The sequence below is a fragment of the Lissotriton helveticus genome, chromosome 1_1 (assembly GCF_964261635.1).
Source record: "Lissotriton helveticus chromosome 1_1, aLisHel1.1, whole genome shotgun sequence".
NCBI lineage: Eukaryota > Metazoa > Chordata > Amphibia > Caudata > Salamandridae > Lissotriton > Lissotriton helveticus.
In genome coordinates this window covers 1,454,727,514-1,454,799,602 of record NC_136057.1, presented here as the reverse complement: position 1 = coordinate 1,454,799,602, position 72,089 = coordinate 1,454,727,514, and the positions used below count along the sequence as shown (strand labels likewise).

The 72,089-nt window shown below is 45.9% G+C and overlaps 1 protein-coding gene and 3 non-coding genes across 5 annotated transcripts; all 4 read right to left on the bottom strand.

The window, feature by feature from the left end:
* Nucleotides 1-25,699: 25,699 nt before the first annotated feature.
* On the bottom strand, nt 25,700-57,109 carry KANSL2 (KAT8 regulatory NSL complex subunit 2). 2 transcript variants are annotated; one of them, XM_078685926.1, is made up of 10 exons: nt 56,980-57,109; nt 52,592-52,846; nt 51,762-51,940; nt 51,221-51,335; nt 49,562-49,725; nt 48,261-48,427; nt 47,547-47,643; nt 38,365-38,618; nt 33,334-33,525; nt 25,700-27,189 (listed from the first exon to the last, which is right to left on the bottom strand). In XM_078685926.1, the coding sequence occupies exons 2-10, from the start codon at nt 52,840-52,842 to the stop codon at nt 27,067-27,069; spliced, it is 1,542 nt and encodes a 513-aa protein (XP_078542052.1). In that variant the 5' UTR covers nt 52,843-52,846; nt 56,980-57,109; the 3' UTR covers nt 25,700-27,066. The 2 variants fall into 2 exon arrangements, with proteins under 2 accessions (XP_078542052.1, XP_078542061.1); XM_078685935.1 differs by having other exon boundaries at nt 56,876-57,010.
* LOC144780996 (small nucleolar RNA SNORA2/SNORA34 family) lies at nt 32,724-32,863 on the bottom strand. Its single transcript, XR_013600856.1, has one exon. It is a non-coding gene; the product is annotated as a small nucleolar RNA SNORA2/SNORA34 family (small nucleolar RNA).
* On the bottom strand, nt 33,818-33,955 carry LOC144780985 (small nucleolar RNA SNORA2/SNORA34 family). Its single transcript, XR_013600853.1, has one exon. It is a non-coding gene; the product is annotated as a small nucleolar RNA SNORA2/SNORA34 family (small nucleolar RNA).
* LOC144781000 (small nucleolar RNA SNORA2/SNORA34 family) lies at nt 47,048-47,183 on the bottom strand. The gene has a single exon (XR_013600857.1). It is a non-coding gene; the product is annotated as a small nucleolar RNA SNORA2/SNORA34 family (small nucleolar RNA).
* Nucleotides 57,110-72,089: the final 14,980 nt, after the last annotated feature.

Below are 72,089 nucleotides of genomic sequence, written 5' to 3'. Positions count from 1 at the left end.
GATATCGTAGCCCGCAGGAGATCCGGAGGTATAGCTCCAGGCTCGGCAAAGGAGTTAAAGAGCCGTGTCAACAGCGGCACCAGCTCTGGACAGAGTGTTTTGTAGAAAAGCGGAGTGTAACCGTCGGGTCCCGGGGCCTTTCCATGTTTGAGTCGGGAGATAGCCATAATCACCTCCTCCGGTCGAATGTCCCGGTCTAAGTGTTCCGCTTGTTCTGGTGTGAGAACAGGAAGGTCGACCGACGCGAGGTAATCGGTCTCAGCCGAGGCTGAGGGGGGCTCGCCCGCGTACAGGTCAGCGTAATAGCGACGGAATCCGTCCGCAATCCGGTGGTCCTCCGTGGCCAATGTACCACCAGGGGTGGCGCTGGTGTTTCACCCGAAGTTTATTCGCAAGTAATCGGCCGCATCGGTCACCGCCAGTGTAATACGCGTGTTTCAGGCGCAGCGCTGCGTACTCCGCCCTATCCATGTCCAGCGCGGAAAGAAGCTTCCGGGCCGCTTTAAGTTGCCTCCAGACTCTGGGGGCCCCCGTCCTCTGATGCACCTGTTCCAACTCCCGCACCGTATTAGTAAGTTCGTCCCTTTTCCGTTGTCGGTCCCTATTTTCCGCCGAGGAGATGGCGATAAACTCACCCCGGAGCACCGCATTCAGGGCGGCCCACTGCGTTGCCCGGGTGGTATCTCCGTTCTCATTGTGTTCCCGAAACTCAGTAATCACGGCGCGCACCTGGTTCAGTAACGCCTGTCTATGTAACAGGGTATCCCGGAGGCGCCAGACTCCTCGTGATGGAGACACCGGCGGCAGTTGGAAGGTTCCCGATACCGGAGCGTGATCAGACAACGTGAGGAACCCCATATCGGAAGCAGTCGCCAGTTCGGCAACCGGTCCCGTAACCAGGAGATAGTCCAATCTCGCGTATGTCCTGTGCGCGTGGGAGTAGTAGGAATAGGCCTGTGTGGTGGGGTGTAGGCGTCTCCAAAGATCAAGCATGTCCAGATCCCCCAGGTGGGAGTTACTCAGCTGTGAGAATTCCCCGGTGTGTGGGTGGCGCTGTGCAGGTCTATCTAAGGATGAGTTAAAGACCATATTCAGGTCCCCTCCAATGATTATGTGTCTGTCTGGGGTAGTCGCGATGTCTGCTAGAGCAGTTTGTAAAAACAGATCCTGGCGATCATTAGTGCTATATATGGAACCCACCGTGAACAGAAATCCCCCCATCTTAACCCTGTAAGCCAGGAGCCTCCCTTTGTGCTCCGCAACCTTATGCAGTACCTCCCCTCTAAACTTCCCAGACACCAGGATAGCAACCCCTGCCGTTTTGGTAGTCCCTGAGGAAAAGAGCTGTACTGGGAATTTTGGAGACCGCATCCTGAGACAGTCTCGGGCCAGTAGGTGAGTTTCTTGCAAGAGGCAGATGTCGGCCTGGGTGCTCTCGAGGAGGGACAATATTGCCCTGCGCTTGACCGGGTTATTTAACCCCTTCACATTAAGAGTAACAATCCTGAGGGCCATGAATAATCATTGGAAGAGTGGCGCTAAATGGACCTGAGGTAACAGGGAACCCAGTACAAGTCGGCAATGTAGGTCGGAACAAATGCGATAGACAGTTCGCACAACACTCTGTACTCCGTACCTGCGGAGTAAGGACAAGGCAAGAGCAGCAGCAAAGAGCAGCGACAACAACACAGCTCGAATCCCGGAACCCCCCCCTGAACAGTCCTCAACCAGCCCCAAAAAAGTGACATGAGGACAAAGCAAGCGCGGCAGTAAGCAGATGCAGCACAGCAGAAACCCCGAACCCCTCCCACCCCAACTCCCCGAACAGTCCCTGAACTCCCCAACTCCCCGCGTCCCCACCCCCTTTCCAGTGTCCTACCCTCATCCCCCCACTCCCCCTGCAGCCCCAACCCCAACCGGTCAGAAAACTCCATTGTCCCAGTCTGGTCCCTAACGGACAAGTCCGTGGAGAGGTATTCGAGTAGACGTCCAGCCACCACCTCTGCCCTCCCAGAGCCCCCCCTCCCCCCCAGAACCCTCAAACCTGCAATGTTGATGATGCCAATACGATCTCCCCCCGGAGGTAGCTCAGGCCGTCAAGGCCACCTCACCAGACGACGTGTCTCTGGACACCTCCCGTATGGCGCTGTCCATTTCAGCTCTAATCGTGGGAGAATCCGGTCGTGGAGGCGGGAGCGTGGGTCGTCGCCGTTGAACCGTCTGCCATCCTCCCCTGGAGTTACTGCGGCGAGGCGTTGGAACGTCGTCATCCGCCGCATGTGTCCTGGAGGGACCGCAGCTGATGCAGTGTCCCGTTCCAGCGGAAAATGAGCCTGAAGGGGTGGCCCCATGAGTACTGCGTGTCATGCTCCCGCAGAAAGTCCATGGCAATCTTGAAGGACTTGCGTTTCTGCAGTGTGATCGTAGATAAGTCCTGAAACAAGGCTATTTGATGACCTCGGAAGCTCACCGGGTGTTTTTGTCGTGCCTCACGCAAGATTCGTTCCTTCAGAGGAAAATCCGGTAGGAAGGCCAGAATATCCGGGGGCGGAGCCGAGGCTCGGCGCGGAAGTCCCACTCTATGTGCTCTGTCGATTCTCACCGGGAAGTCTCCAGGTTCGCCCAATATGTCGCGAAACAGGTCCCTCAGGTAGGCTGCCGTGTCTTCCCCTTCCTCTTTAGACGGAACGCCTCGGACCCTGATGTTGTTGCGCCTGGACCTGTTTGAGATCTTCGGCGTGGGCCTGGAGGTCAATCTGTTGTTCCCTGAGCCGCAATACCTCCTGCTGTAGGTGCGCCATCTCTTCGTCCCGGGATTGGGTAGCGTCTTCCATGGTGGAGATTCGTTCACCAAGCGAGTCGACTTCCCTCCTCACCTCCCGGACCTCTCCAGCCACCTCCTGTTTCAGCGTCTGGAAGTCCTCCCTGAGGGTGCCAAACAGTGACTCCAGAAAAGACCTGGTAACCGGAGGTTCTCCCCCCTCCGCTCCCCGAGAGCTAGTTGGAAGGCTCGGGGCTGTCTGAGTCCTGTCCCGTCTCGAAGCGTTGCGGCCCAACATTTCGGGCAAGGTGCGTTCTCCTTTCTTGCCCCCTCTGTTGCCCGACATCTCAGAGGTGGGGGGCGTCGTGGGGGGAGGGAGGGAGGTAGTCCACAAAGGGCCGCAGGTATGGCGGTGCAACTGCGTCTCCTTCTCAGCGTGCCCTCACTGCAGGTCGGATCAGCTGAGTTCCAGGACCCCAAGGCGCCGATCCAAGTAGGGGCGCAGCAGTCAGTACACAGCCACAGGACAACCCCGCGGAGGGGTATCGACCAATGTCCGGCAGCGATAATCGTTGGGTGCTCCCCCCTCTGTTCAGGATTGGGCCACTACGTCGGCTCTGGGCTGATGCCTGCGATGCAGCGCCTCCGCAAGGGCCCAGAGTGGGCACCGTCGCCCCACAGGGTAAAGCAGTACAGGCTGGACCCCCTCCTGGCCGGATCACGTCTCCGCAGTCAGCCGCTCGAGTGCCCGTTGGGTTCCAGGGCGTCCCCCGAGCTCGACTAACCCCTGGGCGGTGAATGCAGCTCAACTGCGCAGGCCTGTCGTCGCCGTGGGATAAGCGGGGGGGATAAGTGCTCGGCGCCAGGCAGGACCGCTGGCCGGCGCGGCGGCTCCGGCACCCAGGCCCAGTGTGAGCGCCCCGTAGTCCAGTCACGCGGGTCCCCCCACTGCATGTGGGACCAGCTGGGCACTCTCGTGTGTCCCCCGAGTCGTCACTCGGCTCACCTCTCAGCCGGGGCCTCGGGTAGGGGCCCGTCGGACGCTCCGGTAAGCTAGGCCTCTTGGCCTTCTCGATCCCCGGGGTTGCGTAGTGGCTCCTCGCCGGCTCCTCCCCCGGTCCGCCCTGGGAGGCGCGTCCTCGCCGCGCCCTTCACTGCCGCCTTCAAAGCTCGCCGGCGGTCCGGGAGGGGTATGCCCCTCAACCTCCGATCCTCGTTGGGGCACTTAGAAGCTCTATGGCCCTATGGCTCCGTGTGCGAGGCGCGGCCTCCGTTTCGTGTGTCCGCGGCGGAGCCGTGGCCCCCGCTCGCTCCAGGGACCGGTGTGGTGAGACGTCGCGTTGTGTCTGCGGAGCCACCAGAGGCTCCAGGCAGCTGCCACCGAGCTCGCAGCCGTGCCGGTCTTCCCCTCCGCTTGATCCGGGGGAGATCAGCGGCGTAGAATGGCTCAGGGGCTCCGGGGTCTCAGGAGCTCACGGTAAGAGCGTCTTGTCAGCCCGCCATCTTGGCCACGCCCCCCTCCGAAAACATTTAAATCCAAAATCAGTAGAAAAGGGTTCCTTCACCCGATCCGACAACATCAAAGTAAGTAATGAACAAACGGTAGGATGTAGCCTCCTACTACAATCTTCCGCTGCAAAGTTCAGTTAAAGTGTCTTCTAGCAGAGGAAAAACAAACAACTAGAAACCAGTCTCCAAACACGGTAAAGTGTAGAGCCCTCTACCACTTTCCGCTTTGGCACTTATAAATGATACATCCAACTCCCCCCAGCTATGTGGGACTTCGTAGCGGTAACGCGCAGCGAAGCCACGGCGCTCCGCTCTCTAAACAAACAATGTAAGTAATTCCGTGTGGCAAAATGCTCAAGACAACTCAGCGTTATACTCACGCTTTGGATGTGTCAAACTTCGGCACAGAAACCCCAGGTTGCGGCCGGTGAACAGCTTGCTAACCCGCCGGCTCGGCAGGACGACGAGAACATAGACCCGGAAGCAATGGTCTAGAGGAAAGGTGCTAGGCAAGCACCGCGCTCGGAAACCCGAGCAGAAACAAGGCACGCAGCAAGGGAATCTTCGGGACCGAAGAAGTGACAGAGCACAGCTAGGAGTCCTTCCTCCAGCGCGGGAAACTCCGGAAAACAGGTACAGATCAAAATCACGCACAAGGACTCCCGATCCCGCCCCTATTTATAGGACAAGGAACCACACAGTGCATTATGGGGGATGTTGTTTAAATGGCCAGGTAGGCGCTGCTACATGATCCTGACAGTATGTCCCCGTCCCTAGCGCCTCCTAGGACCAGGCTTCGCAGGGTACCTCACATGAAAGGATCTGACCGCCCTTGGGGCATGGACATTCGTTACCAGCTCCCAAGAGTCGTCCTCAGCAGAATAGCCCTTCCAAGATACCAGATACCAGAGTACACCCCTACGCCACTTGGAGTCCCTGATGCTCTTCACTTCATATTCAAGTCCTCCATCACTCACCACAGGCGGAGGAGCCACCCTCCTAGAGGCCAAAGCCGGTTTCAGGAGCTGCACATGAAACACTGGGTGTATTCTCAGAGACCCCGGCAGCTTCAATTTATAGGCCACAGGATTGATTCTTTTCACAATTGGGTAAGGGCCAATATAACGGGGGTGAAAAACACTTCGTAGTTTAAACTGTATGTTTTTTGTTGACAACCAAACCGTGTCCCCCACTTCATACTGGCGACCCTTCATGCGGTGCCGGTCCTCCCACCTCTTGTACACCTCTTTTGTCTTTATCTAGTGCGCCTGCACACCCTTGTGCACCTTCCTCAGGAGCTGCACCTTTTCCTTCACTGCAGGCTGATTCATCACATCCTCTGGTATGTCTACGGGCAAGGTGGTAGCATCATAACCGTAATTGGCCTTGAAAGGAGACATACCAGTGGAACTGTGCCATGCGTTATTGTAGGCCAATTTCGCCATCCACAACAGATCAACCGAGGACTCATGAGCTTCCTTCGAATAACATCTCAGATACTTCTTCAGCGTCTGATTAAGCCTCTCGGTTTGGCCATCAGTCTGGGGATGGAAACTTGTGGAGAGTGACGACTATGTTTAAAGCACGGCACCACATGCGCCAAAAACGGGCTATGAACTGGGGCCCACAATCGGAAACCACAACTCTCGGAATTCCATGTAATCTTATGATGTTGCTGGCTACCAACTGGGCTGTCTGTCCTGCTGTGGGAAGGTTCCTACAAGGAATAAAGTGTCCCATCTTTGTGAGGCTATCTACGACCACAAGGATGGCAGAGTATCCCTGATCGGAAGGTAAACCTGACACAAAATCCAAACTAATGCTCTGCCAAGGACGATTAGGGGTAGGCATAGGCATGAGCATCCCGGGTTTCCTGGTGTTCAGTCCTTTTGCTCTAGCACATACATCACATATTGACACCCACAGTTTTACATCCTTGGGCAACGTTTCCCACCAGAAATGTCTTTGTATCGTAGTGATAGTTTTACGTATGCCAGGATGTCCTGCCAAAGGCACCAAAGAAATGCCTTTTTCTGTAATTGGATGGTGGGCAAGAACAACCTATCATGTTGGAAGGGCAACCCTTGTCTCACTGTTCTCTCTAGTTTACCAGCTGCCCAGGTACTCCAACCCCCAGGGACTGGATGTGTCTTTACCTCTTATAGGAATCGATTGGCTCTCACCACACATACCACCTTAGTTGCTGGAATTATGGCCTGAGTGTCCCCAATCTTGGGCATGGCTGGCAGGATTTGTCTGGACAACGCATCTGCCTTGCGAATTTTCGCTACCAGGCCTGAAAGTGACCACAAAGTCATATTCCGCAAAGAACAACATCCAGCGCATTTGTCTTTGCGTAAGATGCCTTGCAGATTACATATATTGGAGATTCCGATGGTCAGTGTACACCGTGATGACATGACGGGCCCCCCACAAATACTGTCTCCACTCCTGAAACGCTCTTTTGATGGAGAGGAGTTCTTTCTCCGCAATTGTGTAGTTGAGTTCGGCTGGACTCAACTTTCTGGATAGATAGGCCACTGGGTGGAGCTGGCCTGTACCTGGGTCTCTTTGAGATAGTACCGCCCCTATGGCCTCATCAGATGCATCAGCCTCTACCACGAATGGATGTTCTAAATTTGGATGGGGAAGCACAGGAGCCGTGATGAACGAGGTCTTCAGACTCTCAAATGCCTCCTCTGCCTCCCTAGTCCATACAAAAGGAACCCCCTTCCTCAGTAGCTTAGTGATGGGAACCGCCACTTGCGAGAAATGTAGAATGAAGCGGCGATAGTAGTTAGCGAAGCCCAGAAAACTCTGGACCTCTCTAACGTTTTTAGGGGTAGGCCATTCCTGAACTGCTATCACCTTGCGCTCTGACATCTGTAAACCTCTTGGGCTAAGCATTACCCCCAGGAATTCAACTTCGGTCACTCCAAATTCACATTTGCTCAATTTAACATATAGGTGGTGCTCTCTCAACTTGTCCAAAACTCTACACACCTGTTCCGTGTGACCAGACACCTCCATAGAGTAAATCAGGATGTCGTTGATATAGACAACAACAAAAAGGTCTATGTAATCCTTCAGTACATCATTTATAAAAAATTGGAAGGCCGCAGGGGCATTACATAGTCCAAAGGGCATGACCATATATTCATACAGGCCATACCGCGTCTTGAAAGCAGTTTTCTACTCGTCCCCCTCCCGGACCCTGACCAAGTGATAAGCACCCGCAAGTCTAAGCGGGTATAGATCTTTGCCTCCCTCACTTGATCAAGCAAAACCGGTATGAGGGGGAGAGGGTATCTGTTGCGGATGGTGTTTTTATTCAAGACGCTGTAGTCTACACACGCCCTCAAATCCCCATTGGCCTTCGCTATAAAAAATAAAGGAGAGGCTGCAGGGGAGCGGGATGGCCTAATGAACCCTATGCTCACATGATGGTCCAAGTACTCTTTCAGATGGGAGGTCTCGGGAACAGACAGGGCATACACTCTACATGAGGGAATAATGGCTCCATCCACCAGGTCTATTCGGCAGTCATACTCCCTGTGAGGAGGCAATGTTTCTGCTTTGCTTTCGCTGAACACGTCATGATAAGACACATACGCCACCGGGAGTACGACCTCCTTCTCCGCGGCCGTGGCCACTAAAAAAGGACTGGCCAACACAGCTACTTGCGAAACCACACAAGGAATGAGATGTTCCTGACAATATTCTGGCAAAAACCGTACTGTCTTAGCTTTCCAATCATTGGAGGGATTGTGGTAACTCAACCATGGCATCCCCAGTATCAGCTCATATTGAGGTGCATCTATGATATTCAGTTCCAACACCTCCGCGTGTCTCTCCTCCTGTACCTCAATAGACACCACCACTTCACCCGTCTTTTCTGTTATGAGCCCTGATTTGATAGGCTGACCATCTACGGCTAAAACCTCTTTGGGGTTGTCCCTGGGCACTCTGGATAAAGCTAAACGGGATACCAATCCATCATCGATAAAATTACCAGTAGCCCCTGAATCGAGCATCACTAGCACTTGATGGGACTTCTGCTCACATTCCAAAACCATAGTGAGCACCAAATGAGACTCCGTCTCCCCTATCCCTCTTGTGGACAAAGAAGTAAGCTTCCAGTTCTCAGACCCCTCTTCTCTCGGCTGTACCGCAGCGGTTTTCCCTGACTCTGCCACTATTGAGGAGACTGCCACTCTCTTATTTCTATTCCAATTGTTTGGACCCTTAGGTTTCGCAGGGCACTCTCTAACGTAGTGGCCCTTTTTGCCACAGTACATACATAATCCCTGTACTCCCCTGCTTTCTCTCTCTTCTCTAGACAATGGTGCTCTAAGAGCGCCTATTTCCATGGGCTCAGACCCTGTTTCAGCGGTGTTCGCCACCTTACGGGGGAAACGATCAAATCTGAAAGAGCTTCTCTCCCACTTCCTCCTGTCCCCTCCTCTCTCAGCCATCCGACTATCAAGTCGTAGCGCTAAATTGATCATGTCCACACACGTGGAGGGTTGAGGATCAATCTGAGCCACCACATCCTTCAGTTCGTCCCGTAACCCTTGATAAAAGAGAGACATGCGCTTCTCTTCGGGCCACTCAGTCTCAGCTATCAAACGATTGAAAGCAGTAAGATACGTGATCAACTCCCCTTTTCCTTGCTTCAGCTCCAGTAATTCTTTATCAGCGCTAAATGTAGTAGCTCTACGATCAAAAACACGTTCAAACTCAGTTCTGAACGCTGACCAATCCGACAATATGGCGTCATTATTTTTCACCAAGGGCACTGCCCAATTTGCCGCATCCCCCACTAAATAGGATATGGCAAAGGCAACACGGGAATGATTAGTCGGGAATGAGGCAGGTTTGCATGAGAAGTGAAGTAACACCTGCGTAAGAAAAACCTGGATTTTACGGGGGTCTCCAGCATAACGTTCAGGGTTGGCCATGGGGATGGGGGGTGGGACTGTGACCTGACTTTGTGACGAGCCCGCTGAAGCATTGAAGGGGTTTTGGAGAGCTGTTCTACCCTATCTTTTAGGGCGGCTGTCTCTGCCTTGGAGGCTGCCAATTCTTGCTGGACTAAAACCAGTGCAATGTAACACATCCTCCATGGACGCCATAATTGCTACAACTGGACCAGGCAGAATGTAATGCTTGGGTGCGTGATTCTGTCAGGATGCACTCCGCAGGGTCCAATCGCAGCAATAGTGGCTCCAACTCCTGACCTCCCCAACACCCTGATAATGAATTACACAGGGTGTTCGAGTGATTGGGCGAGGCAAATAAAGAAAACAGGGAGGGACGGAAGGGAACAGCAGGGAAGGGATAGCTGAAAGAGAAAACACACCACTGTTAACTTCACATATGAAATGCTACTCTCATTTCGTTCTCGCTAACGTCTCTCTATTCACCTGGTTCAGATTATCCAAAGGTGCCCTTCTGCTGCTGTAGGTATATACACACACATAACAATATATTATCCTGATCCCTGATGATAGAAAAGACAAGTTATTCCTCAGACTCATACATGTGTGTGCAATGCTAATAGGAACATATAAATGGGAACAATAACGCACCCCCTAGTATAGTGTTCATACAGTGAAGATGCTCCAATGCAACTATTCCCAGGAATGAAAGAGAATCCTTCTCCTTATTCTTTCCGAAAACATTTAAATCCAAAATCAGTAGAAAAGGGTTCCTTCACCCGATCCGACAACATCAAAGTAAGTAATGAACAAACAGTAAGATGTAGCCTCCTACTACAATCTTCCGCTGCAAAGTTCAGTTAAAGTGTCTTCTAGCAGAGGAAAAACAAACAACTAGAAACCAGTCTCCAAACACGGTAAAGTGTAGAGCCCTCTACCACTTTCCGCTTTGGCACTTATAAATGATACAACCAACTCCTCCCAGCTATGTGGGACTTCGTAGCGGTAACGCGCAGCGAAGCCACGGCGCTCCGCTCTCTAAACAAACAGTGAAAGTAATTCCGTGTGGCAAAATGCTCAAGGTAACTCAGCGTTATACTCACGCTTTGGATGTGTCAATAAACTTCGGCACAGAAACCCCAGGTCGCGGGCGGTGAACAGCTTGCTCACCCACCGGCTCGGCAGGACGACGAGAACATAGACCCGGAAGCAATGGTCTAGAGGAAAGGTGCTAGGCAAGCACCGCGCTCGGAAACTCGAGCAGAAACAAGGCACGCAGCAAGGGAATCTTCGGGACCGAAGTGACAGAGCACAGCAAGGAGTCCTTCCTCCAGCGCGGGAAGCTCCGGAAAACAGGTACAGATCAAAATCACGCACAAGGACTCCTGATCCCGCCCCTATTTATAGGACAAGGAACCACGCAGTGCATTATGGGGGATGTAGTTTAAATGGCCAGGTAGGCGCTGCTACGTGATCCCGACAATAAAACCCCAAAACTTATCAGAGGTAAAACAGTTTTGCTCCAAATATAAGTACGCGCTCATGAAACGTAAGCTTGAAATCAGACATGAAGCGTGGGAAGAACTGAACTCAGCCTGCCAGAGAAGAGATTCCAAATTGATTTGGCAAACTGTTAACCAGGATTATTTTAATGAGTCTAAAAATGGTAAAATTGATGCAGCCTGATGCCAGAGACTTGGGTCGAACACTTCTCTTGTCCTTATAATACAGGTAGTGATCCTGTTTTTAGCTTTATTATTAATTATGGGGCAACAACCATGGCACCCCCGACACAAAATGAGGTAGATAGGGCCTTAACTCAGACTGTGAGGAATAAGGCCTCTGGCCCTGATGGCGCCCCAACATATTTATTCCTGGCCAATATACCCCTGTGGCTCCCGCTCTTAACAAATATTTTAAGTTGCTATGTAGCTCAAGAAACTCCTGACTCCTGGAAAACCGTGACAATAGTCCCCATCTTTAAAAAGGAAGACAGGGCAGACCCCAAATGTTATCGGCCTATATCCCTGATCGACTGCACCTGTAAGATCATGGGCAGAGTAATTCTTAGAAAGGCTGGAGGTCTGGGTAACAGGGACTGGTAAGCTCTCTGATATCCAATATGGCTTCAGGAGCGGCCTGGGCACGGTAGAACAGTGACTTAATCTGCACCTGGTCATAGGCAAATATACCTTAGCCAGGCTGGGATCCCTATATTTAGGGTCCATAGACCTGATGTCTTCCTTCGACTGGGTGCAGAGAGGAAAGCTCTGGGAGAAGATGTTGGTGATGGGAATTGAACCAGTGATAGTGCATTTCATAGAAGCTATGCATCGGGATGTCACCGGGAGTGTTAGTTATAGAGCAGGTGGAGAATTACAAGAATCAAAATGAGCCGCAGGGTTCACCAGAGTTGTGTGCTTGCCCTTTTTTAGGTCTTGCCTAGGCAACGCGCAGGCGCTCCTCTAGGAGGGCATTTAGCCATCGGTCTTCACTTTTCAAGCACTCGCACTCGTGCTTGTGGCAGCATCCACCTTGCCGGAGAGAACAGAGGCGCAGCCACGTTAATTACAAACATATGGCCGCTGATCGCTCCCGCAAGGTGGATGCTTCCACAAGTATGAGTTCTGCCAGCCCCGCCTACCCAATAGTCGTCCACCACCAGGTCCTCCACCACCACGTCCACCATCATGTCCACCACCAACACGTCCACCATCACTACGTCCACGTCCACCATCACTACGTCCACCTCCACCATCACCACGTCAGCCACCACCTGTGACAGGTAGTGTCACTGGAGGGCAGGGGTAATAGGAGTGTCAACCCCGGCTGTACATGGGACATTTAAGGATGTATTGGTTGCTGAAACAGGGGCTAGAAGTATGACACCAGACCCAAGATACATTTTGAAGAGGCGCAATGTCACAGGGGCTCCTGTAAAAGCACTCTGCAGCAGCTCTACCTCATATAGGCCCACCTGCACGAGCCACCCACTCAAAACAAGCATTGGCATAGCCAATAGGTCTCGCCTTTGGGACCTTATAAGTGTTTAGCCATGCAACACTTGATGTTGTTGCACCAAGGATATTGTGCTGGATAACTAAACATTTCTAAGGTCCCAAAGGCGAGACCTATTGGCTATGCCAATGCTTGTTTATTTTGTCTGTATATAAATGATTTAGAAACTGTTATCACAAATGAGCGCATGGATGCTCCACAGATAGGCCAAAGGCCGTTACCGGCTTTATTATATGCAGATGATTGTGTTTTAATGTCTCGAGGCGGGGTGGCAACGGCTTTTAACGAGTTTTAATAATTTTATGAATGACCTTGGCCTCAAGACCAATGTGGCTAAATCCCACGTTATGGTGGTAGGTAAACACCCTACAATTGTAAAGACTTGTTTTATAGACAGTGAGAAATTGCTTTATGTGTCTACCTTCCCTTATTTAGGAATCCTTTTTGACTCGAAAGGTTCATGGCATCACTTAATGGAGGCTAGGATCATAGGCTCACGCCCATTAAAAGCAATCATTGAAATATATAAGGCACGTACGTTTGCTGCTACTTTGTATGGTGCTGGAGGTACTTGTAATATCTCAGGCCTACAGAGAGCTGAAAACATGTTTATGAAACGCCTGTTGACTGTTCCTACAAGTACTTCTATCGCCATGTGTCAAAGTGAACTTGGTGTGATTTCCCTGTTTTTCGTACACAATTAGCGCCTCTTTTCTTGTGGTATAATATGTGGGCATAAGAAGAACCAGTACTAAATCATGCTTTCATCATAGACCGTTTAAAACTAGAGTGGCCAAACAAAATCCCCTGCATCTCTTATATCAAAGCCAAATTGAGGAACTTGGGATTGTCAGATTGCCTTGACAATCCAGGAAACATTCTCAAAATGTCAAGGGCCAAGCTGAAGAAAGAATTTCTGGTGTACTCCTATTTGAAAAGAGATATGCAGGAGACGGGGGGGGGGGGGGAAGGGTCACTGACGATTCACTTTTAGTCTGCTCTTTAGGCACCTTACCTTTCCTTTTATTTTAGTCACACTAAATTATATTATCTTATAAGGTTTAGCTTTGGAATTTCTCATTCACTGGTCTCATACCCACGTAATGCATTCTCTGACGCTAGATTGGATGTATGCCCATGTGATTCACAATCAAGGCAGAGCACATTGCACTTTGTTCTTTTGCAAACTCTAGATCAACCCAAGGCATGCTTTCTTAATTCCACTTTTAACATTTTTAAATATAAGGAAATGTCAGGCTGCATTGTATTGTCTTCAGCTTTTACAGGATGAATTTATCTGTTCAATGGTCTATAAATACATCTCCTCTGCAGTTCGACTCCAGAACATTGTTGGAAAATGAGATCATATTCCTGGTGACGATCAGGTTTGAAACGGTCGCTTTTAAGTATTATGTATAAAAATTGTCCTCGGTCTCTATCATCATTTTTAACTTAAACATCGTCCTATTTAGATTTGTGATGTTTATTCTAGGAGTCTTTTTAAATGTGTATCAATTTTATGAGAGTTTTATTCAGAAATTCTTATATGATGCATTCTTTTATTGCTTTGAATATAGCCAAATAAAGATTTCTGACTGACTGACTGACTGAATCCACGCTGAAGAGGGTGGAACTCTAGGAGGAATGATTCCTTTGAGTCCTTCCATAAAGGCTTTGATAGCAGGCACTCTGTAGGTATGCAGCTATTGCAACAAGGTCTAAGCGTATAGATGTATAGGCTAAGTTAGAACGCTGTAGGTGTAACAGATAGCAAATTATGTTTTGTGTGGAAACATCTAGTGGATGGATTTTATTGTTTGTACAGTAAATTATAAATCGTTTCCACTTTGCTGCATAGCATGCTCTTGTGGGAGGGCGTCTAGCTTCTCTAATGACGTTCATACAGTCTGGCGGAAGATTAAGGTAGCCAAACTCTATGAATTCAGGTGCCAGATCGCAAGGTTGAGTTGACTGGGATCTGGATGGATCGATCTCTCCATGGTTCTGAGTAAGAAGCTTGGTGGGGAGGTGTCGTTTTTGGTAAGGAACTACTGATAGTTCCAACAGGGTTGTGAACCGTGGTTGTCGAGCCCATGTGGGAGCAACTAGGATCATTGTCAAGGAAGGTTGTTTGAGCTTTCGAACCACAAATGGATTTGGCGGGAGAGGTGGAACAGCATAAGCAAATTTTCCTGACCAATTCATCCATAGTGCATTGCCTTTGTACAGTGGGTGAGGATACCTGGACGCGAAGCTTGGGTATTTTGCATTGAGGTGTGTGGCGAAGAGATCTATTTCTGGGTAGCCCCACATCTGGAAGAATGGGAGGAGAACTTGAGGATGTAGTTCCCATTCGTGGATCTGTTGTCTTTGACGACTGAGCAGATGTCATCTGGTTGTTCACTCCTGGGAGGTGTTCTGCAAGGAGATATATCTTTTGAGGTATGGCACATATCCATATGCTTTGAGCTAATTGTGAAAGCTGTAGAGTCCCCCCCCCCCCCCCCGTTTTTGTATGTAGTACATTGCTGTCATGTTGTCTGTACGAACTAGGACAGCTTTGCCTACTAGATGCAGTTGAAAAGCTTTTAATGCTAGAACAATTGCTAGTAGCTCCAGGTGGTTTATGTGGAGTTGTTTTTGTTGTATGGTCCACATGCCCTGAATGGTATGTTTTTGAAGATGAGCTCCCCCAACCAGTGAGCGATGAGTCTGCTGTTAGCACGATCTGTGGAACTGGGCCGACAAATGGCTGCTCCATGGAAAAGTTTTGTGTATTCCACCACAGCAGAAGGATGGGTGCAGCCGTTCACCATCACTAGATCGGTTAACTGACCTTGAGCCTGGTTCCACTGACGTGCTAAGCATTCCTGTAGGGGACGCATTTGAAGTCTTGCATAAGGAACGATTAGAATGCAAGAAGCCATCATGCTGATTAATTGCATGAACGCTCAGGCTGTTAGGGAGTGTTGAGGCTGAAATTGTGATATCAAATTTTGCATGTTGCATATCCTGACTGGGTTGGGGTATGCTAGAGCTTTGCAAGTGTCTATTGCGGCTCCTAGGTACGCTTGCTTGTTGGATGGCTGGAGGTGAGACTTGGTGAGGTTTACAGTGAATCCCAAGTTGTGAAGCAGCTGAACAGTTTTTTTGAGTGTGGTGTATGCAGCTGTGTTGTGATCTGGCTTTTATTAGCCAGTCGTCCAGGTAAGGGTAGACATGAATGTGTTGTCTTCTTAAATGAGCTGTGACTACTGCCAGACACTTGGTGAAAACTCTGGGTGCTGTAGTTACCCGAAAGGGAGAGCTTTGAATTGGTAATGTTTTCCGTCCACCACGAACCTGAGATATTTTCTGTGAGCCGGGTGAATGGGAATATGGAAGTTGGCATCCTTTAAATCTAGGGTGGATAGAAAGTCGCCTTGCTGAAGCAATGGGAGCACCTGTTGGAGGGTGACCATGTGGAAGTGGTCTGACTGAATATAGAGCTTCAGCTGTCTGAGGTCTAGTATAGGCCGGAGAGAGCGGTCCTTTTTTAGAACTAAAAAATACAGGGAGTACACTCCAGTCCCTTGATGATGTAATGGGACTGGTTCTATCGCGCGTTTTTGTAACAAAGAGCAAACCTCTTGTTTTAAGAGGGTAAGATCTTCTGGTGACCTTGCACGTTCTCTTGGAAGAATAGTCGGGGGAGTGCAGGTAAGTTCCAGGCAGTAACCATACTGGATAGCATTACCCACTTGTCTGAGGTGATGGACTTCCAGACAGATAGGAACTGTGAGAGACTTCCCCCGATAGGAGTGGAATGATCGGGGGTAGCGGAAGGAAGTCACTGTTTGTTGGCAGGGGAAGTGCAGGTGGAGTTACCTCTGCCTCTTCCCTTTTTATTTCCTCTGTAGCCTCCTCGAAAATAACCTCTGTAGTTGGTAGATTGGTTACCCTTATAAGAGGAGGAGGGATTCTCTGTGGACAGTTTTTGAGCCACCCCTGTGAAAGGAGCAGCAAAAGGAACCTCTACTAGAAGGTAATTGTAAGACCCCCCCCATGGACTTTGCAGTTTGCGTCTTTCTTCATCTTTTCTAGGGAAGTATCGACAGCTGGCCCAAAAAGACGCTCCTTATCAAAGGGCTGATTAAGTATGGAGGACTGTACCTCCTGCTTGAATCCACAGATTCTAAGCCAAGCGTGTCTGCGCAATAGTATGCTATTGTTGATGGTACGAGATGCTATGTCTGCCACATCTAGTGCACATTTGATGGAAGTGTTGATATTGAGATTCCCTTCTTGAATGAGGTCGTTAGCTTTGGTGTGGTTTGGTACTCATCTGGCAAATGTTGCACAAGTTTTTCCAACTCATCGTAGTGAGCCCTATCGTAGCGTGCGGAGCTTGAGCGCAATACACCAATAGTTAGCCACCTGCAAAGCCACTCTTTTGCCTGAGGCATCAATGAGTTTAGACTCCTTATCAGGAGGACAGGGCATCGCCTGTGGTTTGAGAGTTAGCTCTCTTGCGGGCATTAGATACTACAAGAGAGTCTAAGGGCAACTGACCTTTTATATATGCAGGGTCTATAGGAGCGGGCTTGTATTTTTTATCTACTCTAGGTGTGAGTATTCTGGCTCTAACGGGGTCTTTGAATACCTCATCCATGTGTTTTAACAAGCCCTTGAGCATTGGTAAAGTATTAGTAGACCTTTGTGAGTGTGTTAGTGTCCCAACAAGGAAATCCTCTTCTAGAGGGTCTGTATGAAGCTCCACCCCGTGATATTGAGCAGCCCTGTTGATAAGATGAACATAGCCAATGCAGTCGTCAGGTGGGGAGGGTCTGGAGGGATACAGGTCGGGGTCATTGTCTTGATCTGGTTGCTGATTATAATTCTCCCAGGGATCAGTGTCCTGTGGTATGTCCTGATCTTGTGGCATATCCTGCTCTTCCTCCCCATCTCCATAATCTTCATCCTGTGTCAGGTGCTAGTGGAGGTGGTGGTGAATTTTGATGGGGTAATGATTAAATTTGGGTTAGGAGGAGAGGGAGGTATGCAAGGAGAAGGGTTAGTACCCATGTCCTTTTTAGGTCTCGCCTGAGCCAGCGCATGCGCTGCACTGCGAGACATTTAGGAGTGGGCTTTTAAAAGTGCTTCCACAGCTTTTGTTGGCCTAGCACATGCGTTTACGCGCGCAGCCTTCAGCTTTTAGCACCCTGATCAGGCACCATCTGGCTTTCCTCTGGCTTGCTCTTTCAACGCCCCTCTCCCGCCATGTCTCGCGTTAATTGTAAACCTACGTGCAAAAGCGCTGCTTATACTTTCGCTCACGCACCACTTTTGAAGCCAGGCTTGTTTTAGAAGACTGTTTATGGTTCTCACTATGCAGAGTTCTCTCTGAACTGCAGGGTTTTTTTCCCCCCTTTGATCTGTGCTTCTTCTTAGCTTCTTGGTAACGACACGTAGAATAACACTGTTTTTTAGACCTAGCACTTTGTTCACCTTTATTTTCGGTCACCCCTTCCACCGTGTGTTACTTTTCAGCTCATTCATGTTCTGTCCAATCAGGGATCCTTCTAGATGAACAGCGTCAAACAGCTGTGTACATGTCTGACCGCCAATTTAAATGTGCTTGCACAACATGGTTTGTGTAATAGGCAGACACGCGCCACTGTCTACTAGTATAACGGAAGTGATTCATGCCATCAGAGCACCTAGCCCAGGGCAGATTCAGCTATGGCTTTATTTTGTCATTTCTCATCCGCGTCTACATGTAATAATTTACAAAACATTATCGGAACACAGACAATGAGGAACTATTCCTCCCACAGCCCGTGTGCTTGGTATTTGCTTCAGCGTCAAACATTCAAAACAATAACATTATTATGTATTTGCTCTATTCGTAGCTGCAGGACTTGGTTCAGATCCGGTTTTATTAATTAAATGTTTCACGCACTCATGTTACTCTACCGCTGGGAATGAACCGCAGAGTCAGGAACCTGCACAGCTCGTCCACGGAAGGGCTTTCAGTCATTTCCCTTAGGTGTGACATTCCCATAGTTTCAGCATGCTTAACGTGACATTTAGAGAGGCGCAGCATCACTAGCTCTGCAAAGCATCTCTTATTAATTGTATCTGAAATCATCCAGTTTCTATAAGTCCTGCATAAATCATTAGCAGCGTTGCCATCAGCTGTAGGAGTGTTGTGCAGGACTCTCCATATAAATGTACAATCAAGCACATCTACATGCAAGAAACCAGCAGTCACATGAATATTCGAACCTTCTCCATGGAGGGGCCGCAGCCCGGGCTTTCATTTCAGTTTGGCAAACCTTGCTTAAACTTCTACCAAAGTCCCAGACTTTCGTCATCATGCCCAGTCTTATTTTAGCACGCATGACTTGCCTTCTAGAGTGTCAACTTCACCCTCTGACGTGTCAGTTTCAAAGCCCTAATATTCAGTGAGCGATCCGAATAAAAACCCACGGTTGGGTCAAGCAACACGCACAGGGCCACTTGGTGATTATTTTTACAGACCTCCCTTAACTGGTGATGAGCTGCTTCCGACATCCATCTTTCAACACCCAGCCTCACCCATCATGCATCCACCCACCCATTCACACTTGCATCCATGTGTGCTGCCGCCACTACCCACCCATTCACACTTGCATCCGTCCATGTGTGCTGCCACCCCTTCCCACCCATTCACACTTGCATCCATCCATGTGTGCTGCCACCCCTACCAACGTATTCACACTTGCATCCGTCCATGTGTGCTGCCACCCATTCACACTTGCATCCGTCCATGTGTGCTGCCACCCCTCCCACCCATTCACACTTGCATCCGTCCATGTGTGATGCCAGCCCGACCATTCACATTTGCATCCGTCCATGTGTGCTGCCACCCCTACCCACCCATTCATACTTGCATCCATCCATGTGCTGCCACCCTAACCCACGTATTCACTTGCATCCGTCCGTGTGCTGCCACCCCTACCAACGTATTCACACTTGCATCCGTCCGTGTGCTGCCACCCCTACCAACGTATTCACACTTGCATCCGTCCATGTGTGCTGCCATCCATTCACACCTGCATCCGTCCATGTGCTGCCACCCCTACCCACGTATTCACTTGCATCCGTCCCGTGTGCTGCCACCCCATACCACATATTCACACTTGCATCCATCCGTGTGCTGCCACCCCATACCACATATTCACACTTGCATCCGTCCGTGTGCTGCCACCCCTACCCACCCATTCACACTTGCATCCGTCCATGTGTGCTGCCACCCCTACCAACGTATTCACACTTGCATCCGTCCATGTGTGCTGCCACCCATTCACACTTGCATCCATCCATGTGTGCTGCCACCTCTACCCACATATTCACATGCATCTGTTAATGTGTGCTGCCACCCCTACCCACCCATTCACACGTGCATCCATCCCTATGTGCTGCCACCCCTACCCACCCACACTTGTATCCATCCATGTGTGCTGCCACCCCTACCCACCCATTCACACTTCCACCCCTACCCACCAATTCACACTTGCATCCATGTGTGCTGCCACCCCTACCCACCCACACTTGTATCCATCCATTCATGTGTGCTGCCACCCCTACCCACCCATTCACACTTGCACCCCCTACCCACCCATTCACACTTGCATCACAGTTTTTAGCCATGTAACAGTTGATGTTGTTGCACCAAGGATATTGTGCTGCATAACTAAATACTTATAAGGTTCCAAAAGCGAGACCTATTGGCTATGCCAATGCTTGTTCTTTAGAGGTATAGGGCAGCCCTCTGAGATCCACCTTCCATTTTTTAGGAAGATTGGCCAATTTTAGGTTCAATACTTAGGCATAATAATAACACTGTTATGTAGAAGAATACAAAGTATCGCAGAAGATCCCAAAAACCGTTAGCGTCGAAGACGCAGAAAAAAGGGAACTGACGTCATCACGCCGGCGTGGGCCTGATAAGGAGTCGGTGACGTCAGACGGAGTCACACGCGAGGTCATACTCCTGTGACGTCGTCGGCGTGCTACAAAGAAAATTTCCGAACGCTGCTGACGCAGGGGGATATTCACAAGGTGAGGAATCCACACGGCAGATCAATCTATCAGAATGTGGGTCCTCAGATAGAGGCTCTTTGGATGGAGTATCTTTTTCGTAGTTGATTTAGGTGTCGAAGATTTGGGCTGAGAGTCTTGGGGCGTCAAATGTTTTGAATCAGAAAACGCTTGGTCTTATGTTTCAGTGCCAAGTATGTTGGTTCGGCACCAGAATGGGGTTGGCTCGAGCCCGAAGGCTTGTCTTTGTGTTTCATAGCCAGGCTTTAGGGTGGGGCATCTGAAACTTTCTCAGTGCCGACCTGAGCCCGAGGTCGAAGGTGGTACCGGAGCTTTAGATTTTGATCGAGTGGGCACGTGGGGATCTGTACTCGCAGTACGTTGACCTGTAGTGATGTTCAGTTCTTCCACTTCAGAGTCTACTTCAGAGTCGGCTTCAGACACTGAGACCAGTTCTTCGTCCTCTGCTTCTGCAGCTGGACGATGGCTATCTGAACCTTCGCCAAAGATGTCTGGTATGGAGCCGCTACAGCGTTGCATCTCGTGGGGTCAAGCCCGACGATCACAAATGGTCTTCAATCTGATCGACACGCTTCACAGTCCTTTTCGTCGTGTTCCGGGGAGAAGCAGAGGTTGCAAACCTCGTGCAAATCGGTGCATGGAGATTTAGCACGACACCAGGGACAGGACTTAAAGGGATCAACTGCCTGTGTGTTAGCCACGGGTAGGCGTGAAGGCCTGCCCCAAAGTTTCAGATTGAAGGTTTTCTCAGTTTAAACAATACACGTCAAATGGGAAACTGCGATCGAAAGACAATACCTTCAAGGGTAGAGGATTGCGCGTCAAAGGAGTGCGAAAACGATACCAGAGCACAGCAATACATTCGAACCCGATGGCGGAAAAAAACAATCTGGGGATGGAGTCAATGCCCATGCGCACTATCACCGAAAGGAGTCGTCGCCTACCTCATGACTGCAAAGACTTCTTCGAACAAAAACAAAGTGCAAACATCCAGACCAAACACTAAATGGCGATCTATGCCAAAGCATATGATCTACAGCTCATATGCCTCGAACACATTTATGTTGACCAGGATAATAAACAGTCATTCACTATTTTAATAAAACATGTACAGCTACCTTATGTGATGTGGATGTCCGCTTAGTGGTTCTTGCTGATGATGATTGTGTCGTTTTGCATTTCTTTAAAAGAAGAAACCAAGCAATGAGTCACTTCCATCATCCATCTGAAACGGTAGCAACATCTCTGGATTGCACAGGAAGTGACATCACTGGATTTCCCATTATCCATCTGCAAGGAAAGTGACCTAATTGGACTTTCTATCATTCATCTGCAGAAAGAAGTGACATCACTCCTCTCCCCTCCCAGGGCCCACTTAACAGCTGCTACAGCTTGGACGTGTGGCAAGCCTGTCTGCGCCCAGCTCCAGGAACCCTGTTCCTCCAACTTCCTGCCACTACCATGCCTCAAACCTCCGCAGTCTCAACCCCAGGAACTGCTTCCCACACTTCTTACATGCCACAACCGACAACAGAGCATTCTCCTGCGCATCCTGCAACTTAGCATGCACTTACCCACACCCAACACTCACTGCACTGACAACACCCAACACTCACTGCACTGACAGCACCTATCACCCTGCTCGCTCACACATACTCACAACCATGAATAGAACACCTGCTCAGTCACCAAACACGGCAAAAAGATCTGGGACCTGCAGCATGACAATGCCCCAGACGTACTTTTCCTCATGGACCAGTGGGCCCACGTGCCAACTGCACAGACATCGCAGAGTTTGTCGCACCACTCATGCTTGATGCTAGCAATATCCTACTCTGATACCCGAACTCCCACGTGGGAGATCACACTGACTCAAAGACACTCATTGAAGACCTTCGAAGCCTGGGCCTCACCCAATGAGTAAAGGGATGCAACCCACATCACCAGACACATCCTGCACCTCATATTCACCAACTTCAGCAGCATCCGAGTCGACAAAGCCACACCAGTTCCCTGGACAGACCAAGCTCTAATCAAGTTCAGCACCCAGATCCTGGTCAAACACACACTCCACCAGACCAGCCTGCCGACACTGGAACAGCACCACTGACAGAACTGAATCACTGCTCTAAACACCTCCCGATCCAAACACAGCAACAGCCTCTCCACAGCCATCAAGAATGTCAACAATTAGATCACCTTGTGCACCTTTCTCCCTGGGCCCCTAAAATTCCAGGCCAGTTGGTAGACAGAAGAACTCAGACTGATGAAACACCACTGCAAACAACTGGAGTGCAAATGGAGAACGGGCCAGGACACGTTCAAAACCGCCCTAACATGCTACACCAAATGATCCAGAACACCAAATGCACCTATCTGGAAGACCGCATTCATGCCAGCACCAGCTGAAGCAAAGAAATATTCGCCACTGTGGAAGGGTTTACCTCACTATTGTCTGCCTCCGTGATCACTTCCCTCGCAGGACCTCAGCAAAAGTCTCTTAATTCTTAAGTAACAAAATCACCACCATTTACAGGAACTTCAGCCCACAACCATACCCAAAAGACCATATCAAACATCTCTTAAATCCATCCACTCATGGACCCCATCGTCCCCCCATATCACTCCTACTCTAGAGGACTGCAACCCATCAGCACCATGCTCACACCCATTCTGAATACCTCCACCTCTTCCGTGACCCTTCCACATGGAAACAAGCAACTGTCCTCACATTGCTGAAGAAACCCTCTGCTGACCACTCAATGCTCGCCAACTACAGTCCGATGTTCCTCCTACCATTCCCGGCCAAGGATTTGGAGAAAATCCTCTACAGACACCTCACTGAATACTACAATGATCACACTCCTCAACACCACCCAGTATGGTTTCAGACTAAACCACAGCATGGAAACTGCCATCATTGCAGCCAAGGATGACATCTGCACGACTCTGGGCAGAGGAGACACAGCAGGTCTCATTTTGCTGGACCACTTCGCAGCATTTGATACAGTCTTGCACCCCATTCTCTTCCGATGCCTATAAGACATCAGAATCAAAGGACACCCATGCCAGTAGATTTGCTCCTTCCTGGCTGGAAGGACACAGTCAGTCCAAATTGTACCATACACCTCGGACAACCACAACATCTGCAGAATGTTGCAAAGATCCTCCCCAAGCCCAACCATCCTCAATTCATACATGACCCCTCTAGCCAGCATCATCCACCCTCACAATAACGTACTCTCCTACGCCAACGACACGCAACTCATTCTTTCCCTCGTGTTCCAGTACCTGGACAAAGTTGTCCCTGCATAACAAATCAATCAATGAAGACCATCTGTCTAAAGCTGAACACTGACAAGACCTAAATCATTTTCTTCCGAAAAAACATTGTGGGACTCCACGAGGTGGCAAACAGAGCTAGGACTAACATCCAGCCCCACGACAAGAACCTCAGGATCAGCAACAGTAAACTTTACATGACTGCCCAAGTTGATGAGGTCACAGCCTCATGCTTCCATACACTGAAGATGTCGAGAAATATTTTCTAATACATCCCTATCAGCAACTGGAAAACCATCATGCACAAGCTTGACAATGGCAACACCCTCTATGCCGGGAATTACAGGCTGGAGCCCATTTATAACTTGGATGCCAGAATTACGCTCAACCTCCAAAGCTGCCTTCACATCACACCTGAAGGAACTCCACTGGCTCCTCAATCACAAATAAGTATAATTCAAACTGCTCACCCGGACTTTAAAGGCACTACAAAACACTGGCCCAACATAACTCAATTGCATCTATACCGCTTCAATCACATCTGTTTTCACAAGTGTTCCAGACACCTCTGCTCATCCAGACTCCTACTTGCATTAATCCCACACATACGGAAAACCAAATCCAGAAGTCGAGCCTTCTCGTACATTGCTCCTAAAGCATGGAACGACCTGCTGCTACACATAAGAGCCTCCTCCTCACTCTAGCTGTGCCTAACTCACACCTGCTCAGCACCAGGATACCATGCTGGGTGATAGTGCGCTCTACAAATCTGCATAACATACCATCTTTATTTGGTCTGTGATGAATGTACCCAAGTTCTACTGGCCAAAGTCACATCATGGGTTATTTTTTAATTGGCAGATCAAGTTTCACAATGTTTTTCTATTTTGTGTTTCTCTCAATAGGTTCGAAATAAATACATCTTGTGAATGTGTATTTACACATACACACGTGTGTGTAAATATACATTACCTTTTACTTTATATATTACATTATACAATTTGTGTATATAGTTCAGTTAACAAAAAAAAATGAATACATATACAGCCAACAAAACACCTGCTACAACACTCATACCCAACAATTGTTGAATAAAGATCGCCAATCCCACCCAAAAATAAAAAGTTTGCATAATTATTTTTAAGGCGGGCTAGAGCATGCATTTACTGGTCCAATAAATCCTGCAAAAACAGTCTGAATTTGCAGTCTTCTGACGGACCACATAATGTAGTCATGGCAGCTTCTCTGTGGCAGAATAATGCCACCCTAAAGAAATATTTAAAGTGAAACAGCCTTTACACAGCATGGCAAGTATATTCACCGTAAAAAAAATATTACGGGTGATGGGGTAGGAAGTCGTGAGGGTAATTTTAGATTTTTGGGATAGTCGCGAGGGTAATTTTAGATTTTTGGAGTAGATAGTGGCAAGTGTAATTTTAAGGTTACGACGTAGGTAGTGGTAAATGGTGGAGAGTAATTTCAGAGTTATGGTGTGGGGAGTGAAAAGGGTGGCAAGACTAGATTATGGGGTGGTTAGTGGCAAAGGGTGGTTAAGGTTAATTTTAGGGTTTAGGTGTGCGTTGTAATAAAGGATGGTAAGGGTCATTTTAGGTTTCAGTGGTGATTAGTGGAAATGGATAAGGTTAATTTTAGGATTATGGGATGGGTAGTAGGAAAGGATGGTAAGGGTCATTTGGAGTGTTTTTGAGTGAGTAGGGATTAAGGAGGGTATGGGTAATTGTAGGGTGTAGGAGTGGGAAGTGTCTTAGCCTCCCCCAATCCATCCTAACAAAGCTTGATCATCCAGTTTGAATAATGGAAACAACAAATTTAGGGGTGGTTAGCGGCAATGGGTGATAAAGGTCATTTTTAAGGGTGGGTAGTAGTAAAGGGTGGTAAGGTTATTTAAGGGCTATGGGGAGGTATGGTAATTCAATAGGAGGATCATCTCGCTTCATGCTACTCGCTGCCTGGTTTACCATTCTACCTCCTGGACTGTTTGTGGTGATATACATGAGGGACTATTTAACACCTCAAAAGTACCCTGGATCACCACACATTACATTCTGTATTGAACTGATACATTCTACACAGAAAACAAGCATTTTTGTTCTTTCAATGCAGCAGGCTTTAATCTTCAAAGGTTCAAAATACAAGCCAGACCTATTACATTTGCCAATTCTGGGTTTTTAAATGCCTTTTCAAGTGACCTCTTCGACAATGTTCACACGGCTACCAAGGTAGAAATATAAGAACATAGCTACTCTTTTTTATAGGTTGGTCAAAAAACAAATTGTCCTAAAGAATAAAATAGGTTCAGGTACAAAGTTGCTATAAACAAAAACTGGAACTTTCGGTTTGACAAACTGGTGTTGCATGCAAAGTCTTGCTCCAACAGGTCATAATAAATAAGAGGTAAAATGGTTTTGCATGTTGACTTCGGAGTCGAAACAGGCTCCAGTAACTGTAGAAGCATCTCTTTAATGGATCAGCCAAACTTCCACACAGAGATACGAGATTTTAAAAAGTTTAGTTGCTTTCTAGCTATGAAAATTTATAAAGCAGAAGGAAAAAAATGAACATGTGGGTGTTTCCGAAGTCCAGCCTGGCAGTGGGGCAATATAAATGCTTCGAATTAGGAGAGGACCCATTCCTGTATAACAGTTTTTGTATCTCTCACTTTCAGGCTCATAAGCTCATATTTGGGAATAAAAGTGTTAAAAACACATTTGGTTGCAGTTGCAAAGAATCTCATGTTTGTTACCAGCGTTACCAGAGGAATCCTATTCACAGCATCCACAACCAAACTAAGGATGTGGAGGGTTAGACGTTTCCAAGCGCTCTTCAAATTGTCACATTTCACTGAGCTCATGCGGACAGACTCGTAGCCCAAGTTGATCATTCCCAAAACATCTGTTTAGGATCATAAACTAAGAAATAGTGGCAGCACACCAAGTATTTGATAGAACATTTCACGGTCTTGACATGTGTAGACTACACAGGATGAGAATGTGAAAGCGTTTCTAACTAGTGGCAGCATCTCCAGTGCGCAATTGACATGAAGATCTGGGCAGACTGGAAACTTCAAGTCTAATCTCGAGACCAGTGTTTAAATGCAACTCCTGGATCTTACGGCCATTTCTGTGGCGGAAAATCTTTTGTAACTTGTATGCTCGGTCACGTTTCAACAACAAACAACTGAGACTTTTTGTGCTGGGGAACAGTTCCACGGATGTAAATCCAACCTCAGTAGTCAAGATTCTAGGAATGTATGTGAATCCCCATTGTACAAAACTGGTAGAAATGCAAGTAAAATAAAGATCCACTGAAGCTTGAAGAGCAGGGGACCGAACCCTTTCATTGTGGGCTGTCCTAGTGATCTAGACATCAAATGCCAACAGGACAATTCAGTGTTGTCTACCGTCCACCCCATCCCTTCAATTGGTTTGACAAGAGGGAAATCACATTTCCTCAGCATGGTGCAGCAGATTTGCCATTTCCATTTGTTGTGGGTGCTCCATGTGATACTGGGAGAGGAGCAGAGTCCTCCTCCTTCGCTTCATTTTGAAGTCCAGAGACAGTGCGTACTTGACCCTAAGGAATCAAAAAAAAAAAAGTTACGGTCATTTTCAGCTCAGTGGTACAATTCAGGCATGCTCCATTAAGAGTTTTTGATCATATTACAGACCCAAAATTGCTAATCCTTCAAAAATGCAGTACCTGTTGTGAACAAAATTAGTATTTACCACCAGCAGTAATGTAGTGTTAGTCTGAACAATTTTCCGGTTTCACATGCTGTGCATCTATTCCGCCATCTAGCGGTTCGATCTGGAATTGGCTCATCTCTTTTTTGTGTGCATCACTGACTGCCATTTTTTGATTAGCCCATCCCTTTGTGATGTCAAACAGGGCCCCGAAAGTAACTACGAGCGGTCGCCATCTTCAGATTCTTTTGTTGTGTTCCTTTAGGACCGTTCATTTATTTTATTTATTTAAAGTTTTGTATAGCGCGAACATGACCAGAGTGGGTATCAGAACGCTTCACATGCGGGTTGAGGAAGACCTAAATAGATGGCTTCAGGAGAAAATTCCATCTTGAAGTATCGCTGATCTTGCCAGCTTGCTTCCATCACCATCTCAGAGATGGGATACAAATCTAGAAAATTATTCCGGCTGCAAAACTACTAATTTTGCAGTATGAATTATTTTCTGGATTCACATTCTGTGCATCCGATCATGTAGTCGTGTTGGTTTCCTTGGGAAAGATGGGTTAAGATGTAGAGCAGTTGGCAAACGTGTTTTAGTTCTCTGTCCCACCTGTGCTTATTTATGTGCTTGTCCACACTAAGTGTTTTGCAATGGTGTGCCGGAAGACCAGGATGCGGCCACACAGATATCGCCAATGGGTAGGTTTGCTTGAAAAGGTCTCCAATCTGTGAGGCACGACCCCCAGGGAGGCCGGAGTCCTGGGAAGGGGGTGGAGTATTCCCCAGCTTCACTTGTCCCTGCAATCCAAAACGTTTCCTTTCCTTTTGTAGTAAGACAGCCATCCGGGGACAGCTAATTTAGATAGTTATCAGCTGATTGCCTGAATAAAAAGGTATATGTGCCTATCATCTGCAAGTGTAAAGGATCCTTGGGAGTGGTTCTGGCCGTAGCTGATTAAATCACTCCAAGCTTTGCGATGACAAACATTTGTTTTTTGAGTGTAAGTGCAAAGAGTTATTAACAACTGCGCTGGGGAGCGCTTGCCTTTAATTTGAACTGCATTTACACAACCCTTAGTACCCTTAAAGAGATGGTGAAGGGAGTTATATAAAACCAATTGCATTACATACGCTCTGGTATTGCTAAAATCTACATTTTGGAAGCAACATTTTATCGTATTTGCACGTTTTGCAGCATTCTTACACTGTGTGTAATGCAAGTATAAAATACTGACTTACATATACACAGTGCTTTCTGTCACAGGCTGTTACCTTGTAGCACTAAAAATACACATCACTATTCCCCACTGCACCAATCAAGTTTTAATTCTGTCTCTCTTTGGTAACACACAGACCTCTGCAGTGCACCAACGAATAGAGGTTTTATAATGGACTACAGTGCATTTCTCACAGAGTAACGACTTTTTTTATTTTCCCATTTACGCTGCCCATTATTTTATGTAGATACCTGAAGGCGAAAGACCTAAAAAAAAAAAAAAAAACGCACAGAATATTTTTGGGTTTATTTACGAGAGGCTTGTATCGCCAGAGCATCACTTTATTTTACGCTAGGGTGGTGCAAGCGTCTCAACAATATCTATGAGGCATGCAGTCACCCTGCATGACTTTGCATGCCCTCATAGGTATGGAGTAAGACAGCAGCTAAAGTAACATCAAATAGGTGTTCCATGGGCTTTGCGTAGGGTTCCCATGTAACACCCATGGATTTTGATGCTGCCCCATATTTACAAAATCACGTAAACCGGGGGCAGCTCTAAAAACTGATGCTTCCACAGTGGAAGCATGGCAAGGAGAAAGGCTTTAATTCCTCCTTGTTTTATCCTCTTTCCATGTGTGCTGCATTCTGCAGCTCACTTAGAAAGAGGAAAACGCCTCAGGATTGTTTTAGTGAAGGAAGGTGACCCTCCTGTACAAAAACAATAGTGCCTATGTTGGTGCTAGGCAGCAAACTGTGCACTAACGCAAAGGCAAAGGACAGGAATGCACCGTATTTCATAAATACGGTGCATTCCTGCTCTTTCACATTGGTGTGGGGCAGTGCAGCAAGTATACTTGCGCCGCTTCCCCACCAATCCCTCAGGCCCTTTGGTTTTAGCTACACCTTTGATCACGCCCCTACACTCACTGACCCTTGGTTTGTTAATCACGGTTTATTATTTCCCAACTGTAAAAATGCTGTTGGTATTGAGGGGGGGGGGGGGGGGGGGGGGTACGGGAGTACCAGGTTCTAGAAATTTCTGGCAGAAGGGGGTCCTTACACCTGAAAAAGTATGACGAGGGGGTCTCGGCATCAAAAGTTTGAAGACCTCTGCTCTAGGGTTTGTTTTTTGATGAATTTCTTGACCTCTTCTCGCAACTGCCCTTATGGTTCTTGTCTTTCGAGGAACACGAGGCTGTAGCCTGGTGAGCTCGACTCAGTAACCAGGTCTTATTTTAACGATCCAATTGCCGGAGGTGTTAGAGGTCTATTCCTGGAGGAATCCTCCTATTCTTTCACCCCATGGTGTTATGTGGCGGGGCTGTTGGTCAGCAGAGTCATTTGCTTATTTCCTCTCCTTACGGGTTTGTCCTCTCCCCCTGGGCTTTCTGTGAAAGGACTGCCTTGCAGGGTGTAGCTACTGCTGTAGAGCAGGTTGGTGTGCGGCTTGCTGGTTGGGACCCTGCTGCTGCTGGTGGTGGTGGTGTTGCGGGGCTATCGAGAACCAGCACTGCCTGCTAGTCTCCTGTTGGAGCTCCCCCCACACGACCTACTGAACTGTAAGCCCCCCCCCACCCCATGGCCTTAGCATAAAGACGTGTCCTTTATTTGCTGGAGTGTTTAGTCCTCGGCAGTCTCAAAGAGATTCTCTTGTGAAGTGCTTGTTTATGACAGATGCCAGCACCTCTGCCTTGAATCCGGAGACCCTGACTCATACAGACCTCCTGTGGAAGGCAACCGTGCAAATGTGCCTGCCGGCGGTATCCGCCATGCCCAGAGCCGATTTAGGGCAGGAGCTGGAGATTATCTTGCCTTCTTGATGATTCCCATCGCTCTCTTCTTGAATTTCTCCGTAAGGTTCTGCACGACTCCAATTTTCTCCCAATCTCGTGACTATCTTCTGGAGTTCACGATCATATTGCATCACCATTTCTCTTTGTCTTTCTACCCACCAGGTCCATCTCCTTCTGATCTTTCTCGGATGCTGGCCCAATTGATGTGGGGGTGTTATTCCTCTTCCTGGCCATTGCCACTATGACCTCGTCTGCTGGTATGTTGCACCCGATTTATTGGGGACACTAATTGGTGTTTCGATTTATCTTCCACTCAAGGGGTGACCACCCTGGTTTTAGCAGGTTTCTTGAACCTTTCCTTTCACTGATCTAGTTTACTGGAAGACATGGGGAAGTAGAGATTTGCTTTCTGTGTTGACATCAAGGTTTCCAGGAGGAAGCAGGATTCATCCACCTATTCCTAGAGCAGGACTTCATATGTGTCTGCCGGGGTCTTGATTAGTCCTTTTTACATGTACGCCGTCCAGGGGTGTGGGCTTAGGATCCTGCCATTTGCCGAAATGGCTGTCTCTTCACCACGACTGGCTAGTCTTCCTCGCAGTTGAAGAGGCCTTCCTGGGTCTCGTTATGTGGCTCCGACGACGCCTCAATATTCTGTACATTGGCCTCCACTTCCCTAGGCTCGGAGGGCTTTGTGGGTATGCATAACACCATAAGGAGTCAAACTCCTTTGCACTGCAGGAGCGCTACCATTTTGGAATCGCGTCAGTGGTTTTCCTCAATCGAATGCTTGACATCGATTGTCAAGGTCATCTTCAAGTCCTTGTGCTCTTTGTCCTTCAAACCCTCCTATGTGCCTGCTGGCTTCGGAGTTACACTTCGATGTTCCTTCCTTTCCTTTCTAGATTTGCTATTCCGATCATGGACGAACGCTGAGGCCGCCAGCTGCGATATCGATGTACCCCGGGTGCTCGCTGACAGACAAGGACAGTGCATAACCGGCTACGAGGAACTGTGGATGAGCATCATTTTTACCCATAACGTGTCCCGTCTTACGCGAGCAGGAGACAATCTCATTTACGTTATCAGACGGCTCCCCCTACTGGCTACACTTACTAGATGGTTGGACCAGATTTCCTTGAATCCACATCTTCATTTACGACAGATTTTAGGACCAGAATACTGGGGCTCTCAGTTCATCACATCTATTTGTTTGATCAAGAGAAAACTGGGACAGTACTGGAATCTATAAACGATATTACTCATAGCAACTTTGTTGACAGCCTGCCATCACCTGTACATACTCTCCGGAACAATTTCCTGACCATAAGTGACTTCTAAATCTTGGTCAGTTTCAATGGACCCAGAGATATGCTCTGTCAGCCCAACATTGAAATTATGAACTGATATTTTTTTACTTACGGTGTGCTATTGAATTTGGATCGCTCCAGACCGCACAGACTTATGGATTAAATACTCTTAAACAACTTTTAGTTTCCGAAACGCGCGTCGGCGCTTTTTCTCCCACTGTATGCTGTTTTTGATGCTTTGTTGAATGTTAATACTTGGTTTGCCTGATAGAGTATGTATGATTGATTGAATGAATGAACGGTGTGTCATGTGTTTTTGTTGTTGTCATATTTGCACTTGGGCTGATGTTTCCTCATGATTCTACAATCCAATGTTTTTTTACATTAGAAACTGACCTTTTTCTATGCTGAACTAAATGATTTTATCAAAAATGATAAACTGTAAATAAATTTTCTAAAATAACTTAGCTGTTCTGTGGGTGTTTTTGGTAGATTTCCATTCATTTTATTCTCTATTCCTTGGGGAAGCTCCCTTTCATGTTTACTTAAGTCCTTCCTTTCAGCGTCAGTCGCTCCCTTATGCTGGTTTTTCTTCCTCAAAGTTTTCCTCGTCACTGGTGAGAGCCAGATCCTTGGATTCCCGTGCTTTATAGGAGCCAGCCATGGCATGCCAGTCACTGCTTCAACCTCGTCTTGAGGGTCTTTAGTACAAAGTTGGAGCAGGCTTTGCAGGTTTTGGCGATGTGGATCCCTCTGTGCAAACTTATGGTAGTTAGGGAAGGACTGGACAGGGGTGTTCGCCAAATCCCCTAGTTGCCTCTCTTCTCTAGATTCTCTTGCCAAGTGGTTTTCTCCTGGCCATTCGGTGATCCTTGGTGTCTTCGGTTGACTTTTTCTGCAAAGTTTTGTAGATGCTTCTGAGTTCCTTCGGTGTGTTTCCAGTCCCAACAGCAGAAAAAAAAGAATCAGACCGTGACCAAGACAGACATAAGACAATTACAGACCCAACCACTAGACGGCAGAATAGATGCACCACGTGTATCCAGAAAAGGATTCATGCCTCAAAACCAACCTCTCTCTGTACAAGGGACTAGGCTCAAACTGTATCTTCCAACTGAATTGGCCGAGCCCCCTCTGGAGGTCCTGGAGCAGCCAACAGACCACAGGAAGAAACATTTATCTTGGCACCTGTTTGAAACCAGTGGCTACCACAAACCAAAGGCCTCGATTCAGTGCCATTAAGCAAGGCTGGAGCAGCTAGCCAAAATAGACAACTATTTCTAATAGCTGCAACCTCAGTGAAGACAACAGACAGGCTGAAAATTGATCTAAATATCCTACATCGCTCGACTTCTGTTGCTCACTACCAGCTTGCCATCATTTTCCAGAAGAAACAACTAAATCCTGTCTCTACCTGGTAAGGGTTTTTTGGGATGCTTTTACAATATTAAGTCACTGCACTTTATCTCACACCAAACCAAGATTCTCAAACTCATCTTACATCAAAAGGATCATAGCAGAGGAAGTGGACCTACAAGAATAGAGACCTCTATCAGGGCCAAATTCCATAGCAAAGCCCATGCAAGATAGTGCGAGGGGACTCCTTTCCACTCAAAGCACAAGAGGAATTACTGGACAAGCCCCCCCCTTTTATCTCCCACTAAATAGGAAACTAATCTGGCATCTAACACCACACTCATTTTATGTACCTGTCCAGTAGTGCTCTGGTGAGTCAAGGCTGGTCTTCGATCTTGCTGTGGTGTTTGTTTTGGATTAGTGGAGGGCTGGGAGTCTTCCTTGGAAGTATTAGAAGTCAGTAGTTTACTTTCCAGAGATATAGAGGGGTCCGAAAGCAGAGGAGAAGGGGGACACTGCATTCCATCGCCTACCACATCCAGGTCCTGCAAACATTTAAGAACAAAAAAGTGATTAGCAAACTGCACAATCATACTGGAGTTTAACAGTATCACATATTTAATTTCTTATTCCGTGAATCTGCTCCATCACGAAATTCAACCTTTTCCACGTCGTTCAGCACTATAGCATTGACTAGGCTTCTAGAAAATTCAACTTCAAGCACAGTTTTTCTGATCAGAGTTGGGAATAAAACGGGTCATAAGAGCTCTAATGTATACTCCAACAAGTCAGCATTGCAAAACTGGTGGTAGCCGGGCCACATTATAACAAAAAGAAAATTGTATCTTCCAACTGAATTGGCAGCCCCCTTTGATGGTTCTGGAGCAGTCAACAGACCACAGGAAGAGAAGTTACTCTTGGCACCTGTTTGAAAACAGTGGCTACAGCAAACCACCATCCTCGATTAAGGGCCGAGCTTTCAAGCTACAAGACTTCAGTCAGTAATAATCTCACAAAGAAAGTTCACTGGAAATTTCATGTGACTCAAAAAGACACTTATCACTTCCAAGTAAACTATCTGACCCAAGGGAGAAGTGCTTCTTGCCTTCAGCAGGCAAGGAAAGGAAACCCTTTCTACCATACCTAGGTTAACAGCACCATAACACCATGCACTCACGAACAAGACCAGACTTTGAGGTGGGAGACCGATCTTCTTCAGTCTTAAATCAAATCGTGGAGGAAAGAAGTCACATCTAGGTCAAGGAAGTAACAGTAATTTCCTGTCAAGCCTAATTCTCTCTTAGGCAACTGCTGAATATATATGCTGTTCTCATTTCCTCAGTAGTCTTAGTGATATTGCAAGAACAATATACTAATAAACTGACCAACTGCTACGCATTAGGTTATCTGACAGTAGGGAAACATGCAAATGCCACTCGTATGTCACTGTAGCATTACAGTTGGGTCAAATACAAAGGAAAATGCTTCTTACCCAGTAAGAATCGGTTCTTGGTATGTAGAGCGTTAGAATCACATGCTTTGCATAGCCCACCATCTAGTGTTGGGTCCGGATGTTTGCACTTAGAACAAAAACAAAGAAGTCTTTTCCAGTCATGAGGTAGGGGGGCGCCTCCTTTCAGTGATAGTGCGCATGGGCATCAGCTCCATAGTTAAATTGTTTGCCACGAAGGGTGATAATGGAGTTAGTAAGATTAGTAAGAGATGACCATGTATGTATGTATCCAAGTAAGATAATAATGGAACAGGTATAGGTTTCCCAGGGAGGCTGGTGGGTGCATGCGACTACAGCTCTACATGCCAAGAACAGATGCATACTGGGTAAGTAGCATTTTCCGTTTGGGGCATGCGAGCTGTAGATCACATGCTTTGCATAGACTATACAGCAGTTCTCCCAAAGAGGTGGCTAACCTGCAGCTGTTGCAGTCGTCTGAAATAGTGTACGTAAAACTGCTTGGTCCAACACTAGCTTGCTGTCTTGCTAACACATCTACACAATAGTGTTTTGTGAATGTGTGAGTGTAGACCACGTTGCAGCTTTGCAGATGTCATCTAGGGGTATATTCCCTGAGAATGCCATAGAAGCCCCTAGTTTGCGTGTGACGTGCGCTCTAGGGGGAATTAGTGTTAGTTTTGCTTTTGCATAGCATGTCTGAATACATTTGACTATCCACTGTGCAATACCTGATTTTGATATATGATTGGCTTTATGTGGTGGCGCAAAAGCGACAAACAGTTATGTCTTGCGGAAAAGTTTAGTCCTTTCTACATAGTAAAGTAGAGCTCTTTTCAAATCTAAAGTGTGCAAAGCAATTTCTGCCACAATCAGGTTGAGGGAAGAACACAGGCAACTCAGATTGGTTGATATGGAAGGCAGAAACGACCTTTGGTAGGAATTTAGGGTTGGTCCCAAGAACCACTGTTTTGGTGTACTTGTAAAAATGGTTCTTTTATGGTTAGTGCCTGAAGCTTACCTAATCTCCTCAGTGATGTTATGGCTAGAAGAAAAGCTACCTTCAAGGAGAGAAATTGCAGTTCACATCTATGCCATGGCTCAAGGGGTGGACACATCAGTCTTGTAAGGACAATGTTAAGATTCCACACTGTAGCAGGTGGAAGTCTTAGAGGAATGGTTCTTTTAGGTCCCCCAATACATGCTTTAATGTCAGGCACTCTAAAGAGAGACAGATGTCTGTTCTGTAGGTATGCAGCTATTCCAGCAAGATGTAATAAATAGCAAAAGATGTTTTGAACTGAAGCGTCCAGCGGATTGATTTGGTTATTGCAGTACATTACAAATCGCTTCCACTTTGCTGCATAGCATGCTCTTGTGGTAGAACATCTAGCTTCTTTGATGATGTTCATGCAGTCTGGCGTGAGTTCGAGGAAGCTAAACTATGATTTCAGGTGCCAAATCTCAAGTTTGAGATGACTGGGATCTGGATGTCTTCTCTATGGCTCTGAGTGAGAAGATTGGGATTGAGATGTAGTTTTTGGTGAGTAACTACAGGGAGCTCCAACTGGGTTGTGAACCAGGGTTGCCGGGCCCATTTGGGAGCAACAAGGATTCGTGTCAGGGACGCCTGTCTGAGCTTCCGAACTACTAATGGAATGAGTGGGAGAGGCGGAAAAGCGTAGGCAAATATCCCTGACCAATTCATTCATAGTGCATTGCCTGTGGACCATGGGTGTGGATGCCTGGATGCGAAGCTTGGGATTTTGCATTTAGGTTTGTGGCGAACAGATGTATGTCCGGACAGCCCCACATTTGGAAGAATGAGAGGAAAACTTGAGGGTGGAGTTCCCATTCGTGGATCTGTGGTCTTTAACGACTGAGAAGATCTGCAATTTGATGGTTTACTCCTGGAAGGTGTTCTGCAAGGAGATACATTTTGTGACGTATAGCCCATCCCCAGATGGTCTGTGCTAGTTGCGACAGCTAGAGTGTGCGCCCCCCTCACCCTCATTTTTGTATATAGCACATTGATGTCATGGTATCTGTTAAGATCAGGACTGCTTTGCCTACTAGATGTACTTGAAACACTGAGCGCTAGAAAACTCGCTAGCAACTCTAGATGATTTATGTGAAGCTGCTTTTGCTGCAGGCTCCACATGCCCTGAATTGTATGAGTCTGGAGAGGAGCTCTGGTTTGTCAGAGTGCATTTCAACTCAGTGAAAAACCGCAGACCGATTAATTGTCCAAAACCAATCTTATCGTCTGGGGGAGATGGTTTCGTTGGGTATGTTTGGGGGCTTGGGAGGTCTGGAAGATCTATTGGATCATTGTAATCCCAATCGTCTTGTGGTGTGTCGTCTGGATCTGTGAATGGATTATTGGGGTCTCCCCCCATTCCTAGGTTATCATGATATGGTGGTGGTTTATGTGGTGGAGAAGTTACAGGTAGAGGTGGTGTAACTGGTTTGGTGAGAGGAGGAGGAGGATTAGAAGGAGGTACAGGAGAAGACGGGGGCATAGATGATGTAGCAGAGTCTTTCTTCACAGGCATTGTCTTTGTTTTTGGATGGCACAGCTGTGATATGACCTGTTTTAGGGTGACTATAGATCTTTTTCTGCTTAGGATAGACGGGATCTGGATGGACAGGTTCCTCTTCCTCAATACCCGCTTATGGCGGCAATATTTTCGGTTCAGAGCGGGGCTGGTGCTGATTTTCGTGTTCTTTGGCCTTAGGAGGCGTGGTAGAATCCTTAGGCTTGTTTTTTGGTTCTGAAGGTTTTGGAGCAGGGGCGTGGTCCTTAGGCTTAGAAATGTTCGAAACCGGTTTATCTACAGGCCAGGAAATGTTAGAGGTCGGGTTGTCTTTCGGTGCCGAAGGAATTGGAATGGATTTCGGAGCAGAGTGTTCTTTTGGCTTTGGTGCCGATGGGATTATATGCGGTTTGCTTGGTCCCGAGCTACCGGATGGCTGGTCTTTCTTCTTCGGAACCGGGGCTTGTGAAGTGTGCTTTCGGTCGAGACTGGGACCAACAGGTGAAGTCTTGACCAGTGCCTTCTGTTTTGATGATGGGGTAGGGATAAGGGCAGTAGTACTCAATCGTTGACCAGGAGTGATGGGGTCATCGGAGTCTTCTGCCTCGGACACGATTGAGATCTTCGCAATCTTCTTCTGGGACATCTGGGCCTTCATTGAAGATGTCCTCTGGGTCCGGAGCTGATCTCTGCGCCATGATGCGTCGTCGAGCCCGACTATCTTGAATGGTCTTCTTTGATTGAAAGGAGGCGCAAGCTGGACTCGTGTTCTGGCGAGAGACACAGGTTGCAGACCATATGATGGTCACTGTGTGGGAATTTTGCTCCACACTGGGGGCATTTTTTAAACAGTGCCCTTTCCATGTGCCTTCGGCCTTACGGCGTCGATAAGCCCAGCAACCCGTGCCGACGACCGCAATGGAGCAGATGAGAACCGAGTTGAAGATATCGATGTTTGAAGTGAACTCAAAGATTTTAAGGAAGTTTTGCGCGTTGAAACAGTTTGAAATTAAAGTTTCGAACCGGAGCACAAAAGTTGCATCCAAACCCAATGGCGAAAAAAAACAATCTAAGGATGGAGTCGATGCCCATGCGCACTATCGTCCAAGGGAGGAGTCCCCCATCTCCTGACTAAAAAGACTTCTACCAAGACAACAACATGGTGCAAGCATCCAAGCCCAACACCAGATGGCAATCTAATGCCATCTGGTGTGATATGCAGCTCATATGCCTCGAACACAATTCTGCAAAACTGGCTTTTCAGATCTGGCTATTAGATGCTCAGCATTACACACATCGAATATTAAGAAAAAACCCAGAACTTGCCCTACAACCCATCTCTCCTGCTGTCCCAACCATGGGTGATGAAAACTCACATCGCTGAACTCCAATGGCAGGCTCTCGCTTGGCTGAAGCTCGGCTGTGCTCAGGTACAGGTCCATGGGCACAACATCCAACTGCTCAGGAGCAGAGAGCACCTGCTCAGGTTTGTACATTGGAAGTGGGAGCTGAGCATGCAGCGCACAGCCAGGAGCTTCAGAAAGGCCAACGTGAACAGCTCTGTTGCACGGAACTTCCTCTGACCCATGGCAGAGCTTGAAAAGAACTTGATTAGTATCTTGACAGATATCTGGCAAGTCAATAAAGGCAAATGAACATGGGGAAATGAGCATTCCAGCATTTTACAGCAAACTGGTCTCCACAACCCAAAGCATTCACACACTGGTACTGCAAGGCAGTCATTAGGATGTATTGCGGTCCCGGTTACTATATGAAAACCCCAGCTTGAAGGTAAGGTAGGTTCAAACCTAACATACTTATGCTGCGTGTACATTTTACACAGGGACGGCACCCAAGTTGAAGACTTGTGAACCATTACACTCATGTTCATCACAATTTGCTGGTAAGTTAATATAGGAGCACACAACATCCACAAGATCACCACTATGTCTTCACAGAAGTGCATGCACACCAAATTAAGTGAATACCAACACAAGCCCAAGCCATGCAATACCAAACGGAATAGTGGGGCAGAGACCACATGGGAACAATGGTGTGGAGGCACAAAGTAACAGGCCAGGGAGACAGAGGGAACAAGAAGATCACAAGATAAATGGGTAAAAGGAGAGTGATTTGGGGAGACCAATGATGCAGAGGCTTACAGTCAAGGATTTGGGAGGGGTGAAAAGATCATAGGTGAAAATGTAACGGGGTAGAGAGCACAAGGAGACCAGATGACATGAGAATAAATGAGATCATTAGAAAAGAGTGGCGTGAAATGGAGGTTGTGAACAGGGACCATGAGGTAATGAGAAAGACCATAACATCAAAACTGATAAATCTGCTACAACCACCTGACGAATAAATAATCCTCATTTTCTCTGCAAACAGTACCTTCCCAACTGCAAGCATACACCTCCATTGACATGAAAGTGCAGGAACAACTTAGGCAAGGAGCAGCTAAAATGGCGTCACACTTACCCGACGAGTACAAAGCTATGGTCTCAAGTAGATGCTGTGGGAACTCTAGGAAGAATTAGGCTTTCCATAAGAGCTTCCATGGCAGGAATTTTGAAAACCGACGGACATTACTTTTTTAAATTTCTTTTTAGGTAAACAGCAACTTCAGCTAGATATACGGTCTCAGAAGTGTACGTTAGGCCTCCAATTTGCAAATGCAGCAGATAACCAACAAGGTTTTGGGCTGTGAATGCCGAAAGCTCAATATTGTGATTGACAGTAATTGACAAATTGTTTCTATTTAGGTGCATAATAAGATTGCTTAGTAAGTTTTCTAGCTTCCTAATAAGCTACCATATGTTTCAGAGGAAGGTGCAAGTTCCTGAATTGTAACTCCTCAGATGGCTAAATCGCTAGAATGAGAGCCTGGAGATTGGGGTACATCATGACCCAGTTGTTTGATTTGCGAAGTCAGACCATAGAGGTAGCTTCTCATGGTGACGGACAACCCTAGATAAAAGTACCAAAGCCTGACTGTTCCTGTTAGTGAAATAAGGATGAGTGTCATCAACATATGGCCAAGTAGAAGAAGAGTTTACAGACTAGACTGCAGGTATCCAATGGAAATATTTGACGATTTTAAATTACAATTTATTGTTTTTTACTTTTTTTATCTTTTGAACTCATTTCTTGCATTACATATGTTAACTATTGCCTGGGAGCTCTATTTTCCATTGTATGTTTACCCTGTCCCAGGAATTGAATCAATTTACAGGGGGTCCATGATATTTCACATTTAGACTGCAGGTATCACCATGGAAACTCACTATGAACAAGGATAACAGAATTTAAAAGGTGTGTTTCTACAATCCTTCCCAAGCAATTCCTTCTCGGACAACCTGGTCAAAGGCTCTTCGTCATGATCGCTTCCTGATGCAGCAGTGTGGGTCTTCAGCTTTCTGTTCCCTTAAGCCCTTTTTCCCCTCGAAGTACTCAAAACACGTCCAGGCCCGGCCAAAAAAAACAAAAAACAATACGGTGTATCCTTTGTCCATGTGCATTGTAGGCCTTAGGGGATGTAGCAAGTCACCTCAAGCCAAAAGCACTTATTTAAAGAAAAACAGCTGGTATTGTTCCAAGCCAAACATGTGGCAGGAATGTGCCCAATAACGAATAGTTTACCCGTCGGTGTACTTTTGCAGCTTGAAGATCTTTCTGGATTCACTATGCTGTGTATATTCCGCAATCTGGTGGTTGGGTCCGGAATCGTAGTCTTTTTTCTCTCTTTTTTTTTGTCGTAGCCCAGGTGGGTGTCGACGTCCCACCATTTGGTGTACCTTCGGTGACGTCGGCGGACGCTCCCACCCTTGGGCGCCATCTTCGGATTCTTTTTTCTGTCTCTTTTCTTTGTCTTTGTAGTGAATCCATGGCTAGGTTTGTAAATCGTTTTTTCAACGTAATTCTTTTCACGTATCTTGTAAGCCTCAACTTGCTTTCTTTTCTATGTGTTTCCATCTTCTTCTCCAGCCTCATCTTTCTGGCGGAGGCGGGTGGGTTCGCTAGTGAATCCAGAAAGATCTTCAAGCTGCAAAACTACACCGACAGGTAAGAAACTATTTGTTTTGCAGCGTGAATCTTTCTGGATTCACTATGCTGTGCATAGATTTTGTAGCGGTTTTCGTTACTTTTGTGGCGGTTGGGTGGAAGATGAGCGTTGGTTGTTGAATATATGTTGAAGCACCTTTTGTCCTACTTGTGCTTCTTTGTTCATTTGTACATCCACGCAATAGTGCTTAGTGAACGTGTGCACTGAAGCCCATGTTGCCGCCAGGCAAATGTCCTGAATTGGTGTGTTGGCCAGAAAGGCAATTATTGCTCCTTTCTTCCTGGTGGAGTGGGCCTGTGCCCCTCCTGTTAGCTCCTGGCCGGCTTGTTTGTGGCAGAATTGTATTGTCTGTGCGATCCGTCGTGCTATGGTGTTTTTAGTCACTGGTTTGCCCATGTAACTGTTTGCGAAGGATACGAAGAACTGTTTTGTTTTCCTGTGTTCCTTCATCCTTTTAATGTAGTGCATCACAGCCCTTCTTGCGTCTAGGGTGTGGAGCGACCTCTCAGCGCTTGTAGTGGGGTTTTGGAAGAAGCTAGGGATCTGAATACTCTGATTCATGTGGAACCTTGACACCACCTTTAGCATGAAGTGTGGGTCTGTTCTCATCACGACCCTGTCACTGTGTATCTGGATGTAGGGTTCCTGCAGTGTGAGTGCCTGCAGTTCGCTCACCCTTCGTAGCGAGGTGATTGCTACCAGAAAGGCCGTTTTCATCGTTAGCATTTGCAGTGATGCTTTGTGGATGGGTTTGAAGGGTGCTTTCATGAGCTCAGTCAGTACCACATTTAGGTTCCAGGCCGGTGGCGGCATTCTCTTTGGTGGCGCTATTCTTTTAGCCCCTTCCAAGAATCTTTTTATGACTTGGGATGTAAAGAAGCTTTTCCCTGTTTCTCCTCTTGTGTATGCCACAATCGCTGCCAGGTGCACCCTCAGCGAGGATGAGCTTAGCTTTGCATTAATTAGGTACGTGAGGTACCTTAGCACCGTGGATTCCCTGGTCAGTTTTTTCTTGCAACACCATTGAGTGAATCTTTTCCATTTCTCCCCATAGCACTTGCATGTGCTGGGCCTTCTTGCCTCTCGCAGCACCCGCAGGGGGCTCTCTGGTAGTTTTAGGTGTGCGAACTCCAAGTCCTCAGGAGCCAGGCTGAGAGGTTGAGGCTCTCCGGCTCTGGGTGTAGAACTTCTCAGTTTTCCATGGAGAGTAGGTCTCTTCTTTTTGAGAACTTGTGGGGGGGGTCCCTGCGCCATCTCCATTATCTGAGAGTACCAGGTCTGTCTGGCCCATTGTGGTACCACCAGGATGAGCGTCATGTTGCTCGTCATGCATTTGTTGAGAACCCTGGGGATCAGTGGTATCGGGGGAAAAGCGTAGGCAAATGTTTTTGACCAGCTTATCCATAGGGCATTCCCCTGTGATAGTGGCTCTGGTTGCCTGGATGCAAAGTATTGGCATTTTGCATTCCGGCGTGTTGCAAACAGGTCTATTGTTGGTGTGCCCCATCTCCTGAATAGTCTGTTTCCTGAATATTGAGTTCCCACTCGTGGGACGCTGAAGTCTGCCTGCTGAGCCAATCCGCTTCTACATTGTCCTTCCCTGGCAGGTGTATGGCTAGCAGGTCTATTTTTAGTGGTATAGCCCATTTCCAGATTTCCTGTGCCAAGCTTGACAGGGGGAATGATAGAGTTCCCCCTGTTTGTTTATGTAAAACATTGTTGTGTTGTTGTCTGTTTGTATTAGCACCTTCTGGCTGTACAGGTGTTTCTGAAAAGCCTTGAGGGCTAGCAACATTGTTTTCAATTCCAGGTAGTTGATGTGTGACTGCATCTGTAGGGCTCCACAGACCCCTCACTGAGCCTGTTCATGTGTGCACCCCATCCCTTCTGGGATGCGTCTGTGGTGATGGTCACTGTTGGGTCCGGTGGTGTTAGAGGTTTCCCTACTGTTATTCTTTCCTTGGTCCACCACCTTATTTCTTCCTGCACCCTGTGCGTTACAACCACTAGATCCTCGCAACTTCCTGTAGCTTTTGACCATTCCTGTTGTAGCCACTCTTGGAGTGGTCTCATTTGTAGGAGTACATTGGGGACCAGGTGTATGCATGACGCCATCATCCCCAAGATCTTGCTCACAGTCCTCACTGTCAGAGCTCGCCCCTTCTGGTAGTGACGTTTCTCCCTCAGTAGGCTGAGTGTTCCCTTTTCGCTGGGTAACACCCTGCATTTGACGGTATCGATCTGAGCTCCCAGGAAGAGTTTCACTTGCTCTGGTTCCATCGAGCATTTTCCCCAGTGTATGGAGAATCCCAGGCTTGCTAGCGTTCTTGTCACCTGTTCTGCATGATCTTTGCATGTCTTGTAAGAGCTTGCCTTTACGAGCCAGTCATCGAGGTAGGGGTACACGTGTATCCCCTTTCTTCTTAGATGTGCGGTCACTGCCGCAAGGCATTTGGTGAACACCCTTGGTGCGGACTTTAGGCCGAACGCCAGGGTCGTGAATTGGTAGTGATCCTTGTTCACTGTGAATCTTAGCTTGTGCTGCCTGTTCATGGGGATGTGCAGGTACGCATCTTTGAGGTCTATGGTGGACAAGAAGTCCCCGGCCTTTATCTGTGGGATGACCTCTTGTAGGGACGTCATTTTCAATTTGAGTTTTTACGTATTTGTTTAGGAACCGTAGGTCCAGGATAGGTCTTAGACTTTCGTCCACTTTTGGCACCAGTAAGTAGTTTGAGTACACTCCCTTGTTCCGTTCTTTGAATGGGACCCGTTCAATGGCCGCTTTGAGGAGGAGTTCTTGAGCTTCCTCTTGCAGTAATCGCAGCTCTCTTCCCGAGTGCTCTTTTCTTTGGCTTTCTGTTTGGTGGTCTCTTTTCCAATCTATGCAGTATCCGAACTGCATAATGTTGAGTATCCACTTGTCTGTCGTTATTTTTCTCCACTCCTGGAGAAAAAATCTCAATCTTCCTCCTACTGGCGTCGCATGTTCCTTTGTGTCTTGTCCGTGTAGCCCTCTCCTCTTTGTTTTCCCGTGCTCCTCCCCTGGAGGGTTCGAGTGGGAGAGCACCTTTTTCCGTGTGAAGTCACTTAGAGGGAGGGGGGGGGGGGGGGGTTGTTCACCGCCTCTCCTTCTCTGGCCCCATCCATTTCCTCTTGATCGAAAGGACTGGCCCCTGCTCTGGTAGTTCCAGTTTTGCCTCTGCTGGCCCTGGTGACCTTGGTTGTCACTCTGTTGCCCCTGGTGTGAATCTCCTCGCTGACTTCCACCTCTGCCGTTCGGCCTCCGTGTAGGAGTGCCCCTTCTCATCCCCCTGAATTGCAGGGCCCCCATGGACCTTGCCGTCTCGTTGTCCTTCAGTTGGGTGAGCTTCATCAACTGGGGCTCCGAACAGTGTTTCACCGTTGAAGGGTGTGTTCAGGATGTTGTTCTGAACCTCAGCCTTGAAGCCTGAGATCCTGAACCAGGCTTGCCTTGTCTCTGTGATGCCTATAGCCATCAGACTGCTGGATGTTTCTGCCCCATCCAAGGCTGTCTTCAGGCACGAGTTAGCGATGCTTTTCCCGTCTTCCACAAGGTGTGATGCCCTCTCACGGTATTGTTCCGGGAGGTGCTTGAGCAATTGGCCCATCTCATCCCAATGCTGGTATTGATGTCTATTCAGGAGGGCGTTGGAGTTCGCCATCCGCCAGTGCGTTGCGGCGTTCCTCTCTATTTTCCTGCCAGTTAGATCCATCCTCCTGCTTACCTTGTCAGGTGGAGGTCCAGATGTTGGGACGTTTGCCCTTTTTCTGGCCGTTGCAGCGATTATTGAATCTGCTGTGACTGACCCCTTGATGCAAGCTGGGTCCTGGGAGGAGAATTTGTATTTCTTCTCCGTTCTCGGCGTTACTGACCTGCATGTAGCCGGGTCCTTGAAGGCTTCCTTCCCCTGGTCTGTGATACTCTTTAGCATGGGCAAGAATTGGCTTCTTGTCTGTATGGGGAGCAATGTCTCCAGCAGGAAATCTGCTTTTGGCTTTTCCTCTTCCAGCTTAACTCCATAAGCTGCTGCCGCCTTCCTGACCACCTCATTGTATGCCCCAATGTCATCCGGTGGCGAAGGCCTCGAGGGGTATGTTTCCACAGCCTCCTCCAGGTTTTCGGCCTCGATGTCCTGCCATTCCTGGTCTTGGGCCGTCAAGGAACCTGAGCCGTAGCTTGACTGCTGCTCCCCGTAATTCCCCTCTGTGTAGTAGCGGTCTTCTTCCTCTTCGTGCTCTGAGGGGTCCGGAGTTTTCGGCGTCGAACTCCTCGAGCTCCTGTACCTCAGCGACGGCCGGTGCCGGCTTCAAGGGGATCCTGTAACTTTTCATCTTCTCATCAAAGTCCTTCTTTCTCTGAAGGATGTTCTCCATTTCGGCCTCGAGCCTTCTTTTCTTTCTCTGCATCTCTGCGGCCTGCTCGTCGTCGAGCGTTTCAGCTGCTCTTTTCGGCGGCGTCGAAACTTTCTCCGGCTCCTTTTCCTACGAAGTCGAAGACCCTTTTTCGGGGGCTTGCTTCGATGACCTTTGCTTTTCGCTAGTCTTCGGCCTCCGGGAGTCCTTCTCGAAGGATCCGCTGGGCTCTTTTTCAGAGGATGCAGCTTCGGTCGTCGAAGTTTTCGGCGCCGGTTCTCCTTTCGAGGCTCTGGGCTCTGACTTTCGAGAGTCTGCCTCTGGCTTTCGAGACCCTGTGGGGGTTTTCGGGGTCGTAGACTCTCCTACCTTGTCAGGCGTTTTCTTATCGGTCTCTGCGACCGTGAAGTCATCTGGACCTTCGGCGATGTTGTCCTAGTAGTCGGTGGAGAGGCCCAGTTCATAAAGCGCCGGGGCCTGGCCCTTGCCCTGCATCCTGTGGTGAGCTGTCCTCTGTCTCTCTCGAACTCGGAGTGTCTTCGGCTTGAAGACGGAGCAGGCGTTGCAGTCTCTGCTCTCATGGTCGATTGGCAGGCAGAGGTTGCAGACCGGGTGCTGGTCCCTCTGCGCGAACTTGTGGTGGCAGTTCTTGCAGAATTTAAAGAGTGTCTTGTACATCCCTGCGCTCAGGGGGCCGCCTGTGTGCGCATTCCTCCAAGGACGTCGAAGATCTCGAAGTTTTTTCCTTCCTTCGTCGTCTCTTCTCTGATGGTCCTCTTCTCCCGATCTTCTCAGGTCTTTACCGTTGAAGAGTTGCTGTATTTCCTCTCTCTCCTCCAAAACTTCTGGCGCTTCACGCGACGATCCAGACCCAACGGCGGAAAGAAGATGGCGCCCAAGGGTGGGAGCTTCCGCCGAAAGCACGCCGACGCCACCGAAGGTACACCAAATGGTGGGACGTAGACGCCCACCTGGGCTACGACAAAAAAAAAAAAAAAAAAAAAAAAAAAGACTACGATTCCGGACCCAACCACCAGATTGCGGAATATGCACAGCATAGTGAATCCAGAAAGATTCACGCTGCAAAACAGCACATTCTACAAACAAAAACCTAATTAAAATAACGTATCCAGACAGGAACCCTTCCTCTTGTCAACACCAGGCCATACGTACCACAGAAAGGCAAGGAAGGCTCCCGTACAGGAGTGAACAAAATCACCCAGTCTCACCCAGACAACCCAGTCCCAGACCAATAAGATCAAGACACACATAATGAACAATGCTGGCCCAAGTCAACAATACAAGACCAGCTGTACCTAAAGACTACTAGAGGCACCACTTTTGCAATAGACAACAAGCTTTTACACCAAGATAACATCGACCTTGTGCACGAGCAGTATAAGTACCAGGTACAGAGTATTTTGGTTTGCAAATAACACACAGGGTCCCCTCTAAAAAACGGATGACTGCCAATCATCAGTCAAAAGTTGAAACAATTATTGCGGTCAGCCAGTAAATATATATCCTGAACAAGTGGTAAATACATTAAAGGGGCAGGAGGATCTGGGGGCTGCGGATTGGCAGGGAACTGGGTAGATCACATGATCGTTATCGTTTTATGTCTCTTCCAACAGAACTGGCCACTCCTTTGACATCCAGGAGAAACCAACATACAACAGAAAGAGCTGTTACTCTGGGCACCTCTTTGAAGCCAGTGACTACAGCAAACCACTAGCCTCGATTAAGGGCCAAGCAAAAGACGCAGACAAGCACTCTTTGAATATTAAGACGGTCTCTTCCTGCTGTCTGCAACCATACCTGGATACAGAGGCACTCAAGTTAAGTCATCAGCATCTATGTTCACGGAACAAAGCCTCAAGCATCACAGCTTCACCAGGAAAGTAAAGCAAGACTACAAGCACGCTGGAAACAGTCCGCACATCTTAAATACCAGATAACTCATACATCTCAAGACAACTCATACATCTCAAGACCATCCTTACATCAATAAGGAAGTAACGCCCAAAACAAAGATCAGGGACAACCCCTCCCCCCACAAGGGAACAACACAAAAATAATCGGCATTTGAGTGCTCAACACAAATACAAAGGATACGGGACAAGCAATGTCTTGTCATTGGAAGAGACGGCTGAGTACATCGGACATCATTGACGAAGGCCAAGCACCTCTGACTGGAGCGAGTGGTGTGCACCTTACAGGAAAGATAGATTGAGAAGGTTAGGCATGCTGGAGAAAGCAACAATCTAGTGGTCCAAAACCACTGCACTGGAGGAAAGCATATCTATTCCAAAAGGAGTTCCTTCTGGATACTGTCTCAGGAAGAGGAGGTTGGGGGGATATCGAATTGACAGATCTAGAGTCTCGCCAATGAGGAGTAAGGTAGCCAATTGTTGAGAGGAGCTTGGAGCAGGTATGATTGGAAGATTTGCAGGCATTTGATTCACAACTCAGCAAGGAATATTAACATTTCAATAACAATTTTAAAAAGCAATTCTACAACTTTTCCTATCTGCCAAGTTGCAAAGGTAAGACTAACAAACTATAGAGTAATATATAAAGAAGAAATCGGAAAGACAAGTCACTAACAGAAACACAAAACTAAAATGGCATGACTTCATATTGAATACCTTCGTCTGGCATGGTGGCCAGCAGCTTGGGGTTTGTGCCAAGTGGATGCCACAATCTTACGCGAAAAAAACTCTCCGACCTGATCAGAACATCGGCCTAGTTCCACACACACAAGACCAGCACAATGGGCACCTACTCCGACATGGAAGAGTCACGTACAACACGGAGACACAATGGTACCTGTTGAGCAGACCCTTCCGTCGCCAGTATCCTACGCTCCTTCAGCTGCCGGTGCAGGAGAGCCTCCACGCCGTAGCGCTGGCGGTAACGCCGGAGGGCTTTCAAGCGTTTCAGATTCTCGCGCTCCTTGAGTGAAAGTCCTTCGGGTCCCGTGAGGAGGCTACTGCCTGTGGAAAGGAAAGGGCAGATAAGAGCGAACGTCTAGCACAATTATGAGGAAAAAAGGTCTGTTGATGCGCTGGAGAAACAAATAAGCGAAAGGGTGTACTGTATTAGGTAGAAAAGCACCATCCTCTTCCATAGACATTAGAAAAGACAAATACAATAATGTTTATAGCTTTCACACAGACAGAAGGATAGAGCACACTGCAGAAACAGGGATGCTGTTTCAGCGAGAAGGAAAACAATGTAAAGTCTCGGTCTTTTACAATGGAGAGCGAGGAACGGGTACAAACAGTGAGCTGGGCTCAGAAAGTGAGTAGGGCGTGGAGAAACAAGTGGTATGCTGCTCAAGAGGAAAGAAAAATGTTCAGCTTCATCTTGTGGAAAGCAAGCGAAAGGTACATTAGAAAGAAAAAAAAGTGGGCTGTTGCAAATACATAAGGAAGGGCGCAAATACAGAAGGAAGGGCACACCAGAGAGCAACAAAGTACGCAGTTTAAAAGATGCATGGGAAGCAGAGAGAAATATAAAACATCTATGGCCTCCAGTGGAGAGCCATATTAGGAAGAAATATACCGTTTGTGCCGCTTCATAAGGTGGAGATGACAACGGCACATACAGAAAAAAGAATCCTTAAAAAAAAGCCAATCTTCGTTGTTAGCTACGCTAGCAAAAAGCTTCGTTGTTAGCTACGCTAGCAAAAAGCAGTGGCAATGCCAATAGGACAAAAGGCTGACATCTAGGGGCTTTGCCTGTAATTCATTATATCAAATTTGCCAATACATAATTATTGTGGAAATAATGAACAGTGGCCAGATTGTACTAATGCTGAGGCAGTGTTGACAAGCAAAGCCCTAAAACCATGAGCCCCGACTGTACTTTACTTTCTCTTCTAGATATCACCCATCACTAGGATACGTGCCAACCCGTCGAGTACAATTCACTGGACAAGAGAAGTAAACATGGCAGACTGACCGCTTTAAGTTCACACGTCAATAAGAAGTTGTAATCTGCCGAGGAAGCAATGGGAAGACCGTGCTGTGGAGATTGGTTGATATCCTATCTTCAAGGACACACAATTTAATTCACTAACCCTGCATGGCTGCTAGAGTTCTCCGCATGTAGCACAAGTTACCTACCCATCGTTTCCAAGTCTTCACTCTGGCTGTGTAAGAAGCGGCGTTTCTTCTCCTTCAGAAGGTGCTGCAGACGTTTGAACTGATCAATATAGAGAGATTGCAAGCGAATGAGCTTCTCCCGCATTATAAGTGCTACCTCCTCCGCTGTATACACCCCAGCGTGCCTAGAACAAACCAGTGCATCCAACAACTTCAATATAAAGCAAGCCACAAAAATAACAGAAAAGCAGAGCTTGATGTGTGCGAATTAATGCAAAACAAAATTTGAGAAACCTAAACGTTGAAAAAACAATTTTAGGTAAACACTTAAGGAAATAAAAAAAAATCGAAACTCAAAGGAAACACTTTAGAGGAAAGATAATTGTAAGAAAAATCCCTAAAATTACATTAAACTAAAGTGGAGTTTAGGACTACTGTGGAGTGGTTGGGTTCAGGGATGGGTAATGTTTAGGGTGGTGAGGGGTTTTAGGATTCATGGCGGAGTGGCGTTTAGGTGCGAGGTTTCAGGGGTGGGTGCAGTGCAATGGTATTGACAAGTTTTAGGGTTCATGGATGGCCGAGTTTAGGACAGTGAGGGCTTTTAGGGTTCAATTATGGGTAGCAACTGGGACGGAGTAGAGTTTTTAGGGTTCAGGAACTGGTGGAGCTTAGGGTTGTGAAGGGTTTTAAAGATTAGGGTTGAGTAGCAACGGGCGAGGAGGAATTCCTATGGGTCATGGATGGATGAATGGTGTTAAAGGGCAGGGAGGATTTTTTAGGATTCAAGAATGGGTGAGTTAGGGTTAGTGATTGAATTTATGGTTCAGGGATGCTGAAATTTTGGAGTAGAAAGGGCTTTTAGGATTCAGGGATTAGTAGTTTAGGTGTGGTAAGGGGGTTAAGTGGCAGGGATTGAAGGTGTTAGGGGCTGCGTGGGGCCGATGAGGTTTATGTGTCAGCAAATTAAAAGCATCCGAAGTAGTAACTGTTGGAGAATTTAAAATATATAAATAGGTCCCCTAAAGTACAGCACTGAAATAAATATCTCCGACAAAAATGTTTCTGAAAGTAAGAACTGCAACCAATGCAATTACACTTACACTTAAACATAAGCATTCAAATGCCAATTACACTGGTCTCCAGAGAGCGGATCCTGCAACAGCCCCTAACTTAATTTAAAGAAAACAATAGTACAATCTAGTATATATGAAAACACTCTGCAAAATCCACTTCTAGTGAGTTTTGTTGACAGCATAATATGGAGATAATCCACTCAGGCATGCCTACAACTACCCCAGGCAGCAGGATATTTACCCAAGGAGTGGAATCCGCTCAAAGGCAAGGAGGAAGAAGGAATAGAAATAACAGCTATATAGATGACTCAGCAATATGAACTCTCGCTTCAGACATGATGGGACGTGCAGGTCAAGGGTTCAAAACCCAACAAGGCCAAGTCTGTATTTCATCTTTAAAATTCAATACTGGGCATCATTACAGTAAGCTCGGATTTCAGGGCTTATTAACTGCGAAAACATTTTTCTACACAAGTTAAGAAACATATGGACAAACCCTCGAAGATCAGACCTCACAACAAAATATCCTGAAGGAGAGAGATTGCCTACTGTGCTTCCACTCGGGACTCTGATATTTCAAAACAAGGTTCAGACACACATGGATTACTTGAGGGGGTCTTCCTGGTCACTGTCAATGCTGTCCGCTTCACTGTCAGGATCCCCTCGCCACGTTTGATCCACAGACACCAGGTCTTGCTCTCCATCACTCCAGCTGTCTTCGTCTGAAAGACAGAATTAAAATATACCTAACTGTTATAGTGCTAACTCTAAGTTCCATGAGGGGTAAAAGTACCAACGGTTGAGGTGCAGATAATCCAACTATTGGCCTTGGTACAAAAGCAGTTGGAGTTGAACTGCTTTTGCAAAGGTAACCATACACTTTATGCCTAAAGTATACAAGACACCCACTGAATACAGAACGACGGGACCCGCAGGCTCAAGCTTCCATGTGATGTTAGGAAGTGCCAAAGTGCGAGTGTGTGAGGAGGGCATGATAATGGAGTGGTGGAAGACCACATTAAATACATCATCCACTAAACAATATGGGATGTCTTACAAATACAAATGTCTAAGGGGGCGTACGAGGCACTTGTGGACAGACAGACATCACCACTACCAGTACAGAAGCTATAGTGATGGCCTCTTACCCAAGATCCTACTGGCCTCGCTGCGGCTTGCCTCCTGCGTCTGGGTACCCAGCTCGGTCCGGGTATAGGTGCTCAGCTGGCACAGCAGGGACTCATTACTTGGTCTTGGGTTGGACTTCTTCAACTGGGCACGAAGGGCCAAGGTATTCCTGCGTGCATGTTCGGCACAGAAGGACACACTGCAGGAACAAGAAAAGAACAAAGTGCATGAAAACCAGTGCCAACTACTCTGCCCTGACAACCAGTTAGAAACATTGGCCCAATTCTCATTTTATTTCCTTGGCTTTTGACTCTAATTAAGAACCTCTAATCCGCTCATTCTTAAGCATGCATCACTCCATTTCAAAGCCCAGACTGAACTTGCTGGCTACTATGGTACCCACTCTGCCAGACTCAGCATGTTGCAAACACTGGCCACCTAACTTTCTCCAATGGATACCATGGCTAGCTTAAAGCCCAGCATGACATGTCCATTCACAAGCACTGCAGACGTCAGCTTTAGATTCTTTGCCCACAACCCCATCCCCCAATGTGAATAGTTAATTACAAACAATACACCAGATGTTCTGGTTTGGAGAGAAAAAAATATGGAGTTAGGAATGTTAAACTCAATGTGTCTGAAGATTTTGAGTTCTCAAAAAAGCAAACATGACTAAAGTAACTCCCTAGTGCAACCCTCTGTCCACTGCTTTCTATCAATGTGCTTATCTCTGAATTGTAATTATCAAACGGACGGCGGGGCATCAGAAACACTGGTAAGATGAGCAGCCTGTTGGTACCCCCTCTGCCGAGGCTCCCCACCAGCTTTCTTACACAATGCATAAACACACCCATCCTTTTTCTCAGGCTTGGGCGCAGCGTATGGGCATCGGCGCACATTCTTCGAAGAGATGTAACTGCACTGCTTAAAGGGCGCGTTGCGGTCTTCAAGGATATGCTTGAGGCAGTAGTCGAAGCCTTCCAGACGGGGGTGGGAGCAGGAGCGGTGGGTAAAGGCGCAGGCCAGGGGCTCCTGAAGTCTTGTTGCTGTGGAAGGGCGTGCCCGGTTGGGGGGCAGCACGTGGATCCGGATCCTGTTCATCCTCCTATTAAAAATAGGAACACAAGAGGGAACAACAATAAAGTACCAGGTTACCAGTACCTCTATTGCGCAGTTTAAGTACCAACTATGTGGAGCCAGTCTGCAAAGACTGCCCTTTCTCCCCTGAGTTCTTCACTCCCACCCGTCTAATGACGTTTATTTTCTCTTCTCATCCAGCTCTAAAAGTATCCACAATAGAGAGCAGGTGATACAATAGTACCCCATATCACTTCCAAAACCTGGCTTTGTCGAAGCACACTAAACGGATCTTGATTTAACAGCCAGGAGTGACGCGAGCATCTGCTACCCCTAGCATACGTTATGAAAAGCATGTTGTGCTATGTAATTACTTTGCCTCCGTGCACTGACTTCTCTCCCTCGCCAGTGTGCGCCACATGATTTCCCTAAAACTAACAGCGGTAGCATGCTACATACCTAGGAGCACGCTGCTTCCGCCTGACAAGGTTCCAACCTCCGCTTCTGACAGAAACCACAATATTTAGCAAGCCAAATCAGAGGAGGAAACGCACGTTTAAAGGCCAGTCAAGGGGCAGTGCACTACGAGCCAAGTCAGCCAACCCTTACTTATAGCGGGGGCTGGCACTCAACCCTGCTCCGCAAAGCCTAAGGCCGTGCCCAGTGAGGGTTGGGTGCAGTGGCGGCTATTGACATTTGAAAGTGGTAGGGCAAAAAATGTATCCTGGAGTCCACTGCGGCGAACAATGTAGGGAGGGTTCGGAGGGTTACCCCGAGACATTTTTGAAAAATGAGTCAGCAAATGGTGCATTTTCAAGCAAATTTTAGAGCACAATCACTTTACTCTTCACAATCAAAAACGAGGTGAGGGTTGGCCTGAACAAATTAATAATTAGTCTAAGGCAACGCTCACCTTTTTGACTGTGAAGAGTAAATGCATGTGGTTAGGTAGCTCGTTAAATACATACATCCTATCCTAGTCAGCCCAGCCTGACCCTTTACCTCTACCTGCCCGGCACTCTAAAAACACCTATGCAGCAAGAAAAGGTATATTGCAGCTCATTTTGTGACAGCATTACTTAATTATTTTGTCGACAATTATGTGACACCCACCAGGAGAGGGCCTTTGACCCCGTCCACATGTTGAGAGCCAGGAGTACATGTTATCATTGAGTAAAAGTTGTGTGTTCCTTTAAATTAAAAAAAAAGTGCTTTCCATCCACACAACTACAACCACTTTGTTTATTTAGCCAGAACTTTAAAGGGGAACACGCAAGCCACGGAGACGCTATTAAAGTCGCTTAGATAACTGGAGATATATTTTTTTCCTCTGGCAGTTGCACAGATGGGAGGCAGTCACTAATATACATTTTTTTGGGTCTGGCTTGACAATGCTTTCATTAAAAAAACTGCATTGCCAGTGCTTGCTATACTTAGATGTAGTGTCACCGATCCATCCTGTGGTCTCAGTTTTTTTTTTTTAAAGCGCACAATCACCCGTAAGGGTCTCTAGGCGCTGGGGGGCCGTCGGGAAGATTAAGCGAGCTATTGCCCAGAGTCACATGGTGCTGGGCTGACCTGCCGCCGGGGATCGAACCGTGGTCCCCAGATTCCAGCGTCAGTCGCCCTGGCCGCGGCGCCACACCTCTTCCACTCAGTTCGGTTCCCTGCCCCCCTTAAAATGTAATCTGTATGCCTCATTTTAGGGTGGCCGATCAACTACGCCATATACCAACAAGGTACTCTCTCAGTGCCAGGATGCATGTTGGGTGATAGTGCGCTACATACATTTAGTTTACATTACACTTGTTAACATGGTCTCAGCATTGGTTGCATCTCATTAGTACCAGTTTAACAAGCCATGGAAGCAACACGCAACCAAAAGGTCAACTTTCGCAAAGGATCTTCCACTGCGCTGCAACACATGTTGCTGCGTTTAAGTAACCTTTGAATCGTTTGAGTTTGATACAATTTTTGTGTTAAAATCTGCAGATTTTTCAGCCTGTGATGGATTGTGTGGCACGTCTACAATTATACCAAACATGCTGAATGCAGCCTGTGATAGATTTTGTAGCAAAACTACAATTATACCAAAAATTCTGAGGCCGCACAATTCCAGTGGCCCTGAGCATCTGCACATCCGTAGAAGATATTTAGGAAAATAATTTGGGCGGTGTAATTAGTTAAGACACATTCAAGAGTACCTGCTAACATCATGCCCATCTTTACAATGGGAGGGCAATATTTACAAGCCCCCTGCGCCACCAGTACGTCACTTTTTGTGACGTACTGGTGGCACGTTTTACTGCTCCATATTTACAAGGACAGTAAAAGCCACCCTGAGTGACTTTTTCAGTCCTTGTAAATATGGCCCCTTTACACGCAGCACTTTGCGTGGAAGGGGCGTTCCATGGGTGTTGCTGTGGGTGTTCCACGCAACTCCCGTTGGAACCAGACATTTCCAGATTTACGATTCCTCGTAAATCTGGAAATGCATGTGAATACCACGCCTGTAGAGAGGCAACAAGGTGAAAGGTTATAATTTCTCGTTTTATTCTCTTTTAATGCGTGCTGCATTCTCCAGCACACATTGAAAGAGGAAAATGCCTGTAGTGATTTATTTTGGGCAGGAATAGGTACCTTCCTGCACAAAAACAATCTCCCCATGACGCAGGCATCCTTACACCATGGTGCCTGCACATGACTGCAGTTCATGCGCAAGGGGAAGCACAGAGATGCGACATCATTGTTGTAAATATATCACATCCCTGTGCTTTGAAAGTGACTCAGTGCGGCGCAGCCAAATGGCTTGCAGAATGCAACGAGTCACTTTCACTGTAAATCTGCAGCAAAATATGTAAGTATTTTACTATAGCGCTACAGCCAAATCCACCCAAAAATTGACGTTTTTAAATTTTAGACTTATACAAATAAAGCTTTGAGAAAGCCATAGGCCTGCGAGCCGCTAGACAGGGAGAAGAAACACGTGTTGCCTGACCGTGAATAATTTGGACATGAAATCATGGACACATAATAATAAATAGTAATACGTGCCCTATATGAATTGGGAATTGCTTGTATAATTAATGAACGTGCATTGGATCAAGCAACAGTACAACAATCCTTTGTGGCGCATGTATCACCCACATCTGAAATAATGTTTTTTGACTAGGTTCAAGGGCCTTTACCTAGATTACATGCATTACCACGTCATTATACTCTGGAATAATATACATTTTCTTCAGCTATCAAGTCAGTGACCATCTCTAGGAAAGTACCCAGTTACATTCTTATCTAGTGATTAAAAGAGCATAAAACGGATAGAAAATGGAGTACTTTGATAACGTTAAAAGTAAAATTGACGCTTCAAATTCTGTACACCTTGCCCGAGGGTCCGTAGGAGAATGTGTTATTGTTTATGGGGCAACTGGCAAAGACACGCACCGATAAACCTCTCAACGAGAGCCCACGTTCTACTTCGACCGTTCTTTTAACTCATTTAATGAGGGGCTCATTTACAAGCCTCTTGCGCCACTTATAAAATAAGAAAAAAGGTGAAGAATAGGCAGCTCCAGAGGTGGCAAAAAAAAGCTCTGGATATATTGAGAATATTAGACACGTTTAGGGAGCAATTATATTTGTATTCCTGTGAAGTTTTCTATTGCTGTACAAAATAGATCAAGATCGTGTTTTGAGAATATGCATTTGAACCAACAAAATGATGTTTTAAAAGTTTAATATATGTAGCGTTTATCCGGATGTTTTATTATCAAGCTTAGCTCCTTTACAGGGGGCGGGGTTTCAAATTACAGCCCCCGCTATCCTTACCGTACCGTCTATCCCCTCCCAATGTATAGTGTGGCCTCTCTCTTCTCGCTTTGTTCTCTAACCCAATTACTTGTTGGCCATACACTATGGTTTCTAAGACACGCATGAATTCGTCGCACTTTCTACTTTGGGTCTTTATCAGTTTATTTCGCCGCCTTAGTCACCTCGTGGTCAGGTACCATCACAGTTTACAACAAAAGGCCCTTAATAACGCCGTAGACTGTCTAACCTTACTCGCGGTGTTTTTTTCCGCCCTATCCTTTTCCCCTCTGGGCGCTAGTTCCCTCGTGGCCTTCTCCGCCCTTGGGCCTCTTCCCACAGCCGCCATCTTACCTCACCACTTGCAGATCGTCGACACTGTGTGAACGTAACAGACGCAGCAGCAACGGTCGACTGCTTACTAGGTTCCTCGGCCCTTCAGTATAGGAACCGCCCAGCTTTGCGCTAATTGGCTGCAGAAGAAAATATTGAGCTTCAATTGGTGAGTTTGTCTTTGGTGGTAGCTGTCTGTCACTCTCTTTCTCGATTTTAATTCGCTTCAAGACTAAAAGAAACGCCTTAGAGGCATGACGAAAATAACAACTATGAAAAAAAAAACATAATTTAAAGGCAGAGGTATTGGAAAAGTAAACGGAATTCTCTTGGAAAACACAATTTGAGGTTATAACGTGGCGACAGAAACCAGGCGGGGCCAGGAAGATCTGTTCAATGACTGATAGCCTGCCTGCGCGTTCTGTTTCTAAAACAAGCATTTGCAATGCAATAGGTCTCGCATTAGGAAAGTTTGAGCTATTGGTATTGTAAATGACACATTTTGTATTTATGTGTTGGTTTTGAAAATAGCTAAATTAATAGCTTTAACTTTTGCAAATGTGACACCTATAGCATTGTAATGCAATATGTGTTGTATTTACGTGACTTAGATGTATTGATATTACAAATAACAATGGCTTTTATTTTTTTAAAATATTTAATACTTAAATAAAAGTTATTGTAATTTATAATGGCAATAGCTTAAACTTTTGTAAATAACTTTTGTGAAGATTATGAACAGTGTATTCCAAGAACAGAAGTGAAATAATAACATCTTTTTGTGACATTTGTATTAAAGCTTAAAACATTGAGAGAACATATTTGAACCAGTTGTTGTTGAATGGTTGCACAGATTGATGCTGTGGTGGCGCTGAGTGATGTTGCAGTGGCGACGAGTAATGCTGGGGTACCGCATAGTGATGTTGTCGTGCCCCCGAGTGATGCTGTGGTGGTGCTGAGTGATGCTGTGGTGATGCAATAGATAGCGTTCGTGTGATAGATAGATAGAGGGAGGGCGATAGTTAGATAGAGGGAGGGTGATAGATAAATAGAGGGAGGGCAATAGAGGGAGGGCGATAGATAGAGGGAGGGTGATAGATAGAGGGAGGGAGGGCAATAGATAGAAGGAGTGCGATAGATAGATAGAGTGAGGGCGATAGATAGAGGGAGGGCGATAGATAGAGGGAGGGCGATAGATAGATAGAGGGAGGGCGATATATAGAGTGAGGGAGAGCAATAGATAAATAGAGTGAGGGAGGGCGATAGATAGATAGATATATAGATAGATAGATAGATAGATAGAGTGAGGGCGATAGATAGAGTGAGGGCGATAGATAGAGTGAGAGCGATGGAGTGATTGAGGGCAATAGAGTGAGTGAGGGCGATAGAGTGAGTGAGGGCGGTAGAGTGAGGCCGGTAGAGTGAGGGCAGTAGAGTGAGGGCAGTAGAGTGAGGGCGGTAGAGTGAGGGCGGTAGAGTGAGAGCGGTGAAGTGAGAGCGGTAGAGTGAGGGCGTTAGAGTGAGGGCGATAGAGTGAGGGCGATAGAGTGAGGGCGGTAGAGTGAGGGCGGTAGAGTGAGGGCGGTAGAGTGAGGGCGGTAGAATGGTTGAGTGAGGGCGGTAGAGTGAGGGCGGTAGAGTGGTAGAGTGAGGGCGGTAGAGTGGTAGAGTGATGGCAGTAGAGTGAGGGTGGTAGAGTGAGGGTGGTAGAGTGGAAGAGTGAGGACGGTAGAGTGAGGGCGGTAGAGTGATAGAGTGAGGGCGGTAGAGTGGTAGAGTGAGGGCGGTAGGCTGAGGGCGGTAGAGTGGTAGAGTGAGGGCGGTAGAGTGAGGGCGGGAGCTAAAAAACTGTTTGTTGTTAACTAGATGTTGAGGTTAGGCAATGAAAAAAGCACAAGCATATGAGCCACAGACTACTTCAATTCTGCAACTATAGTGAGAGATTTCTGGAAGGATGAACACTGTGCTAAGTTAGATGTCATAAAACAATACACAGATCTAAAAAAATCTTACAAATTTGAATTGCTAAAAAAAATACTACATAGTATCATCACTTTTTTTTATTAACAGCATGTTTAAGGAAGGCGATGCCATGAAAGGAGAAAACCAAGTGTTGGTAAAACAATATAAAGCCATAGTGCTTAAAGCACCTTTGATAGTGTAGGAATTGGTCAGCAAAAGCCTCTTCGGCTTAGAAAAAGGACCCGAAACCAGAAGTTGTACAGACGGGAGGCGGAGAGGGGCGAGTTAACACTGCAGCAAAATAATGTCAACTTTTTCATGAAAATGCCTCACAGAAAGGAGCATGTCAATATTTTCCTACATTAGCATCACTATCGTCACGGAACTGTACACTTAGAAAAGGGTACTGAGAAGGCTGCAAAATGGTTAAATTAGCCAAAAACGTGTAGCTTGACAAGTCTAAAGCGTCTTTGTCGCTGCTCCTGAAATGTCACATTAAAGTAGGACACAAACGCGTACATAAAGAACCACGTCATTAACAGGAGTGAGCATGTGACAGGTGTTATATAGCTTCTGCGACCCCTGTAAACAATTATGAATACGTCATCACAGCTCACTCTGCTGCCCTTTGAAGAAGGAGAGTCTGAGACGAACAGCGAGGGCCTGCAGGTGGCGCTAGGTTTGCTGAAGCCGGCTAAGCTTTTTAATTAGCTTTGGAATGTGACAGTACTACACACAAGCCTGCCCCAGAGAGTTAAATGCACTGTAATTGTTCACTATCCTTTAATATGAGTCTCCGTTTAATGTATATGTAGACAAGCTCTGTGAGGGTTTGGCTGAGGCCCTCATTAGGACTGACCCGAGGGGGTTGCAATACTTATCTCAGCTAAAAAAATCCCTGATTGCAGGGTATGGAAATTATCAGATGCAATATATAGCACCCAGGGCTCAGCAACAGAAGTTGTAACAATCTTGAAATGACGGATGGAAAGGAAAAAAAAGCGATGTCAACAAACATGGGAAAACACGGCCGCGCGGCCGTGAAAGTGATCGATGGTGACACGGCCCCGAGGCCGTGAGAAGTGCTCAGTGGTGGGGGAGGGGGAGGAGCATTTTTGAGAGGCGCCATGAGGAAAGGAAAGGCAGGAAAAACAGATAGGCGGGAAAAGCAAATGGCCGCACGTACACGCACACGTGCACTCATGCTTGTAGCCAGCAAGCAAAGGCTGGGTAGCACTTTTGAGATCCCCTTTACAATAAGTCGAGCAACAACAACAGGGCAAGAGCTGTTCTAGGCTCGACCTAAAAATGACAATATATGATAACAAGCATTGGCAAAAATAATAAGTCTGGCCTCTGGGTGAGCTATTAGTTTATTTTATTTTAGCTGGGTTATACAGCACTGTGGTTGTACAGTATGTTTAAAGTCTTATTCTAAATTGCTGTGAAGCAGGCATTATTATTTTGTTATTTACTAATGCGTGACGGATGGTATCGGCTTTGAATTAAAATGCGAAATGGAAGGGAAGTAGCAACACAAACAACAGCTGTCTTAAAACGTATTATGATATAGTGAACACCACTTTTTATGGGGGGATTGATGGTTCATAATATAGAGAATGGGTTGGGTAGTGCTAGGTAATAGGTGAGGTGGGTAATTGGTAATACGATAGTAAATACTCATCATGTTTAGTGGAAAAAAACTGTTTAATTTTAATTTATAAAATAACTTAAATGTTTGGAAGTGGTGCAAATTAATTACCGTGCATATGTAAAAAAGAGGAAGGAAATTTCCCCGAAACATTGCACGTGAAGAGAGATGGGAAGCACATTTTGTTATCTCAAAGGAAACACAATGTGACAGAGTGTGTGTATAACAGGCAAGCAGTTCCTCGAATGTGATAACGTGTGCTTGAGCTAAAAATGAATGCTATTTGCTTTTAAAAGCACAGCAAAATAGTGTGCTTGAAGCTCGATTTTTGGCACAGTAAAGTTGAAAATAAAACCAGGCCATACATTCTAACACAGAACCTGGAATGCCAATGAACATTCCTGTGCCTCATGGGCCTAACTAGATCACCACAACATCTTCCCACTAATACATAATACTTTGAGAGTAACCTATAAGCATTTAATAGCTACAAACCATAACACATCATACATAATAATTACAATTACAAATAGATCTACATCTAGGCTATAACCCTGTCTGATGAGAATTGGTAGACATAAACATATATAACTCAACCCTTCTAATGGTTCTCCAAAACGAACATACATTTGTTTCCATTAATATATGATACCAACATTTCGAAAATCTATATTCTGAGTAAGTGGGGTACCTCATAGGTTTCCTTATCACCCTCTCTAGCAGTATGTTGTTGTTCTTCGCCTTCCTTAGCTGTCCTTTGTTTAGATGACATTGCACTTCCTCACTCCCTTTGGAAATGGTTAATAGTACTGTCTGGACAAGAATACTCACGCGCAACTTTCACCACTTGGCTTATATTCCACCATTTGTGCCCATTCACACTCCGACAGCATTTCCTGTGACTACCTTTGCCTTAGCGGGATCCCTAAACTTAGATATCCCTTTGTATACATGAATTGGCTCCTTGTCACAAATTCAGTCCTCAACTTGTATTCTGCCCCTTGTTTTTGTCTCACTGGCAAATTTCTTTTTATAAAAATACTTTTATATTTTCATTTGTGATATTTCTACCTTTGAACGAATTTCATAATCTGTGAGACGTTCATGCTCCAACCTATCCCTCTACCCTTTCAACCATGATGGAACCATATTAAGAGACGGTAAGTGTCCCCTCATGATTTCAAAAGGTGTCCTGTTCGTTACCCCATTGAAAATGGTACAGTGAGAAATCAAAATGCTATCCACAGCCTTGCATACATTGGTCCAGCTTCTGAGAAACCACTGCACACACTCCACTAACATTCAGTTCTTTTTCTCTTCTAAACCATTAGCCTTAGGGTGATATATTGTCAAACGTTTGTGAGACACATAACATGCCATCAAAAACTCTCCTTTTTCACTGTATGTAAATTGCACTACACAGTCAGACACAAATTGATTTGGAAAAACTTTTCTAATAAAGTTTTGTGTAAAAGCAATGTCACTGCTTTGGTGTTGGGATCTGGCACACATTCAGCCTCTCACCATTTGCTGTAATAGTCCTAATTTGTTGGCCTTTCGGAAAGGGCTTAAAACCTGGCTCTTTTCCTCTTAGTTTCGGCCCCTTTTAGGTTTCTCTTATTTCTGTCTCTTATTTTCCCTGTTGTGTTATGAGATTAGTGCGCAATCTAAAGCGTCGGGACACTCTTCTGAGTAGCCGTACGCTATACAAAACCCCTGCATAACATAACATAACATAATAGTCGACAACCACTAAAGCATACTTTGCATTTCAAGGAAGAACCCTGAATGGCCCAATTGAATCTATAGCCAGCTTTGACCCTGGAACTTCTTAAAAGCTCAACCGGATGCAATGGTGGAGTACATGTCTTTAAAGACTTGTCACTAGTAGCACATGTTACACACTCACAGACTGCCTGTACAATCTCGGCATCTATATTGGGCCACCAGTAAACTGATCTTATCTTTATTTAAGTCACTCTCTGTCCCAAATTACCATAATGGTCAGCACAAATTATTCTGCTGCGTAAACGCCTAGGTGGTGCAAACTTGTTCCCTCTCATGACCATGTTGCCTTTCTCCAACGTCAGTTCATCTGCCACTTTAAAATATGGCTGTAAAATTGGATGTAACAACCTCTACTTAGGCCAACCCTCTGTCACATATTTCTGCACTAACCTGAGATCCTCATCCTCCTTCAAGCACTCAAACCATTCAATTTTCTTAAATCCACCTTTACAACATACATCAATAGCAGCAGTGAGACGTTCCTCAATCGTTCTCATCATTCTGTAATAAAGGTGACATATCACTCACCTGCAGTGCTCTAGACAGATAGTCTGCCCTCACATTTCTTCTACCTGGAATATTTTATACGTCAAAATGGTATTGAAGCAATTTAGAATTTAATCTGGCTATTCTTGGAGTTTGATCCTTGATAACACTGCCACTGAGAATGTTCACTAATGGTTTGTGATTTGTCATCAAGGTGAATTTTCATCTCCATACAAAACTCTTGAAATATTCAACCGCTCAACAACATGCCAGTAACTCCTCCTCAATGACAGAAAACATATTTTCATTATCTCACAACGCTCTTGAGCAAAACCAGTAGTCCTTTTAATTGCACCTTTGACAGAGTTGGACCTAACCTACTTTTACTGGCATCCACAGTGATCAAACATTGACAATTTGGATGAAAAAGTGCAAAAACCTTGCTGAACGGATTTCTTGTTTTAATGATTCAAACTCTGTTTTGTAAGACTCATTCAATCAAAAACTCTATACTTCTTGAGTAGCAATCTTAAATTCTCGTTTTTTTCCTGAAAATTCCTAATGGTTTTTGAGTAAAAGTCACACACCACTAGGAACAAAGAAGTATTTTCTTTGGGCTCAGAAAGTGGTGCCTGTCTGATTGCATCAACCAACCCTGGGCGTGGTTCAGCACCTTCCTCAGAAATAATGTGCTTCAGATATTCCATGCTAGGCCTAGCAAAATCACATTTATTGACATTTGCCACTAAACTTTCCCTGTCAAGTCTTTCTAGTACAGTCTGTAACACTCTATCATGCTCAATGAGGTCTTTTGCTGCAATCAAAATATAATCTTGGAACGTTACAACGCCATTCACGCCCCCTGCAAGCCTGACTCCATGATGCATTGAAATGCGGATACAGCCAAAGCCGACCAGAAAGGCATCCTCCTAAACTGAACAGTTCCAATTGGTAAAATTAAGGCTGTTAAATGTCTGCTTGCTTGGTCTAACTCGACTTGATGATAGGCTGAAGCCAAGTCAATCTTGTTGAACACCATTGACCCAGAAAACTTGTAACAATTTCATCAATGCATGGCAATGGATGTGAGTTTACCCATATAACTTTGTTTAAACATCTCAAATCAACACAAATACATAGGACCCCATCCTTCTTCTTAGTGATCACTAAGGGTGACAGCTATAACGAGGACCCTACAGGTTCAATCACACCTTCCATGGTTATTTACCTCAACATTTCTGCCAATTCCTCCCTAATACTAAAAGGGACATTCCTCATTTTATGTTTTACGGGTACTACTCCATCCTTCACTTGAATCTTGTGTTTAAATCCTTTAATCTTTCTCCATCCACACACATTCTTCTAGGCTCATACTTTATCTTTCATCATTCACCAGTGACACGTATACTTTCCTTCCAGATGTCAATGTGTTCCCAAACAAACCTTGGTGGTACCAACCCAGTATGTTCAACCCCTTTATAGCCACATAAACCTTGCCAAAAATATCTCTGCCTTTAAACTGTAAGGAAGTCTCAAAATAACCCACAAGGTCAATTTGTTTTCCTTCAAATGAGACTGGACTCATATCCGGTGGCATTAGCTCCTTTGACCCCACTTGTTAAAGAGCAGGTCTTCTGTAATGATTGTCATCTTAGCACCTGAATTCACAAATAAACTTAATTTTTACCATCAACAACAACCTCAGCATATGGATCCACACACTCTGACTCATCCCCTTCATGAACCATCAACATCTTTTCTTTGGTACTGTTGATCCAGCTGTGTACCAACAACAGATACTCCAATACCATATACTCACCTGGGCCCATAAACACACACAATTGAGTAAACCGCTGGAGTCAAAGTTTGATACATTGCTTTCACAGTTTTCAAGATTAGTTATTCAATACTCGTGACTAATCTATCAGTGATCAAAAAGTTCTTTCCTCTGGTCGATGGACCATTAGTTGAACTAGTTGATGGTGAAAATGACATAAGTTAACTTGATCTTTACCTAAGGTAAATAACCACAGACTTGGGAAAGTTTTAAATCTTTATCTAAATTTCAAAACGCATGTTAACCATCTCAAATACACATTGCATTCACCGTCATTCGTAGGAGAGAAAATTAATTTAAATCATCAAACATATACTTTGGATTCATGCAATGATCAGTGCTCAGAAAAGGAGAGGACAGAGAGAAAAGAACATCTGCAAATAGCACTAAATTATAGTTATCAAGAATAGTGTGAAGACCAATGCCCTGGCCAAAGGCGACAAAGACTTCAGGACATGAATCAGGACAGGATAGATGGCCTCTCTAGAATACTGACGACTGCGTCGCACCCCTCTCTGACACTCTCTTCCTCCTCAAGATTCTTCCGTGATCTTCTGTCTAATCCTAATTAATTTAGGATAGTAGGCTCTGCATTTGAGTCTTCATCAGCATCTCACAGCATCTCTCCCAGCATCAGCATCTCTCGCTACTCTGACAGCACCACGTCTCACAGCATCTCAGCATCGACGTCTCTCCAACTCTAACTCTAACTAATTAAAAGCTATCTCAATTATACCTTTCGTTCTGCATGTACTAAATCTGATTGGTCAGGAAAGGGGGGGAAGATCATCACACCATGCTTATATGTCATTCAGTTCAATAATTCCATTGTTCACAAATCCATCCCCTTAATTTTTATTCACAACTTTTATTTCCCACCCGAGTTCATGTTTCATTTGCAACATTTGTTCAAACTCTAACATGCAGGTCCATTCAGTTGAACTTTTCGCCCTTCGTTCTCAGGTACGGGCATTCTGCGACCTTGTCCTCTTTCCAACCTTTTGTTTCATCATCCCGGATTAGCTTTCAGTGCCCGTGCGCGAATATCACATGGCTTAGCCCACTCCAGCCATACATGAGAGGCCCAAATACGCACTAGTGCTAAAGTCAGAAAGACAGATGTTACTTTAAAAAATAAATGGTTTCACTGTATACCAGCCATCTCTACTCTATCCCAGTTTACTTATTAGACTAATCCCCACGTTAGCATTAGTAAAAATCACTCGATTTAGTTTCAAACAAGCAGATGCCAAACATGCGAGTCTTCAAGACTCCATATTAGTACCTTCTGCTCATGCGCAAGAATTTCCCTACAAGCGACAGCTCGTCACACTACGTAGATGCAGTCGACGCATGCGCAATAAAGATTTCCCTGTTTAAAGCAGTTTTAGTTCTTCCTTTATACGATTACCAATAGTAAACACATAAGAAAGCTTCACTAACCCCTGTGTTGGTGTGGTGCGCATTCATTTTACACAAAACTGTTTTTAATACTTGTTACTGAGTTAAAGGAGTGTATTGCTTCCGAGCAAGTCTCTTTTCTACGAGTCCTTGCTCCATCACTGCCACATAAATCATGCCACTCCTTATCACTCTCATTCTGTGCTACTATGCCTGCGCTGTTCTTTTTTACTTTGACATACCTTGGCAAAGTGTCCTATATTGCCACAAATGAGACAAGTGCACTTTTTGCCAACACTGCCGTCCTGTAGGTGTATGATTGGAGAATCTACACTGAAAACATATATTATTTTGTTTAATAAATGGGTTTGTTTTTCATCTCTGTCTTGTATCCTTTTTGTTTTTTCTTAAAAGGCCGCTGTTTCCATGCATCATTTGCTCTAGTGCTTTTGTCTGCTACAAGGCTTACTCGAAGATTTTCCTTTCTAACAAGTTCCGAGAATGCCTTATGGGAAATCTCAATACTTTTGACAATGTCAATGGTCTCCATGAATGATGGATTATTTTGGGTGAGTAGTTTTTCTTGAACCTTCTTGTCTCAACACCTAACTACAATCTGATCTCTAAGTAATTGAGATTTTAATTCTCCAAACTCACAATCCACTTTCAGAATGCATTAAGCAGCCACATTCATGTCTATTGACTCCTCCAGCTGCTGCTCCCAGGTGAAAAACTTGTGCCTGGTTACAATCAAGCTTGGCTGTACGTCAAATTGCTTTTCTAGATTACGCACAGTATTCATCTTACTCGTTTTCATCCACTGAACCATCACACTCATCTGGAGGCAAAAGTTCATAAATAACTTGCCTCTCAAATCCCAAATTATGCTCCAACAAAAACGGGTTCCTTTCTGGGCAATACCTGTTTCCCCCAATAGCTCCTAAATATTTAGTAACAACATGTACCAGGTTTTCCATCTAATGGGTGGAGCACTGCGCTTCTGAAAAAACAGCAGTGGTGTATTGACCCCCTCCATGGCTGCAATCACGTTTTTAAATAATGGGCAGATGTAACAATTAAAAAATATATATCTCTAGTAACTCAGTGTTGGTACCTGCAAACACCAATGAAACAATTTCCGCATAGGAATACACCATAACCCAAAATAAAACAGTATTATGAATAATGCATTTCACAATAGTATAAGCATGTTAAAACGTGCGCATCAAGGTAAACAAACGAGTACACCTGGGGTAATGGAAGTGTGTGCATCAGTGAAAAGTACACGTGTTTTTACACAATAGCACAGACTTGTTAAAGTGTGCACGTCACTGTAGGCAAAAGAGTGCACATGCAGTGATAAAAGTGTGCATGTCACTGCAAAAAATAAATGTATTCTTTGATACTATAGGTATTTGTCCTTTATTCTTAACTGATGTTCTTTTCCTTTTCCTAGTACTAAAAAATGCAATTATGTTTAAATTGTTTTAAACAGAACAAATGGCAGTGAGAGAACTAATTACTACCGCACTTACTCCATATTCGCTGTAAGTATCAACATATGAAATTAAAACACAAATCATGCCCACCTCTGTAGGTCCACTGCCACAAGACCTAAAAACTATTAGAACAACAAGCAAAGAGAAGCACACATTAAACAGCATATAATATGCAATCAAATGATGACAATCTTTTTTTTGGAAACTTGAGTGTGTAGAAATCTTCTTTATTCTTGTATCTTGATACACACAGCCAACGCGTTTCAACCACAAAGAGCTTCCTCAGGGCTGTTAAAATGACACTAAAACATCTTATACAGATTCCATCACATGTTCAATCAGTATACAACCCAAAACCACAATTCACATGAAATAAGCACCTCACACCTTTATAGTGAAGTTATCCTGTTTATGCCCTTGACCCAATAACAAATCATGGCATGTCATCCTTCATGTCTTCAACATACCAATTAACGTGACTTGCCATGAAAACACCCACACTCCAAACAAAATAATAAAAAAAGCCGAAACAGAAAGAAAGAGACCAAAACCATACACATGAAAATGAGCTCAAAGTTCAAGAGCTTCAAGTCATTAGAGCTCACACCCAACAACTAGAGTTATTAACTCAGTGTTGTTTATTCTGCAAAAATAGCATTTCACGACCAACTCAAGTGGGGGAAGCGGAGAATCAGAGAAAGCCATCCAAGATGCATTGAAGACACACAGCGTTTCAAACTACACCCGTGCACGTGCTAATCATTATTAAAAAAAGGTGATATAATAAATGTACTCCATTACCTAAATAAACAATACTTTGTTGCAAACTCCTATGAACGGGTAATCCGTCTTCATGTATTCAATAGTCTAAATGGTTCTAGAGCAAAAGCCAAATTATGGTCAACATACATTCAAATGTCGGCCAATAAATATCACGCTATTTTTTTGCTGCCCATGTGATCCAATATTTGGACACATTTAGTATAAACCAACACCAATAAAAAAATATAATTTTTACTGATAAAAAATACCTTAGCATTTCATCTCTATTGGAGAGTAAACCAATATTTGCGGGAAGTTTTAAAACCACAAATAAATTGTCAATATGCCGAATGTCTATTCTTCTCCAAAGTCACTAGGGACGTTCATCAATGTATTCTAAAAACACAAATGGCCAAACGAAAAAATAATAAATAACTGTTGCATGCTCCAAAGGAAGTCTCTAGCAACATCACAAAATATAGTGTGCATCCCAGCATATAGCATCCACAACGTTCTTAATCAATGCCATATATCATCAATGGTGCTGCCTTTATACGAGGCATACCCTGAAACCACGAACTTTAGATTAGATTGATGAACGTCCTGAGAGACTTTGGAGAAGAATAGACATTCGGCATATTGACAATTTATTTGTGGTTTTAAAATTCCTCGCCAAATGCTGTTTAATGTGTGCCTCTCTTTGCTGGTTGATCTGATGTTTAAATTGTGCGTATAACTGAATACTACCCACCAATTTCCCTTTACTGAAAAATGCACATCAGCCAGCTGTGAACTTATATTACTGAATTGAGACAGGCTTGTTTTTTCTTCTCTGCCTTTTTAGTAAATATTTTGATCAAATTCCAGCAGAGTGCACATCACTGACACACATACCCATCGTGGCACCTGTAATGCGCCGCTTCTACTCCACAATACCAGAAAAGAGTGCGCATCACTGAAAGACATGCTGATTCGCTACTTCAGCTTGCGTGCGCATGCTTCTGAACGCTCCTCCTCTTCTCTCTGGACACGCCGAAGCAAACAAATGCCTCACACCCCGCTGCTTGATGGTTTAAATGGTGGATTGCGCATGCACCCTCCAACCATAAGTCCCTTCACACGTAATCTTCCACACGTTGAAACCAGCATTGAAAATGCAATAGGTCTCGCCCTCGGTTAAGTTAAAGCAATTCTGTTTGTAATTAGGTGGCTTTTTAGCTTTGCTTTTATTAGTGTTTTTCAAACGTTCATGTACATGACATGCATATGTATGCATATATGTATATGTATACAGCTTCACTGTCAAATAAATGACCGGACCAGCACTCGCGTTAGGTTAAATCTATTATAGATGTATTGTGCAAAAATAAACAACAATATGTATATGTATGCATGCATTTATATCTGTATTTAAATAAATATATATATACACACATACATATATATATATATAAATATATGCATATGCATATATATATACATATATATATATATTTTTTACTTTTTTTTGTTTTTACTTTATTTTTTTTTATTTTTTTCGGAGGGGGCGGGGGGTCTGCCAATAAACCTTCTTCACAAATACAACCTTGGAGTGCTGTCTGTTTCGTTTGAACCGACGAAGTGTGAAAGTATATATATATATATATATATGTATATATATATATATATACAATTGCTCGATTAAATGCTTTGAAAGCTCTGTGCTGCATGTGCGGCTCATCGTTTCCTTGAAGGCGGAGAAAGTGTTGTAATATATATATATATATATATATATATATATATATATATATATATATATATATATATATATATATATATATATGTGCATATGCTACTGTTTTACACAATACAAAAGTACCTTGTGACTCTCCTATTAGGCTTGCGTATACCCAGTGCTGATTAAAAGTAATATAGTTATGGTTTGTATAGTTTAGGAGCTCATAGCCCCTTCCCAGACCAGTAAAGTTTTCTGGTGTCACTTTTCTGTTGTGTGCGACGTCGGCCATAAAACCACTCTTTCGCCAAATTTACGTATAATGTTTACCCGGAGTTCTAGAAATCCTGGCCTCTGGTCCACCCTACACATCACCGCTTCCAACAGACTCCCTATCACTGCCCTGCTCGAGCAGAACGTGACTTGCGTTTGACTTCTATAGCGGCGCTTGGTAAAGTCTGTAATGTTCATTTGCATCTCAAGTCCTCTGGTTCGAATCCCGGCTCCGGCACTTGACCAAAGACCACGTAGGTTTAGACCACCTACTTTATCCCCCAAGCCGCATTTCTAAACGCATACAGTCTAATTATTTCGTTACATTTACCAATATTGGATTAATATAGGATTTGTGTTGATATGCTGCTGTCCAGGCCTGCCGCACCGAGAGGGAGGGGTGGGAGGTGGAACCGAGCCAGGCCCCGCAGTCATCTTGTGATTTCCATAGCGGTGCTTGGTAAAGTCTGTGGTGTCCATTTGCATTTCGAGTCCTCTGGTTCGAATCCCGGCTCCGGCACTTGACCAAAGACCACGTAAGTTTAGACCACCCACTTTATCACCCAAGCCGCATTTCTAAACGCGTACAGCCTAATTATTTCCGTTACATTTACCAATATTGGATTAATATAGGATTTGTGTTGATATGCTGCTCTCCAGGCCTGCCGCACCGAGAGGGAGGGGTGGGAGGTGGAAACGAGCCGGGCCCCGCAGCCATCTTGTGACGTGAGCGGCTGGGATGAGCCACTCACTGGCTCACCCCGGTCACAGGCTGACAAGGTTTGCTCGAACCATATATGGGTGCCTAGTACAACACACACAAAGAATGTCAGTGTAGCCCTGGCACGTGATCCTTTTTGGACAAAACGTCAATGTGTAAACAGCATAATGCTAATTCCAGGGTCTGAGGCTCCATGCTGCACGTGTTTCGGTTGTTAAAACAAGCAAGCTCCGCCATGACACCACCATGTTTCTCCGAGGTCAAGCAGAAATGCCTCGGAGAAACACACCGTCATTTTCGGATTTGGGAGCGTGTTTTTCTTTCTCTCCTCTTCCCATTGGCTGGGATGTAAAATTCCAGCCAATGAGAAGAGGAGAGAAAGAAACTAAAAAACACACCTCCGAATCCCAAAAAGACAGGGCTTAAATGGACAGACGCCCCTCTCCTCCAATGGCTGGCCTCCGTTTAGGAAGCCAGCCAATGGAGAAGAGGGGCGGGTTCAATCCCCACTCTGAAAAACATAAGATCTCCCCAGCGAGACTGCGCAAGCGCAGCCTACGCAGGCTGAGACTTAAAAAAGGGCAAGGCTAGGAAAAGTTCATCTTGTGTACTGTGGTAAGGAGGTAAATGCACATGCGATGGAGCGGCCGTAATAAGCAGACCTTTCAACGTGAGATTTCCCACAAATGTGCAACGGAAGATAAAAAATACATAAAAAGCTCTCGGCTTTGGCAAAAGCAGCCGCTTGTTTATAATTGCATCGCGCTTTCTTAAAGTGAAAGCGAAATGCAATTATAAACACGCGCTGCCTTTGCCAAAGGGGAATGATCACAAAAAAGTGTGTAGCAGCTAATTAGGATACACTGTCTCCCGCCGCAAGTAAAATATCAAATCCTGGTGGGCGGGGCTTAAAGGAGACAGGGTGGCAACAAGCGCCTATTGACATGCCTTCAGTGCAATCATTGCACTGCCTTTGACATAATTTGTGACGCAAAACGACCGCACAAATCAAAACTAAAAGCCTAGCCAAGAAGAGG

What these genes read in the sequence shown, in the direction of transcription:
- KANSL2 (XM_078685926.1), bottom strand. Translation starts at nt 52,842, where the DNA reads ATGAACAGGATCCGGATCCACGTGCTGCCCCCCAACCGGGCACGCCCT. An exon ending in CGAGGCCAGTAGGATCTTGG is followed by an intron (nt 51,336 to 51,761) that starts GTAAGAGGCCAT and finishes TCTGTCTTTCAG; the next exon opens with ACGAAGACAGCTGGAGTGAT. An exon ending in GACCAGGAAGACCCCCTCAA is followed by an intron (nt 49,726 to 51,220) that starts GTAATCCATGTG and finishes GGTTTGTTCTAG; the next exon opens with GCACGCTGGGGTGTATACAG.